At 42.0% G+C, this 72,089-nt stretch overlaps 2 protein-coding genes across 2 annotated transcripts; both read left to right on the forward strand.

The window, feature by feature from the left end:
• The first annotated feature begins 313 nt into the window (after positions 1-313).
• mrgbp (MRG/MORF4L binding protein) lies at positions 314-15,067 on the forward strand. Its single transcript, XM_060937991.1, has 5 exons — positions 314-507; positions 10,727-10,848; positions 10,950-11,031; positions 12,702-12,776; positions 14,105-15,067. The coding sequence occupies exons 1-5, from the start codon at positions 372-374 to the stop codon at positions 14,314-14,316; spliced, it is 627 nt and encodes a 208-aa protein (XP_060793974.1). The 5' UTR covers positions 314-371; the 3' UTR covers positions 14,317-15,067.
• Positions 15,068-15,087: 20 nt separating this feature from the next.
• Positions 15,088-21,826, forward strand: eef1a2 (eukaryotic translation elongation factor 1 alpha 2). The gene is made up of 7 exons (XM_060937990.1): positions 15,088-15,882; positions 16,500-16,679; positions 18,482-18,778; positions 18,880-19,030; positions 19,914-20,170; positions 20,498-20,732; positions 21,237-21,826. Exons 1-7 carry the CDS (start codon positions 15,739-15,741, stop codon positions 21,362-21,364), a joined length of 1,392 nt encoding a protein of 463 aa, XP_060793973.1. The 5' UTR covers positions 15,088-15,738; the 3' UTR covers positions 21,365-21,826.
• Positions 21,827-72,089: the final 50,263 nt, after the last annotated feature.

Consider the following 72,089-nt stretch of genomic DNA (forward strand, 5'->3'; position numbering starts at 1 on the left):
GCCCTGCTTAAAGCTACACTTAATCTTTATCTTATAGCAGATTACACAAAACTACCATACACACATGTCAAAAAATTACCTGAAATCTGTTCTTTAACTTGTTCTTCACTTAAAAACTGGTACAAGAACCAGTTTGAATCAATTCGAATTTTGGACCCCTGTGACACAAACTTTGTACCCTGATTGTAAAACAACCCTTAAATTAAATATACAAATATTTCGGTTTTTTTTTTAACTTCACCTCGAAAAACACGTATTTTCACTCCAGGCCATTTGGGGGCGCCAACGCAACAACTTGCTGGCTTGGTGGAAACAAAACAAAACCATAGAATCGACTAGAAGAAAGAGAGCAAAGAATCTTGAATAGAAACATGGGGGAGGCTGAAGTTGTCTCAGCAGACGAAAAACAAGTGGATTCTGGAACCTGTGCTGCTGATGAGTCAGTGGTTTGGAGCCAGGAGGTGGAAGTGTGTCTGTTTCACGCCATGTTGGGGCACAAACCAGTTGGTAAGCGACATTTCTGTCTTCATTGTTCAGTCTGTCCGCAGTAGGCCTCGCTGTGGAGTGTAAACAAACTCGAGCTTCACCGAAGTAAGCGTGAGGAATAGTGATACGAGTTATTTAAATAGGTTTACTTTAACTGAATCGGTTTAGATAAGAATAAGCAATGTATTTCGACTTGCAATTCATAAATTAGTTCTCATAAAGATGTCATGCAAGTTAATACTTTGGGGCTAAAATCCGAGCACTAATTAGCAAACTAAACGAGTAAGGTGAAACAAGACTCCTTACAGTTAACATAATTCGTCTAATTAAAAGGTTTTGGTCTTCAGAGCTGTGAATCAAACCTACAGAAACTTCTGTCTTCCTGCAGGTGAGACTGAAGACCTCTAGTCTGCGTGATAATGTTTTACCTTTACTCTTAAATTACATGGTTCATAATAATAATAAGACTATTATTACCAGTCAGCATCCGGCTAGGACTCTTGTCATCCATACATCAATTCATCCTATGTAACATAATATAATGTGTTAAGCCCATATTATTATCTGACAGCTGTGTCTTGCCTTGACATTATTCATAAAATACATGTCTGCATCCTAGTTGGCAAGATTGAATACATTCCCCCTCCCAGTTTGTGGCTTATCACTTCTCCGTACACATCGGTTGACTAAGATCTGAACAATGTTTTTTGGAGAATCTCACGGCTTAGAATTTAACGCCTTGACACAGGTACTGGTATGGAGTATCAGTCCGATATTGTGCTTGTTAACTTCTAATAATACAGGGAGCTGCAAAAGTAGGTATACAGTAAGGATTATATGCGAACAACAGCAGCAGGACAACTTCTACTTTCAGCAGGATGGGGCGCCACTGCACTTCGCACTCAATGTGTGTGCACTACTTGACAAAGAATTTCCCAACAGGTGGATTGGATGTCGGGGAGCCGTTGACTGGCCACCACGTTCGCTAGATCTCGCCCCTATGGACTTCTTTTTCTGGGGATGTGTAAAAAAGAGGGTTTTTGCACGTAAGCCACGTTCTGTTGATGCCATGATTCATTTCGTATGGGAGGCTTGCCAGGAAATTGATGCTGATCGAGGTCTGCTCCTCGGACCTGCCTGATCCATCCTGGTGCCCTGTGTCTGGTTGGAGTCTTATCGCATCGCTCCTGTGGAGGGCGGCCCCATGTGGACAGTTGAAGGTGGCGCCTGGAGGACGCTCTGGACTCTTGCAGTGGTGCTTTTGTGGCTGGGGACTGCAGTTGACTTGCTGACTTGGGGACTGCGGTTGTCGTGAACGGTTTTGCGCTCGGGTTTCTGTCGGTAGGGGGTTTATAGCATCAACGAAGCTGACTTTATATTAGGACTGTTAATGTTAGTCATGTTGTCTGTTGTTGCCCGGATGGGTTCCCTTTTGAGTCTGGTTCCTCTCGAGGTTTCTTCCTCGTGTCATCTGAGGGAGTGTTTCCTTGCCGCCGTCGCCACAGGCGTGCTCATTGGGGATAGATTAGGGATAAAATTTGCTCATATTTTTAAGTCGTTCAGATTCTGTAAAGCTGCTTTGTGACAATGTTTATTGTTAAAAGTGCTATACAAATAAACTTGACCTTTGTGCCAGAATGTGCATGGGTGTCCACACTCGACTACTGGAGTGTGTGAATGCTGGGGGCAAGCAGTTTGAACATTTGAGGGATTAATATGTTTCTTATTGGTATGTTTGTCTAATCAATAAAATAACTTTTTGTTTTTCATTACTGTATACCTACTTTTGCAGCCCCCTGTAAATATGCAAACGTCTGAGATCATGTGATGCTGTGTAACATAAGCTGAGTGTATGCTGTCACAGGAAAAAAACCACAATCACAACAATCTAGAAAATTAATTATTTTTGATGGCAATTGAATTGTGCTCTGTGAAAATGTCAAGAGGAGGAGGAAATATCAAGCGCTTTCTACAATACAGGTAACCTGATGAAACAAAATTCTCAACAAAGAGTTCATTAATAGCAGCACTTGACAGCAAAGGCTGATCGGACAGAAAATTCGTCTAGGAAGAGACGTTTGATGAATGCAAATAACATCTCTTCCCCAGAATGTTGTTTTTGACAATTAGCCACTATCAGTACTTGAAAATGACTGATTTCAATGCAGTGAAACCAATAATAAAATATTTTACTTACAGCTGTACAGAAGTGCTTTTCTGAAGTAAAACAAGCCCAGCTGTTCAGTTGCAACCCTACTTGATCCACGCAGGTGATTTTACAAAGAACCAACCCAAGTTGTATAAGTGTATGAATGTGTGTCCACTTTTCATGGCCACTGGGCAAACATAAAAGGAGCGAAATAAAATGTTCTGTGACATCCACGATTGATTGATGCTAAGTAGGCTTCTTATTTTGGTATTGGTATTGACTAGTACCAAAAACGTGCATTCAGTCTAGAAATCTCGTCTCGTCTTCATCCGCTTTATCTGGGGCCGGGTCGCAGAGGCAGCAGTCTGAGCATGGAAGCCCAAACTTCCCTTTCCCCAGACACCTTGGCCAGCTCCTCGGGAAGAACACTGAGGCGTTCCCAGGCCAGCCGAGAGACCTAGTCCCTCCAGCGTGTCCTGGGTCTTCCCCGGGGCCTCCTTCCGGGGGGACATGCCTGGAACACCTCCCCAGGGAGGCGTCCAGGAGGCATCCGAAAGAGATGCCCGAGCCACCTCAGCTGATTCCTCTCGATGTGGAGGAGCAGCGGCTCTACTCCGAGCTCCTCCCGAGTGACTGTGCTTCTCACCCTATCTCTAAGGGAGCGCCCAGCCACCCTGCGAAGGAAACTCATTTCAGCCGCTTGTATCCGTGATCTTGTTCTTTCAGTCATTACCCAAAGCTCATGACCATAGGTGAGAGTCGGAACGTAGATCGACCGGTAAATCGAGAGCTTCGCCTTTTGGCTCAGCTCCTTCACCACGATGGACTGGTAAAGCGACCGCATCATTGCCGGCAATGCTGCCGGCAATGCGAACCAGACTCCTGCTCCGTTCGTACAGGGACCGGACAGCCCTTAGCAAAGAGCCCCGAACCCCATACTCCCGAAGCACCCCCCACAGAATACCCCGAGGGACATGGTCAAATGCCTTCTCCAGATCCACAAAGCACATGTGGACTGGTTGGGCAAACTCCCATGAATCCTCGAGCACCCTGTGAAGGGTATAGAGCTGGTCCAGTGTTCCACGACCAGGACGAAAACCGCATTGTTCCTCCTGGATCCGAGGTTCGACTATTGGCTGAATTCTCCTCTCCAGTACCCTGGAGCAGAGGTGGGGACTTGAGACTTGGGGACTTGGACTCGAGTCGACTCGAGTCACTGTTTTCATGACTTGTGACTTGACAAAACATGAAAATACTTGAGACTTGACTTGGAAGTTTAAGACTCGGGACTTGAATTGACTTGACACATGATGACTTGAGTGACTTGAATGTTATTTCCATCGTGTTTTTATTGTGAAAATAAAATGTAATATGCACATACTTCAGTAATTTTGATTGCACTGCCATTGCGTTGTCACCGCCCTGTCCATCAGGCACACTGTCTGCGTGGGCTATATACCACGTCCCATGCCACGATGTGTTCACAGATTTCACATCATATCATCATGTCAGCCATCCCAAGAGTAATCACTTTCGGCTTCAAGGGCTACTGCCTAGAAGGTAAACGACGAACGGCGCAGTGCAAGATTTGCAATGTGACAATTTCTGACAGCCAGACCACGACCTCCAATTTCGTCCGGCATTTGAAGATCCATTCTGCCCAGTAAGTTTATTAATGTGGTGTTATTTGGTGATAGCAGCTAAACTCCTCGTTAGCCAATGTTTGCCACGAGAGTGAGCGGTAGGAGGATTTTAGCCGTTGCAGATGTAGCTAGGGATTCAGTTTATTATTGTGAAATTCTTATGTGAATGCTGGTAAGCAATGTAGTTACGTCAAGTTTAATGATATTGTATATCAGTAGTAGTAAGTTGATTGTGCACTTTGCAGTCGTGATGCTGAATAACATAAGCAGCTTCCTACCCTGTTGTTCTGTTTCAGGGTTAAGCTAATGGTCAGCTTGTGAACATGTACACGTTCATGAGCAGTACAAATTCGTGTAAGTGTGTTTGTGTACATTAGCCAGACTGTCCATAGGGCATAGAGGCAGGGGAGTTTATCATAGCCATTTGAAATAGCAGTGCAGCAACCTGCACATTTTTTTCGTCACACTACCCGATCAAAAAAGAAAAGAAAACTCCGTCCCACTGCCTATCATGCACTATTGAAGAAAGCGCCACGATTTGGGTTCACCGGCATGCCACTCGCTGTTTGAATACAGGCTAGCAGCAATACTAAACTCTGCAAAATAGGCTGACTGTGCGCGGGAGTCTCGGTTCCTGCTGTAACACAGTGTTACGAAAATAAATTGTGCAGTCATCCAAACCATGAATTTACATTTAGTATATCAGGCTACCAGGCCGCCAAAACAATGGTTTGAATGACTACAATTTAGAGAGCACAACTCTGTAACTGAACAGGTGCATTGGATATTTCCCAATGAGGTAATTTAGAAAGTCTCTGGGTAATTGTTCAAGGAAAGATGAATCCCGCGCGCTGTCCTTTCCGTATTGTTCCCGAAACGTTGCACTTGTGGTAAGGAGGACAGTGCGTTAGCCAGGACCGAAACGTTGTGAGCAAAGTTACTGTGGAAAGGAATGCGCGGGATGCATATTTCATTTAACATTTATTTTCGTAACAATCTATTATAGCGGGAACCAAGACTCCCGCGCCAAAGTCGTTCTATATGTCCCCGCTCCGCACAGGCTGAGGCAGCCTCGGAGAGGGAGAGAGCGAGAGAGCGCTTTTGCACACATCTCTGTAGCTTGTCATATGGGGTAAGATGATGTCACTTTTGCATGGGCGAACAGGTCTTCTTTTTGAGACCTAAATTATGTCTGACACATTTCTCTATCCTTTGTTTTTTTTTTTTTTTTTATTCGCACAAACATACATCGAAGTCACTTCAGGTTTCTCCACGTGTATCTTATTAATAATAATCATCTCATCTGATGTGATTAGAGATTGGAGGAGCTCATGCCCCTGTTAACCCAAGGTGTCGTCCTACCTTCTTTTAACTACGCACATAACAGAATGCCAATTCTCTGCATGAGTAGGCTACCATAATGGGGTGTTTTTTTTCATTGATTTTTGCATTTACTATTTATATGTATTTATTTATATATTGTTTAGTTTTATTTTATTGTGAAAAATGAGACAGACAGCTCCCTGAATTTTTCATCTTCCTTTGCTGTTCTTCAGGGTGTACAATTACATTAAACATAGTGTGTACGGCATTAGACACGGTGTTCGACTTCGGCCCCAAAATTTCATTTCGGTGCATCCCTGATAATTAATTAGATGGTGTAGGTATCATGCCGCCATCTTGTGTCAGAACTACAATTCCCAGGCAATTTCCGTGTGACCCACGTCACGCGTGGGCGGGATCATCTACGTCAGTCTGCCATGCACGCATAAATCCAAGCGGAAGCTCTTCCATTTCGTCTCTCATGTCTGGCTTCCGATGAATCTGGATGTATAAAGAGGCGCGCTCTCCACCCCAAAAAGACGTCTTCTTTCTTGCAAGATCCATCACTCAGCGTGATTTTCTTTCTTACCCTTGGCAAAGGTAAACTCTACAGTCGCGCAATCTTTAAACTCAACCTGAGTTACAACCGGTTTACTTGCATTAGAAGTGACGTCACGACTGCAGCCCAGGCAGTCAAAAGTTAAGAAGCGATTGAATCCTTTTTAACTCAAAAGCGCTGTGCATCTTATTCTGATCAGAGACTTTTCCTCACGAACGCTGAGGTTCGGACCAAGAATCCTCTGCTTTCACGGGAACCACCCAAGTGCTCCGCTGGACCCGAAAGTTTTCTACGCCTCCATCACGAGCGGCTCACGTGCTCCCACGGCGAGGCCTGAAACTACACCGGCGAATAGTTCTTCATATCTTGCTAAAGGCAGGATTAAGTAAGATTTTGGCATTTGGGCATAATTAGGATAGTCTTAGGAATTTGCTTTTATTGAAATAGTGTGAATTTAAACCCAGGTTTATCTGTTACACTGTTAGACACGCAGCGTGTTGATTTATTTTGGTTCTATGTTCTCTCAATTGTTTAATAGATAGGCTGCGCATGCTTCTCTCTTTTTTTATTCTTACTAACATTATAATTTCATTATTATACATCTTGATGTCATTAAGATTTCAGTGGATTCAGTATGGTTATGAGCTAGTGGGTTAGTTACAGCTTCCCTTTGTCTGCTTAGCAACACAAAGCTAATCAAGGCCTACCATGTGCTCAGCAGGCCATCAGGCCTGATAAACCACACCTCAGCTAGAAATCCACAAGCTAGCTTTAGTTAGCTACGGCTAATACCCTTGTCTTTAGCAACACGTGCTCAGTAGGCCTCACCAGGCCTAACAAACACACTTTAGCTAGGCCAAAGGGCCTTTAGCAAACTCACACTAGCAACACAAGGCTAAACACAGAGCTAATCCTTTGTTCTGTTTAGGTAACATTCTTTTGTTTAGCTACCAACAAGCTAGGCCTCCACCACGTGTAGTTAGCTACACGAGGCTAAACACATGGTCAAGTCCTACACACACACACACCCCTCACTGCTTGTATATATTGATTTATTATTTTTTCTTTTTATCTTTGTATAATAAATTCATTTATTAAACAAACTGTGTTTATTTGTGAACAACAATATCTGAAGTCCCCAATCTTCTCAAAGAATTCAAAAAGGGTGCAAATGTTATATAATATGGTAAGTGATCTTAATAATTTGGAAATGTACCATAATTTAGCTGTTTGGTAATTTATTATTAAGCACCAGGATTAATGGTATGATTCACTAAATGATTCATTGAACGATTCACCAAATGATTCACTAAACGATTCATTGAACGATTCACTAAATGATTCACTGAATGAGACTGATTCTATGGTATGATTCAATTCAAACGAGTCAAAGTAAATGATTCAATGGGATTGATTCATTTTAATTATTAACCTTCAAAATTTAATGAGACTGATTTAACGAGATTGATCACTTAATTTCAATAATTAACTGATTGCACCCACAGATGGCCTGTTACTGGATCAAGTAAAGGTGTTAGTAGCGGCTGCTGTTATTCCCATCACTGATCAGAAATAAATAAAATATAAAAATTAATGAATGAGGCAGTAGTGTGTAGACCTGCAATTTGTGATGCAAGGCATCATGGAATCTGTTGTGCAGGCGAGAGTGAACTATGAAACATAATACTTATAACAAGTTAAAGCAGTAAAAAGAAAAAACAGGAAGGTCAATCAACTAGGCTTACGTTGTGAATAGGAATACATAGCAGAGTGTTTACACTATGGACCTGGCATCGATACCTCTGACTTTATCATAGCAAGCCAAGAAGTTCAAAATACATTACTCCTTCAAAATGACTCCTATCGTAATATGTTTTTATAACACTTTGTCTGTTTATTTTTCTTGTTGGCTGATGACAATGTGAGAAACTTAGTTGGCTTTCAATCTTGCAATCAATTTTGCCATCAATAAATAACTTTGTGACATTATTACTGTTTTGTTTTATTCCATGATGTATTTTACAGAACATGAGTATTTAAAATGCAAATATTTAACAGGTTGGGCACATGTGCCAGGGATGTTTACTGACATTTACTTATGTATTGCCTTTTCAATGTATTAAATTCATATTCTGCTGCTAAAATTACGCCAATACGCCTAAGGTGACTTGACTTGGACTTGACTTATTATAGGACTTGACTTGACTTGACTTGACTTGACAGCCTGTGACTTGACTTGACTTGACTTGACTTGCCCAAGACAAAAAAGACTTGGGACTTACTTGGGACTTGAAGGTTAAGACTTGAGACTTACTTGAGACTTGCACATGTGTGACTTGGTCCCATCTCTGCCCTGGAGTAAACCTTCCCAGGGAGGCTGAGAAGTGTGATTCCCCTATAATTGGAGCACGCTCTCCGGTCCCCTTTCTTAAAAAGAGGGACCACCACCCCAGTCTGCCACTCCAGAGGCACTGTCCCCGGCTGCCACGCGATGCTGCAGAGGCGTGTCAGCCAAGACAGCCGCACAACATCCAGAGACTTGAGATACTCGGGGCGGATCTCATCCACCCCCAGTGCCTTGCCACCGAGGAGCTTGAAAACAACCTCAGTGACTTCAGCTTGGGTAATGGACGAGTCCACCTCCTGAGTCATCAACCTCCACTTCCTCAATGGAAGACGTGACTGTGGGATTGAGGAGATCCTCGAAGTATTCCTTCCACTGCCTGACAATGTCCCCAGTCGAGGTCAATAGCTCCCCACCCGCACTGTAAACAGTGTTGGCAGAGTACTGTTTCCCCCTCCTGAGGTGTCAGACGGTTTGCCAGAATTTCTTCGAGGCCGACCGATAGTCCTCCTCCATGGCCTCACCGAACTCCTCCCAGTTCCGAGTTTTTGCCTCCGCGACTGCCCGAGCTGCGGCACGCCTGGCCTGCTGATACCCGTCAGCTGCCTCTGGAGTCCCAGAGGCCAACATGGCCCGATAGGACTCCTCCTTCAGCTTGACGGCATCCCTTACTTCCAGCGTCCACCACTGGTTTCGGGGATTCCCGCCACGACAGGCACCGGAGACCTTGCGGCCACAGCTCTGAACAGCCGCGTGTCTACAATGGAGGTAGAGAACATGGTCCACTCAGACTCAATGTCCCTTGCCTCCCTCGGAAGCTGGGAGAAGCTCTCCCGGAGGTGTGAGTTAAAGACCTCCCCGACAGAGTGCTCGGCCAGACGTTCCCAGCAGACCCTCACCATACGTTTGGGCCTGCCAGGTCTGTCCGGCTTCCTCCTCCGCCAGCGGATCCAACTCACCACCAGGTGGTGATCAGTTGACAGCTCAGCCCCTCTCTTCACCCGAGTGTCCAAGACATAGGGCCGGAGATCAGATGAAATGACAACAAAGTCAATCATCGACCTCCCACCTAAGGTGTCCTGGTGCCATGTGCACTTATGGACACCCCTATGCTCGAACATGGTGTTCGTTATGGACAAACCGTGACTAGCACAGAAGTCCAGTAACAAAACACCACTCGGGTTCAGATCGAGGAGGCCGTTCCTCCCAATCAGGCCCCTCCAGGTGTCACTGTCATCGCCCACATGAGCATTGAAGTCCCCCAGTAGAACAATGGAGTCCCCAGTCTGAGCACCTCTCAGTACCTTTCCCAGGGACTCCAAGAAGGCCAGATACTCTATACTGCTATTCGGCCCATAGGCACAACAGCAAGAGCCCTCTCCCTGACCCGAAGGCGCAGAGAGGCGACCCTCTCGTTCACTGGGGTTAACTCCAACACATGGCGGCTGAGCTGGGGAGCTATAAGCAAGCCCACACCAGCCCGCCGCCGCTCACCATGGGCGACTCAGAGAAGTGGAGAGTCCAGCCCCTCTCGAGGAGCTGGGTTCCGGAGCCCAAGCTGTGCGTGGAGGTGAGCCCGACTATCTCTAGCCGGTACCTCTCAACCTCCCGCACAAGCTCAGGTTCTTTCCCCCCCAGTGAAGTGACATTCCATGTCCCAACAGCTAGCTGCTGTGTTCGGGGATCAGGTCGCCGAGGCCTCTGCCTTCGACTGCCGCCTAATCCACGTTGCACCAGCCCCCTACTGCTACCTCTGTGGGTGGTGGGCCCACGTCACCGCTTCGGGCTGGGCCCCGTGGGCAAAGGCCCAGCCACCAAGTGCTCGCATACGAGCCCCAACCCCAGGCCTGGCTCCAGGGTGGGGTCCTGGCTGTGCCATACCGGGCGACATCACCATCCTTGATTTTTTTTTTTTTTTTTTTTAAATCCATAAGGGTTTTGGTGAAATTTGGTGGGTTTTTGTTTGTTTGTTTGTTTGTTTTTTTAATATATAAACGGTTACTTATTTCCATTTAGCTACTGTAAAGGTGCCTTTCCATTACAAACTGCTGCAGTGTAAGAACTGTAGCTAGTTCAAAGTATTTCACTGAGGATGCTTGCATGCAGAAAGTATTCCTAATAACTGTAGTAATCTTATCAACATTAATCTGATGTCTGATAACTTGGTGTCAGAGCTGTAGTGACCATTGGCAGCTAAGGCATTGATTGATTGTCTGTCACAGGGGTCAATCGTCATTTCCACATGATTTGCATACGTGATAAATTTAGCCAAAACATTGGAAGGCAGGTGTCATCAAAGGTCATCTGGGATCACCTGGGAACAATGTACGACATGCAGGCACTGGTGAGTAAACCTGTTGACTGAGAAACTAATTGAACTTTTGTCTGTTTAAAAAAAAAAACATTTAAACAAGGAAACAAGTTTTGATTTACTGTGTTCCACAGCATGAGTCTGAAATCCTCCCTTTTCCCAACTCTGAAAAGAGCTTTGTCTTGCCTGAGGACATAATACAGGAGGTCAGAGAAGGTGAGTGACCTTTTCCTTTACTTGTGAGGTTTGAGGCCTAATACAGAATTTCACTTGCACGTGAGCAGTGTAAATTTTAAATAAATAAATGATGAAACTGATTGGTTTCTTAAGTCTTGCCGCAGTGGAGTTTAGCTGAGTATTGGGAACTAGAACATGCACATTCTGCCTGGTCTTTTCTGTGACTCTGGATATGTCCATACTGAGTGTCATTTTATTTTGGATGCTCTACTCTGACGCCTTTTTTTTTGGGGGGGGGGGATGGTGCTTAATATGTTGAGAGATATAACAACTGCAATAATGTTAGTGATAGCAGTCAGTATGATGCTTGCATAATTGATGAATGCATTTATTTATTTTTTAAATTTCATGCCTTTGTATATTGGATTTTTTTGAAATACTTTTTATTGATGTTACTCATCTGTTTTGATGGTATTAATTTCCCATGTCTAAACATGCTTATACATAAAATGCATGTAGCTTAATCTCTGGCTTATGTATGGATTTGTACAACCTACGCATGCTCCAGATAGGTGCACCCACAGCACTGTGTCTGGAGCATACTTTTGTTTTGATAGCTCAAGGTGTCTGCAAATTTCAAACCATATATACTTCAGCTTGTTCAATAATCAAACCATATAGTTGATTGGTTAATGAGTCTCATGAATTTGTCACAAATTTTCCAGGCAAGTTGTGCGATCTGCACAAAAAGCATATGTAGCGAGAAAGATTGAGCTGTTGTGCCCAATATGGTACTTTTCATTTTGAGTGTTTAAGCTCAGGAACATGTGTTTTGCCGCTTCAAAACACCGACACCCCTCGTTTCAGAATCAGAATTATATGCAAATGAGGTAAAATATGCTAATATGCATATTTTCCTTCATTGTGTTTATAGTGACATTTAAATGACTTTCAGAAGCATGGTTTGGTTACTAAAAGCATTTTCAGCTGAGCTTAGTGGCAGAATATGAGATTTTCAATTAATTAATTAATTATTGAGGACTAATTAAGCTTGTATGCAAATTATCCTGAATATGCATATTATGAGAGAAACAGATTAACTGGTTGAGACACTGTATAGATGTTCATGGCCTACAGAAACGTCCAGGTATTATTCAAGCAATAAAATAAAAATAAAACCTATTGATTTTACCATTTATTCTCATAAACCGTATGTAGATTAGATTAATTTATGCTAATTAGCCTAATTATGTATGTAGGTGAAAAGAAAAGAAACGCCTGGATTCTCTGTGGGGGGGAAAAACAATATAGCACAAATTTTAATCAAATTTAGTAACAAAAATAGTTTTATTACCAGGATTGGTACTTTTTTCTTAAAAAAAAAAAAGCCATTGTTCCTTGCTAATTGCATATCGTTTTACACAGGCCCATTTCTCTGAAAAGAGCAATATCTGAGACCTAAAAATGTCCATAAAATCTGAACCACTGGACCGATTTATTTATTTTTTTTTAGATCAGCATATTTCAAAGATTAAAAAATTATCAGATTTATATCTCTTGGCCATACTTTAAATTTCTGTCTGAACTCCATGCTAATGTAGGCACCCCAATGATTCATAGCTTACATGAAAGCTGTATCTTTTAGGATCTGGTGTCTGCGGTATTTGCTGTGTGTTAACCAAATGTTTGTTCTTCCTGAATTGCTACAGGGAAAGTAGGTTCAGAGGATGATATAAAGGAAGAGTTTAAAGAAGAGAGGGATCTTTCAGCCACCCATGAAGAAGGTTCTCGCACCCTTAGTCTCTCTCCTCTCTTTGCCTTTTTTTTTTTTTCCCCCCCCTAACTTCTCTGCTGCAAGTCATCAAATGAAACCAGTGAGACTGCAATTATTCCATCAACTTGTTCTCCCTTTTGGCACTTGACTCAGCTTACTTTGGTGATTTCTCCCATTTTTAAATGTTAGTGTTGCCATATGGCCGGCCAAGGATTTGTATGCGTAGAAGAGCAATGTGTAGTCTGTTCTGAAAATCCAATTCAGTACCATAGGTGTCTGAAACACATGCTCACAAAGTGATCTTTCTCTAGCCTTCCTTCCCATTCCCTCCCCCAATATTATTCAAGAATTATATTGTGGCTGTCTCGGCTGATTCTGTTATGCAGCTGATACTAACATGCTGTTTCTGGGCTAACCCCAGCGGTCCTCTTTAGTTTGCACTTTTAAATGTCTGCACACTGCTGAAAACCAGACATTCCCTGTGTCCGAAATCACTCCCTACTCACTATATAGTGAGGTCGCCATTTTGTAGTGCTGTCCGACTGTATAGTGAGAATTATTACACCTTATATAAGTGTACTCAAAGTATCCCACAATGCATCACGAAAAGTAGTGTACAACCGATGGTCACTAACCAAGCAATACGGCGGCTGCAAAAGTAGGTATACAGTAACAAAAAACAAAACGTTCGCACAAAACATTAGTATTAAATGAAACCTAGCACCACTCTTATAATACTCGTAATACTGGAATAATCCTTACTGTATACCTACTTTTGCAGCCCCCTGTATATCCCATTATGCATTGCGGTCGCGCTGAAAGAAATCAAATCAAAAGCCTCAAATTTGATTTAATAAAAGGCAGCAGTCAGTCAAGAAGAAAGTATTCAGCCTTTATTTAAAAGAACTGAAAGATGCAGCAAAGTACTTTGTATTAATTAATGTGGGAAATGCGCTCAGTGTAATATGTACTTATCACAAAAATAGATGCGTGTATTTATTATTTTTGAAAACCCACCAGCTGACTGATCTGGCACGTTTTAATTGTGTGACAGTAATGACATAGTGCGACGGAGTAGTGTCTGAAAGTGTTTTTGCATTTATCAGTGAGCTCATTATATAGTCCTCTGTATAGTAATTCCCTAGATAGGGAGTAGTGAACGAGTGAGTGGTTTCGGACACGGATTATTATGCAAACTTGAAGAGTTGAACTAATATAAGATTTATGTTGAAGGGTATTCTAAATATACACTCCAAAATAACATCTCATACCTTCCCGCTTTCCAAAAGAGTTAAATTTGTCCTATTTCCCTCTGTCATTCTGTCTTTGTCCTACCAGGCAGCAACTCTTCAGTGAAGATGACTGAACGCTCAAGCAGTGGGCGAGAGAAGGAGAAGGAGCGTGAGAGGGAGAAAGGGAATTCAGTCGAGTCAGGTGGTGGCTCCAAGGAGGCTGCGGGTGAGAAGAGGAAGAGAAATCGGGCCACAGAGAAAACACTAAGCACTGGCAACCCCTCCAGTCCTGGGGGAGCCAAACGCCGCAGAACATAGTGCTGACCAGCAGAGGAAATTGGGAGGATTTAATTCATCGGGACTGAGAGATGGCTTATGTTAGGCCAACCAGAATCTCGGCCATGGTTAAAGTGATGCATTGTGAGGCACTGTGTCTGTTAGCGTGGATGGTCTTCTGTTTGAGCTTTTTCAGAAGGTTGATTGGTGTATGAGGGAACACACTAGTGTGCGCACACAGTCTGCTGAAAAAAATCTGGACTCCAGTACCAAGTATAAGCAATGGTTTGAGAAGATCTTTAAAAGCTTCCCTGTTGTGGCTCATAGTACATACAAATATACCTTAACACCTTACTTTCCAGGAAGGAAAAAAACAAGGCAAGTTTTAAATAGCAGCTTTTCATTTTGCTCAAGTGACCTCACGGAGTAATTTCTGTACCTGAACATGTTTGATGGCATTCCTTGAAAAAGGTTTGTGACTGCCATTATGGTCAATTAGGGATAGGAGGCTTAATACTTAATTCTTAGTACAGCTTGCTTAGCGATTACAATACAGCTCTTGTTTAAAATGTTTCTGTTGTGACTTGCTTTTGGATTTTCAGACTGTCTACATGGTGTGTGTAACTTAAGTGAGATGGACTCAAGCTCATATATTTCCATTATGTGTTTAAGGAAGAATGTGATTTTTATAACCACCTGTATTTATTAATTTCCATTAAAAATTTGAGAGCCTTAAATCAGGCTTAATGTTGGCTTGTTTATTTTATAAAAGAATAAATGCTGGTTAATGTTTTGAACGTGTCCGCTTTATGTTCTTTTGTTCTTATGTGCATGAGAAAATAGAAGGAATACAAAATAGGACTGAATTTCATTGGACCATCTTGTCAAAGGTGACACGTTGATGGTCTCAACAGTGCATACTTCGCTCACTTGTAAAATAAGTGTTTCATGAGGTTTTAAACCTAAAGAAATTTGGGTCAACATGCTGAGTCACTGAGGTTTGTGTGTGGTGTTTTTCTATCTCATCTCTACATGCATACTTTGTCCTGCTGCCTTTGTAGTTCTCCAGCTCTCTCTCTCGCGCTCTCTCTCTCTCTCTCTCTCCCTCCTCCTCCCTCCCCCACCTAAAGTGCTGCATTGCGTTCTCTGGGCAGACACTAGTGTTCTTGAGTGTACAGAAGGAACACAGAGCTGCCTGTGTACAGCTGAGGGTAAGTGACCAAAGGAAGCTGCCTAAGAATGCTTACTTCTGGTTTTGACACAGAATGCATTGGACTTTTTAATATGCACATTGTTTTGTTACTATATTGAGTATAATAGTGCACATTTTATGATGATTAAATACAAAGGTTATAACATGGGTATTGAGTATGACTGATGTGTTCATAAACAATTTAAAAAGGTGTTATTAGGTGCCTAACTGTCTTGCAGGGGAACTGGGTGGACACATTCTCTCTTTTTGTTATGGGGAAGGAGAAGATCCATATTAATATAGTTGTGATTGGTCATGTCGATTCTGGGAAGTCCACAACCACTGGCCACCTCATTTATAAGTGTGGCGGCATTGACAAGAGGACCATCGAGAAATTTGAGAAGGAGGCTGCAGAGGTAAGACTAAAATTGAGGTTAACTCTGTCAACAGGTTCAGTATTTTTGTTTAAGTTTTGTTGTTACAAATTCATTCTAAAAACAAGGGGTTAAAAAAAGGGAAAAAAATGTTGTGGATTTTAAGTGAAGTCTTACATTGAGTGAAAGAAGACTGAAGGTTTCTGGGAGTTGTAGTCTGGTTTGTCATAATTTGTGTAGAGGCTGAACCTTAACACAGTTCTGTGATTTATGTAGGAAGATGTATAAAAGTGCCTATGTCATGGCAGACATTGCAGCTAATGATGTGTCATTTTACGTTTGCTGTAATGATAGTGGTGGCTATGAAGTGATCATTGTTAAGGTTATAGGTAATTTTATCTGTATATTATAGAGCTTAATTGTCCATAATTTCCATTTTTATTTCAAATTCAGTAGAGTTGTACTTGTCTTTTGAACATTCTTAGTTTTCACTTAAGAAAATATGGTAATAGTGAATATTATCAGTATACCCATTATTCTGTTTCTCTCTGTCTTTTTATTTTATTGTAAGATCCATGCTGGAGCAAAGAGCAAAACTACTTTTGATGTTAAAATGATATACTATGTTGTTTAGACATGATATCTTTTCTGTTGCCCAGATGGGGAAAGGTTCATTTAAATATGCTTGGGTTCTGGACAAGCTGAAGGCAGAACGAGAGAGAGGCATCACAATAGACATCTCTCTGTGGAAGTTTGAGACCTCTAAATACTACATCACCATCATCGACGCTCCAGGGCACCGAGATTTCATCAAGAACATGATTACAGGGACTTCCCAGGTGAAGCAGTGTGGATAAATAAATATATTGTTCACAATCCAAGGTTAAGCATAGCCTTTGACGTTGTTGTATTGTCAGTGAACAGTCTCCACTGGGGGGGAGACCTTGTAGTTTGGAATAACTCAACCTAGGGTATGTAAGGCATATGTGCACGTTATTACTTCTTTCTTCTTCTTTTTTTGGCTGTTCCCATTGGGGGTTGCCACAGCAGATCATTCTTCCCAATTTATGATCTGCATATTTGATTTGACATAGGTTTTTACACTGGATGCCTTTTCTGACGCAACCGTCCCCAATCTATCTGGGCTTGGGGATGCATGAAGTATGAACTGGCTTGTGCAACCCCAGTGGCTGGGTGTTTAGGTATATGGGTGCACACATTATTACTATAATTATATTAAATAATAGAAATTACTATTGTTTTTAGAAATAACAATTCTATTATAGTAGGCATCAAAATCATCTGAGAATGTGATGACATGATGATGGTTGCATCACGGGGCAGCCATGGCCCTAAAGGTTAGAGAAGTGGGTTTGGGACATTCCGTGGCCCAGGAGGAAAATGTGTAGTGTGTGTGTGTGAATGAACAGTGCTTCCCCTCCCTCTACATCCATGGCTGAGGTGCCCTTGAGTAAGGCACCACTAACCATCAACTGCTTCCTTGGTGCAGTAGCACGATTGCTCACAGGTGTGTGTGTGTGTGTTTGTTTGTTCACTGCTTCAGATGGGTGAAATGAGACTTCAATCCCCTTAGGGTTTAATAAAGTATACAAAAAAAAACCCAGTACCAATTTGCCTGATATCTGAAGAATATTTGATTTTACATCAATTTTGGTGAAACTGAGTGGAATTCAGCTGAATGATGGACATGCACAGTGAGCAGGCAGCTGTTTGAATCTTATGTGAATTGGGAAAAAGGGTGGCTCTATTTAACATGCTACAGTATTTCTAGCTAAACTATCATGCAAAGGTTGAAGAAGGTACATCGAGAAGCTTTAGTTATACTCTGATGGTGTCTCTTTGGTTGGTCCTGATCTGTGAGGCTACTTCAACATACTTGGCCAAGGAGAGTCCTCAGGGTGGCACAGTTTAGTAGAGATCATGCTGAACAGCTATAGAGTCATGTCTGCTTCTCCAGAGATTGCAGAGGCAGACTTATGATTCTGTATTCAGAAGTTTTAGTGGGAATCATGCCAAAGGTTCAGTTGTAGCATCAAATGAGTCAGCACATTCAAAGATCACGAAGAAGACCTTTCTGACTCACTGTACACAATTGCTGTCTTCACTGAAGGTCAGAAGTTCTCCTCCACGTACATCTTGTCTTGCAACAGTGGATACAGGATCGTTACAAATTCATGGAGCAAGCCATTATCATATAAACAACAGTAAATGGAGATGCATTTGTGAAAGGAAAGTGTGTTTAATGAAATATCACCTGATGGTTGGATAATTCTTTGTCCCATTGTCTTCCTGGAGAGGTGGTCTCATTTTATCTTGGTTGCTGGTCTTCAAGATAATCTCCCATAAGTTTCAAAGGGTGATTATGACTATCCCACGCAGGCAGAAAGTGGACTTTATGTAAACAAGAATTGTCTGTACTAACCCTCTGGGTATGGCTGTATTTTAGGGGTTACATCACCTAATCACAAGTTTCTATATTTGTATTAAATTTATCCCTTTAATCGTAGAAGAACATTAAAAAAAATATTTAATTGAAATTAATTCGTTCACGCATTCAGTAAAAGACTTCAAGCTAAACTTAAAAACTAGTGAACTCTATTCTCTTTGATCTTTCTACCAGGCAGATTGTGCTGTTCTTATTGTGGCAGCTGGAGTAGGTGAGTTCGAGGCGGGTATCTCTAAGAATGGACAGACGCGTGAGCATGCCCTGTTGGCATACACACTGGGTGTCAAGCAGCTGATTGTTGCCGTTAACAAAATGGACTCCACAGAGCCTTCTTACAGCGAGAAGCGCTATGATGAGATTGTTAAAGAGGTCAGTGCTTACATCAAGAAGATTGGCTACAGCCCTGCCTCTGTACCATTCGTCCCCATTTCTGGATGGCATGGAGACAACATGCTGGAACCTTCTACTAATGTAAGTGTTGAGAATGTGTTCATGGCAGCATGTGCATGCGTTATAATTGATTATGCTGGGGAGTAAATGTCATGTCATGTCTAAACCCTTGTACTCTGCAGATGGGATGGTTTAAAGGCTGGAAACTTGAGCGGAAGGAACACCATGCCAGTGGAATCACTCTCCTTGAGGCCTTGGATACCATCATGCCTCCTACACGTCCCACTGACAAGCCTTTGCGCCTTCCGCTGCAGGACGTTTACAAAATTGGAGGTCTGAATCCACTTAGATTAGGTTGATGTAGTGTGTATGGTACATAGTTTGTTTGTAGCATTGACACTTCAGAGTTGGTATCCAGTAATAATTTGTCCATATATTAAAAATTCAGATTATTGCTTTGCTTTTAAGATACTCTGGACAGAATTATGTTTTAAAATTTTGTGCCTCAAATCTGAAAGAACTTGAACAATTTTACAAAAAAAAAAGGGCAAATATGTATATCAGGATACAGATGTTGCAAAACTGATAGAAACATATCCCAGAAGATGAAGCTGTAATTATGACCAAAGTTGTTTCTACCAAGAATTGATCCATGGGGTGTGAATGCCCATCAACAAATATCTGCTTTTTGTTGAATTAATCTGTCACAGTTAAAGATAGTTAGACCTGTTGTGTTAACCAAGTTTAGTTCCATGTTGTAACTACAAAATGGAAAAGGGGTTGATTACTTTTATCAAGCATATAAAGCCTCACATAATTAAAATAAAGTCTTCGTAAAATACAAGCATCAATGTCTGGGTAGTATTTGAGTCACATTTTGGTGTATTCTGATATTTATCATAGCAACCCTCAAACCTTTTGTATTTTTAGATTTCAAAGCAATCATCTTGGAGTCTTTCTGGCTTCTGAATGGCCTGCTTATAGCAGTAAACCAATGCAACTGTACTTCAAGATACTCCTTGAAGATATTTTTTCCATGTCTTTAACAAACTTGTATAACTGATAGAGATACTATTTCATCATTATGAATGAGGGCTTTAGATTATAATTACAAATCCGGTGCTTGTACAAGGCAGTCAAATATGCCTTGAATCTCAATCCTTGAAGGCTCGAGAGAGAGTATACATCATGTTTTGGTTATTGTGTCTTTCTCTAGGCATCGGGACAGTACCTGTGGGCAGAGTGGAGACTGGCATCCTGCGTCCAGGCATGGTGGTCACCTTTGCCCCTGTCAATATCACCACAGAAGTGAAGTCTGTGGAGATGCACCATGAGTCTCTGAGTGAAGCGGTACCAGGTGATAATGTAGGATTCAACGTGAAGAATGTGTCCGTAAAGGATATTCGAAGGGGGAACGTGTGTGGGGACAGCCGGTCAGATCCACCCCAGGAAGCTTCAGGCTTCACAGCACAGGTCAGAAAAACTTTTGACTATTATATGCAATACCGTAAAGCACCAAGAAAGATATGTTCAATAGTAAGGTCAACACAAGTCATTATTTCTAACCAGCTGCACTGATGAGCTTATAACCATCTAGTCTCCTTCACTTTCTGCTATAAAAATGATCAGAATTGTTCTGCATATTGGATCAGGTACAACAGCTCCGTGATTAGGATACATAGCACACTAATGGTTATGCTACACCCATTTGCTTTTAAATTACTTGTACGAAGGCCTTCTGGTCACCACTTCTATTCATTTCTGTTTTTGTACTATTGTTCTCTCTCTCTTTTAAATCAGGTTATTATTCTAAATCATCCAGGGCAAATCAGTGCTGGCTACTCCCCTGTCCTTGACTGTCACACTGCTCACATTGCCTGCAAGTTTGCTGAGCTGAGGGAGAAGATTGACCGTCGCTCAGGGAAGAAGCTGGAAGACAACCCCAAGTCCCTGAAGTCTGGAGATGCTGCCATTGTGGACATGGTTCCAGGGAAACCTATGTGTGTGGAGAGTTTTTCTCAGTACCCTCCCTTGGGTGAGTCTACATTCCTACATCGGTCACAAATAATTTTGGATTATGAATGCTGTTTCTATGCTGACCCTCTCCCATTTGAGAGCATATGGCTCTGGTCTCACCATACTGATTGCTGGTCTGATATCATTCCATTGCTCATACTGCAGATTATTGTGTGTATGTGATTCCCCCCCCCCCCCCCCCCCCCCCACACACACACTCTTAATTGCACAGAGTTTACTGATTGTTTAAATAGTAAATATCTCCTACAAATGTGTGAAATTTACTCTTATTCTGAACATGGTGATCTCTAACTCGTCAGCAAGTCAAGTGTTTTGGCAACAGACTAGCTAATCTGGCTCAGCATGCAATAATTTCACATATTATAAAGTAATGCCAAAAGAATGTGTACGTTTCTCAATGGTTGCAGACATTTTTCCCAAAGACTTTCAAGAAATTTAAATAAAATATCATTTCAATGTTGTTTTTTGAGAGTATAATTTTGTTGCCTGGGTCTATTTATAGGACGCTTTGCTGTGCGAGATATGAGGCAAACCGTTGCTGTTGGGGTCATCAAGAATGTAGAAAAGAAAATTGGTGGGAGTGGCAAAATCACCAAATCAGCCCAAAAGGCTCAGAAAGCTGGCAAATGAATCTTGTTGCTCTTGTAACTCCTGATTTCTGCTCCCAAGCAGTAGATGTCCTCATTATTATATCTGGGCATGCTCACCTGGCCTGTTGCTCTTCAATCCCATTCTACATCACCGACTGGATGACAGTCATCTGAATGTGAATAGCAGAAAATATTTCTTGAATGTTTGACATGGCTTTGTTGTAATTTATGCTCTCGGTCTATATAACTTTGCTATAATATGTATTATAATACTGATGTTATGTATATGGAAATGTGTATAAAATTCATATATAGTAGAAAGTTTCCATTTCAAATTTAAGCTGCAGTCATAAAATGAGAGATGTGATCAGGTTAACGATTTGTTGTAGATTTATTCAAAACTATGGATGCCAATTGGCTTTGACTTGATTCCTGTTTTTGTAAGCTGGGCTTAATGAATGAACCAGTTAGAAGAAATAAAATAAGGTTGTTTGGCATTTTATATTGGTTATAACCTGTTGTTTTCAAGGACGGTCATTTCATAACACAATTTATTTGTTCTGTATAAGGGGAAAGTTGGGCGGCACGGTGGTGTAGTGGTTAGCGCTGTCGCCTCACAGCAAGAAGGTCTGGGTTCAAGCCCCGTGGCCGGCGAGGGCCTTTCTGTGCGGAGTTTGCATGTTCTCCCCGTGTCCGCGTGGGTTTCCTCCGGGTGCTCCGGTTTCCCCCACAGTCCAAAGACATGCAGGTTAGGTTAACTGGTGACTCTAAATTGACCGTAGGTGTGAATGTGAGTGTGAATGGTTGTCTGTGTCTATGTGTCAGCCCTGTGATGACCTGGCGACTTGTCCAGGGTGTACCCCGCCTTTCGCCCGTAGTCAGCTGGGATAGGCTCCAGCTTGCCTGCGACCCTGTAAAAGGATAAAACGGCTACAGATAATGAGATGAGATAAGGGGAAAGTTGTAACCCTTAGGATTAAAAGGTTAATAAACCATCAGCTATTAGAGGTTAAGTCCACTATTCGAGGTTAAATGTCCTGAGGCTGTCTACTTTTTCTGTTAATGAAATGTACTCTAAATAGTCTAATTTCAAGAAACGTTTAAACACAGACTTCATGCATTTAAAAAAAAAAACCCCACACACAACACTTCTGTGCTGCCAATCGGAATAAGATTCTTAGATTCAAGAGATTTGTAAATTAACAACATGGTCTAGGGCCAAAAAAAATTCTCTAAGGAAGGACCGAAGCTGATGCTATGTTTATTCTAGTGTTCACTTTTTGTGAAATTATCCTCTGCTCAGATCACAGAAGGCTCAGTAACAGCCAGACAAGCCTTTAATCACATACAGCTGGCTTGTCTAATAGCCTTTCTGTGGTTCACATACTTTTCTAAAGCATATCCATGTTAGTGAACCACTGATTAGTAGATAAATACCCCATTTAAAACCAATAGCACATGTCTGCAAACAAAGTCAAATGGGCTTCACTGTTGCAAGTTTTGGAATGCTTACGAGAAAAGGAAATTTAAGAGGATTTAATTGTAAGGGAATAAATGGTGCTATTTTGACCAGATGAACTTCTGGTGATCGTCAGTAAGAGAGTAAAATGAGTATAGCAATGATTTTGAATGTCTTACTTTGAAACATCAACAGTTCAAGAGCTAAAGTGAAACTGGACCAGTCGCTGCCACTAAGGTTAGTGCACTTGTGTGTAGTAAAAAGTGATCCTTTCAGTAAACATAAATGCATGTTATTGCTTTAGACATATCAGTCCCCCCCCCCCCCCCCCGCTAATTGTCTAAATGCAATTATGTATACGTGGTGTGAAAGAAGATTCATTAGGTGTACTTAATAAATTAACTATGTACAAACAGTATTTTTTTTCATAGTTTAAAAAAATTTTAATGCATACATTAACACAACTACTACTTAATCAGTGTTTATTATAATATCTAAAAACATTCTAGAACTTTAATGGCTATCCAGCAATTTGTAAATAGTAAAAAAAGATTAAGATGTCTTCAGAATGATGAACAAGATGATGCAATGTATCCACATTATTAGGAGCACCCATCCACTTGCTGTTTTATACAGTTCTCTAATCAGCCGGTCCCTTGACAGCAGCACAATGCATAAAATCAGGCAGATACAAATCAAGAGCTTCAGTTAACGTTCACTTCAAACATCAGAATGGGAAAAATTGTGATCTCTGTGACTTTCACTGTGGTGTAGGTATTTCAGAAACTGCTGACCTCCTGGGGTTTTCACACACAACAGTCTCCAGAGTTTACATAGAAATGGTATGAAAAACAAAAAACATTGCCTGAACAGCAGTTCTTTGGGTGGAAACATCTTGTTGATAAGAGAGGTCAGAGGAAAATGGCCAGATTGGTTTGAGCTACCCGGAAGGAAATAGCAAGTCATAGCAACTCTTTACAACCGTGGTGAGCAGAAGAGCACATTGGGTTCCACTCCTGCCAGCCAATCTTAGATCAAGAACAAGTTCCTATTAAAGTGGCTGGTGAGTGTACATAAATAGTTTATACACCCCTGTTAAAATTGCAGGTTTCTATGATGTTAAAAAAAAAATAAACCAAGAGAAATCATGCAGGAACATTATTCACTTTGGATGCGAAACAGCAGCCAGCAAAAATCAAGTAAAATTTTTTTTTTTTTTGGGGGGGACTGATGATAACCTGGTTGCACAAATGTGCATAATCTTTAACTAATACTTTATTAAAGCACCTTTTGCTTGTAATTCAGAACTTAGTCTTCTTGGGTAGAAGACTCAACTAACTTGATTTTATTCCACTCTTCCTTGCAAAATGCTCCAGATCTATCACATTTTGAGGGGATCTTTTAAATTATTCCACAGGTTTTGGATAGCTTTTAGATGTGGGCTCTGACTGGGCCATTCCAAAAGGTTGATAATCTTTTGAAGCTATAGCTTTGTGACTTGGATTTGTGTGTTGGGTTATTATCCCCTGCCCAAACGAAGTTTGGTGGGGGATATAGAAACGGGTTCCTGTCCGTCCGTGTTTTCGTTTCCAGGCCATATCTTTAAAACTACTGAAAATATCTTCATGAAACTTTGTATACATATCAAGCAACATGTGAACTGGTGCCTTTTGCTTTTTTGGATTTTTTTTAAAAAGTATTTTTCAAATTTTTACATTAAAAATAGATTTTGACTTAGTTTCTAAGAGCAATGTTTGTTTCCGGAGCATATATCCAAAATTGTTCATGATATGGATTTGAAACTTGGTATACATGTTAACAAGGTAATGCCTTTTCATACTAAGAAATTTGAGAAATATTTTCATATTTCCATGGAAACAATTTTGGACTTAGTCTGTCAGGTTAGTCTTAGGGGTAGTTTTTGTTTCCGGAGCAGAACTTAAAAACTATGAGTGGTATGGTCTTGAAAGTTGGTATATGTGTTGATTAAGTAATATATAAATGCCTTTTGATACTAAGAAATGTGAGAAATTTTAATCTTTAGCTCACCTGGACCAAAGGTCCCTGTGGGCTGATGCCATGGGCTGCTGAGGTCAGTGTAAAGAGGTAGGGTTGGTTTCCTGCAGTAGTACTTGAAAAATGTGACAAATAATATCTTGAAACTTGGTATATAGGGTGGGGGATATAGATGACTCTGTCTTCTTGTTGTGTTGAAAGGTGAAAATGTTCTTCATCTTCATGTTTCTAACAGAGACTTGAAATTGATTGGTAGTTGGAGTAGCCAAAATAGATTTGTATTTGCAGCTATCCATGAGTTTTTCTATCTTTACTAGAACTCCATTCCCAGCTGAAGAGAAGCAGCCTCATTTTACATGATGCTGTCACCACCATGCCTCGCCATGGTGTAACTGAGCTGTTTTTCTTTTAGAATTATGCCCCCAAATTTCTAGTTTGGTCTCATCAGACCATAAAACATTTTGCCAGATGGTTTGGCAAAATTTAGGCTGGCTTGGATTTTTTTTTATTTTAAATTTTTTTTTAAGGCTTTCATCTAGCCACCTTACCCCACAGCTGAGAAATGTGAAGAATATTACAGATTAATGTCACATGCAGGGAGTGACCAGCACTTGCCAAATATTCCTGCAGCTTCTTTAATGTTGCTCTAGGTCTCTTGGTAGCCTCCCAAGTTTTCATCTTGTTCTTTTGTCAATTTTAGAGAGACATCCCGTTTTAGAGAGATGTCACTGTGGTGTCCCATTTTCTCCATTTGTTGGTGATGGTCTTCATGGTGTTCCATGGTATATCTACTGTTCTTATATACTGTATTCATTAATACCTCTCTCTTGATCAATACCTTTCAAGAATGAGATCCCTGACAAGCTTTGTAAGCTTTTTGTGGACTGTGGCTTCAGCAGTCAGTTGAAACCAAGATTATGTCAAGAAAATCCTTCAGAAACAGCTGATATTTACTTGGAGTGAATCAGAATCACTTCATTGATGACAGATGTATTATAATTATTTTTGAACATGAGTTTGAATGTAATTGTTTCATTCTGCCCAGTCACATGCCCCATTATAAAATGATGTGCTCACTTGTGCAACCAATTCATGAAAAGTTTTTACTTTTTCTTTTTTCCCCCTAAAATGTTTGCTTTTATTTCGCTTGGATTTTATTGGTTGCTATATCACATTAAAGGTGGAAAAAGGTCTGATACAATTTATCTTGATTTCACTTTTTACATCACAGAAACCTGCAAATTTAATCGAAGTGTGTCGATTTTTATATATCCACTATATATGAATTCAAAGGAGGGCGGCACGGTGGTGTAGTGGTTAGCGCTGTCGCCTCACAGCAAGAAGGTCCTGGGTTCGAGCCCCGGGGCCGGCGAGGGCCTTTCTGTGTGGAGTTTGCATGTTCTCCCCGTGTCCGCGTGGGTTTCCTCCGGGTGCTCCGGTTTCCCCCACAGTCCAAAGACATGCAGGTTAGGTTAACTGGTGACTCTAAAATTGACCGTAGGTGTGAATATGAGTGTGAATGGTTGTCTGTGTCTATGTGTCAGCCCTGTGATGACCTGGCGACTTGTCCAGGGTGTACCCCGCCTTTCGCCCGTAGTCAGCTGGGATAGGCTCCAGCTTGCCTGCGACCCTGTAGAAGGATAAAGCGGCTAGAGATAATGAGATGAGATGAATTCAAAGGTACTGAGAACTACAAATAAAAAATTAAATAAATACCATGAACTAATATCCTGCTTCATTTTTAATATGGTGTATGGATTGTTTTACTATTATTGCTCTTTTCATCAGTGCATACATTATTATTATTATTATTATTATTATTATTAAATAAAACTACAGTGACAGTCCAGAACCATTCTCATTATCTCATTATCTCTAGCCGCTTTATCCTGTTCTACAGGGTCGCAGGCAAGCTGGAGCCTATCCCAGCTGACTACGGGCGAAAGGCGGGGTACACCCTGGACAAGTCGCCAGGTCATCACAGGGCTGACACATAGACACAGACAACCATTCACACTCACATTCACACCTACGGTCAATTTAGAGTCACCAGTTAACCTAACCTGCATGTCTTTGGACTGTGGGGGAAACCGGAGCACCCGGAGGAAACCCACGCGGACACGGGGAGAACATGCAAACTCCGCACAGAAAGGCCCTTGCTGGCCACGGGGCTCGAACCCAGGACCTTCTTGCTGTGAGGCGACAGCGCTAACCACTACACCACTGTGGCGCCTCAGTCCAGAACCATGTTTCAGATATTCTGCTATGTTGTTTTTAAGCAATGTTGTTGTATTTTGATTGGCTTACAGATGTGAAAAAATATTCGTCATGTCACAAAACAAAAACATATTCCTCTGTTGAAGGTTATTATAATAGGTCACTTGGTAACATTAAATCAAACTGAGTAATACAGTGTCTTGCAAAAATATTCATCCCCCTTGGTGTTTGTCCTGTTTTGTTGCATTACAAGCTGGAATTAAAATGGATTTTTGGAAGGTTACCACCATTTAATTTACACAACATGCCCAGAACTTTAAAGGTGAAAACTGTTGTTTTATTGTGATGCAAACAATAATTAAGATGAAAAAACAGAAATCTGGAGTGTGCATAGGTATTCAGCCCCTTTCGTATGGAACCTCTAAATAAGAGCTGGTCCAACCAATTCACTTCACAAGTCACATAATTAGTTGACTAAGATCCACCTGTGTGCAATCAAAGTGTCACATGATCTGTCACATGATGTCTGTATAAATCAACCTGTTCTGGAAGGACCCTGACTCTGCAACACTACTAAGCAAGCAACATGAAAACCAAGGAGCACTCCAAACAGATCAGAGACAAAGTTGTGAAGAAGTATAGATCAGGGTTGGGTTATAAACAATAACCCAAACTTTGAATATCCCACAGAGCACCATTCAACCCATTATAGCAAAATGGAAAGAATATAGCACCACTACAAACCTGACAAGAGAAGGCCACCCACCAAAACTCACAGACTGGGCAAGGAGGGCATTAATCAGAGATGCAACAAAGACAACACTGAAGAAGCTGCAAAGATCCACAGCAGAGATGGGAGTATCTGTCCATAGGGCCACTTTAAGCCATGCACGCCACAGAACGGGGCTTTATGGAAGAGTGGCCAAAAAAAATCCATTCCTTAAGAAAATACGTTTTGAGTTTGCCCAACAGCATGTGGCAGACTCCCCAAACACATGGAAGAAGATTCTCTGGTCAAATGAGACTAAAACTGATCTTTTTGGCCATCATGGGAAATGCCATGTGTGGCGCAAACCCAACACCCTGAGAACACCATTCCTACAGTGAAACATGGTGGTGGCAGCATCATGCTATGGGGATGTTTTTCATCTGTAGGGACAGGAAAGCTGGTCAGGACTGAAGGAAAGATGGATGGCACTAAATGCAGGGCAATTTTGGAGGAAAACCTGTTTGAGTCAGCCAGAGGTTTGAGACTGGGACAAAAGTTCACGTTCCAGCAGGACAATGACCCTAAATATACTGCTAAAGCTACACTGGAGTGGTTTAAAGGGAAACATTTAAATGTCTTGAAATGGCCTAATCAAAGCCCAGATCTCAATCCGATTGAGAATCTGTGGCATAACTTGAAGATTGCTGTACACCAACACAACCCATCTAACTTGAAGGAGTTGGAGCAGTTTTGCCTTGAGGAATGGGCAAAAATCCCAGTGGCTAGATGTGCTAAACTCATAGAGATTGCAGCAATATGTGGCTTCACAAAGTATTGACTTTGGGGGGATGAATACCTATGCACACTCCAGATTTCTGTATTTTCAACTTAATTATTGTTTGTGTTACAATAAAACAATTTTCACCTTTAAAGTTGTAGGCATGATGTGTAAATCAAATAGTGTTAAGCCCCACAAAATCCATTTTAATTCCAGCTTGTAATGCGACAAAACAAGAAAAACACCAAGGGGGATGAATACTTTTGCAAGACACTGTACACAATGCATAAAGCCACCATTCAAATTGTTTTCCCCGGCACTGCCACCAGGGGTAAGTATTGCATCTTGAATATTGAACCAGTCCTCCTCATATTACAACGTATTTTAGAGGGTATGGAGACACCATCTTCAGTTCAGACTAATAAATCTATGGCGTGTACTGCAAGTTTTTACTAAAGGATTTTTAAAGATGATTTTTCATCTCACAGAACAGATGCTTTTGTTTATTTCAATATACAGTAGTTCCACAAAACATGAAACTCACACTTTTAAAAACACAGTTGTATCCAGTTTTTCCCACTTTGTGGCTTTTTGTCTTCACCAGTGGCGTGCACAGATAGACACGAGGTGGTGCTCAAGCACCTGCCCCTCTGCCCTCTGTCCAAAAAAGTGCCCTTTTTAATTTTTTTTTTTTTGCAGTTTATTGAGGCCAATGTTGACATGATCTTTTAGAAAAGCCGCGGCATTAAAAGCGTGTGTGAAAATAATGTCCCGATGTGTGCCCCCTCCGCACACACACCGGACCTCTGTCTCTCTTGCTCTGTCAAGTGAACAAGCGTGCAGTGCATTCAATGTGAGGTTGCAGCAGCATAGCGTCCTGGAAGCCACGGCCTTGTCGTAGCGCAGACAACACATCGGGCAGTCAGTCAGCTCTTCCCCTGTCCCACCAGCCAGGTAACACATGAATCGAGTGAAAATGTATTGTTTGCCCTCTAAGCCCAAGCTGTAATTATTTTGTCGTGAAGTAGCCCGTCGCATACAGAAACAACTGCACATAAGTATTATATTTTTTGCTAGACCATTTTCAGATTTAGGAAAACAAAAATTTCTTTTTCTATTTTGTTCAACTAGAGATTCCTGGCAAAGTCAAAAAGCCTTGATGTAATAAATTAACATTAAGTGGTTGTTTTACACCTTTAAAAACTAAAACGGGTCAGTGGCGACCCGAACACAAGAGGAGGGTTAAATCTCAGACTTTTATAATAAGGTGTTCCACATGCGCAAAAAAGTGCCCTTTTTTCCCCCCAGAGCACTTGCCCCCCAAAATGTCTGTGCACGCCACTGGTCTTCACTTACAAATGTAAACTACATTGAAGTACATTCACATCAATCTTTCTCTTTCAGTGTGCTGAACTTTGCAGAGCAGTTGATAGTTACAGAGTATAGGTTTGCATGTTAATGACAGCAGAGCCCCATACTTATAGAAATACATCAACCTGATTTTTAATGGCTTTGACCATATGACGTACATGAACATGTACCACCACAGGGAACCCAATCATAAGTGCAAGGCAATGTATCTCATAGATAGATGGGTTTTAATCCAGGGCTTATTTTTTAATTTGCTTTTTTTTAAAAAAAAAAAGAACATGGTATTATTATGGATGAGATTCATGACAATTTCATATGAAATGGCGGTAGACTGATGTAAATGCAGGAAGAGTTTTATTGAAAGCACACTAGCAAACAGATCCAAAACGTAGACAAAGTCAGAGTCGAATATGGCTGCACACTCTCGAGCTCCAGTGCGCATGGATGCACATATGATGGAAGTAACCAGACAACTGTTTGACATATCAAGTTTGATATTCAATTGTAACTATATAGTAATGATGTAAAGTGAAAGTGCTGGTTCACTGCTGTCCACCAGGCACCCAGCAGAGTCACACAATAATGAATGTCGTGGTGGTGTTTCTGGCGGATGGCATGCAGTGTCAAAGAAAGGAATATGCATTCGTAACTGCGATGTATAGCTCATTATTGGTATCACTGTCACAAGACAATGCAGCAATTTATTTACGTGAAATACACTACACGATTCGATGGTTCATATGCTATAATATTATTATTCTATTCAGGTCGATTTTGTGCCCTTGCAAATATTTTGTTCATACTCTTATCAGGAGAGCCGCTTTTAGCCACTGCCTAAATATCTATATTATTCATTATACCAAAATGTAGGACCACGATGTTTTCTTTTCACTGTCTATTTGTCCCATGTCATGTTTTAAGTAAACTGTGTTGCAGTTACATTGTTGAAAATATAAGCATTGGTATGAGCTTATAGAACTGAAGCACTGTTTAAGCTGTCTAGTTTTTTTTTTTTTTTTTGAGACTGGGTGATTGAGGTAATCACTCAATTTTTGTGCTGTACATTTGAGCCATTTAGCAAATATTCTGTAATTGTCTCTCAAAGCCCTGTCAGTGAACTTTGCCTTGCAACCAACCTTCCTTTTTGCTGATGCTATTTGTCCATGTTTGCTGTCTTGACTTTTGAGACTTTACCCTTGAATCATTAATAATTTTAGTTTTCGTGATTGATGCACAAAAATAAAATGTAGGCCTCATTTACACTTTTAGTTACCTCATGTTGTTTTGAAATCTCAGATCAGTATGAATTGTTAACTGATAAATACTGTTAGTTGGCAATCAGTGCAACACACGTATGTGTGTGTGTGTGTGTGTGTGTGTGTGTGTACATACTGTATTTGTAATTATAATATAGTCACTTTCAAGTCAAGGTCCATGTGGTGCTAATATTACTTCTGTTATGTAATAAAGGTGTGTGTGTGTGTGTGTGTGTGTGGTTGCAATGATATAACACTGTATTTCTATAAAATGGTTATATTTTGAATTCAGATTACATTTCAAATGTACTAAAATTTAAACGAAATTTGATGCATATTAAAGCTCAATGATTTTTCCTTTACACCAGGTGTGGCTGCAGCAGCTATATAAACATTCACTTCTGTGCTTTCTTGCACTGATTTAGAACATATACAAATATATGTACTCATTGTCAGATTATATTTGTAAACATAGATTACCATTTTTTGTGATCACAAAGGAAATGACTTCTACGTGATTTTCACTCTTACTTGCTTTGACAATTTGAATTTTCATGAAGTTTGAATTTTAGCCAACCCTAGAGCACATGCTTCTACTACAGTATATGGCTATAGACTGAAATATCCCCATGTACTACTTATGGGCAGACACTACGAAACCTTATATAAATTTTGTGTTCTGTATTGTTTTACAATGGGCTAAGATATAACTCAAGCAAAAAAGTACCTGTGCCATGCTCATCAACCATGTGATGTGCTCCTCTGGTGGAAAATGGCATATTAAATAACAAGGGAATTTACAGAAGGTGGTGCCACACACACAATGTGTCTGGTGCAAAATAGGTTCATGTGCTTGCCACTTCTGGCATAAAATGAGCTTAACTTTACAAATAAAACTCTTTTAAAGAGTAACGATTAACACAAATTGGGCGGCACGGTAGTGTAGTGGTTAGCACTGTCACCTCACAGCAAGAAGGTCCTGGGTTTGAGCCCAGTGGCCAGTGAGGGCCTTTCTGTGTGGAGTTTGCATGTTCTCCCTGTATCAGTGTGGGTTTCCTCCAGGTGCTCCGGTTTCCCCCACAGTCCAAAGACATGCAGCTTAAGCTAATTGGTGGCTCTAAATTGACCGTAGGTGTGAGTGTGAATGGTTGTTTGTATCTGTGTTAGCCCTGCGATAACCTGGTGACTTGTCCAGGGTGTACCCCGCCTTTCGCCCATAGTCAGCTGGGATAGGCTCCAGCTTGCCCGCGACCCTGTAGGACAGGATAAGCGGTTACAGATAATGGATGGATGGATTAACACAAACTATAATTGCTTATTTTGTTTGCAATAATGCACAGCATAAAATATTGACTGTCATAAAATAAACTGATAAAAAAGCTTAGCTGAACATAGGTTTGTGATTGTGTGGCACAATTATAATTAACTTTAATATTGTAGGCTTCTGCTTTCTCAGCTTGTGACAGACTGTCTGTCAAAAACTCACATTTACCTAATTGGTAGTATATTTGTGTGTGATTTGCAATTGCATATTTGATATCAATGGTGAGTGAATTAATGTAGAAACAGAAGGATCCATAGCTAGCTTGGACGACATGCTTGAATACAAATTGAATGTACAATATATTTTAAAATTAAACTGTTTGTAATTAGATTTTATTTCCAGGTTTGTGATGTCATGGTCCTGAATGTTCAATGAAATTTTACACAACTGATACCATTGACTACTTTCACATTACCCGTAATGCTTTGCGCCTTGGGGGGTACCCAGGCACTATATTTGTTTACTAAGTCAGATAACCTCAGTCATTTCTTCGAATTCACAGGGGGAAAAATGACACTTCCTGGTTTAAAGTTTTATAGAGTACCTCAAGAGGCTAAGCATCGAAAAGCGTAGTTACACAGAATTCGCCATCAAAATTTTACACCGACACAACATGCGACTGTGTTCTGCACACTTTAGTGGTGGAGTAAAGTCTGATGATCCAAGTCATGAAGCCTACAACCCCTCTGTCTTTGTGTTTAGTCATAAAAAGTGCAAAAACCAAAAAATAAGAACACGTCAAAGAGCTGAAAAGGACAACTTTATTGAAGGATCAACTCCCACAACAAAGTGCAAACAATGCAGTGTAAGTAAGCTTACATCTACTTCCCCTTTTAGTGTTTATGTAGGTAGATCGAATGTAGTATTTGACCCTGTGATCCTAACAGCTTCCTCTAACAGCCCAAAGATTGCCATCATCTGGTAGGATTTGATTTTCTTCACTCTGATTTTCCTCGACCTCATTGACAATGAGGTTGAGGAAAATCAGATTGAAAGAAATCAAAATCAACTTAAACTTAAATAAATTTGACAGTTCTGCTGTGTTTACAGTACTTGCTCGATTGAGTGAATTCCTTGCTTGTGTTCCCATGCACAAAGCATTTTGTATTTTCTTACAGTTTTCTCGTCATAACCAGCACCCAGAAAAAAACAATTTCACTGTGGATTCTTCTATGATCAGTATCGATCTTCCGAAGCTCTTCTGCCAATCTTTTAACTTATGCAAGTAAGTGATTGTTGGAACACCCGTGTTGACAGACGAAGAAGGCTGCTGACTGTCACTCGAAGTAGAGATGTTCAAAGCGTTCAATACGATATTTACAAGTGCTTTTTTACTGATTGATTTCTCAAAGTTCACAGAAAAGGCTTTGCAGATTTCTTTAAGCTTTGGTTTAGTTAGTTTTGACACTTCTTTGAAGGATTTAGGGAGATTTAAATTTGAAAGATTACTGTCAGTCTGCGACGCCATGTTTTAGTTTGTTTATATTTTGGTTACCCCCCAAGGCGCAAAGCATTATGGGCAACGTGAAAGTAGTCAATAATATGTAGGCTACAAACAGGTAAAAGTAATTCTTAGGTAAAAGCACACAATTAGTCGAAAGGAATCTGATAGAAAAGAGCAAACAATTTCCAATGTCCCACCCCACAACCAACCATCTAACTCCTAAATACATCCAACTTCACTTTTTTTTTGTATGTATGATGGCCAAGAATGTTTTTTTTTAACCCTAGTTCCTTCAATAGTTTATCTTAACATTTGACAGTGTTTATTGTTAAAAGCACAATAGAAATAAATTGACTTGAATTGACATTTATCATCATCTTAAAGGGTGGCAATAATTCTATTTTTACCCTAATTTTGTAAAACGTGCTCAAGTAAAGCTTATGAAATTACTGATGTAATTCATGCATTCATAACTGTGCATTGTTTAAAATGGCTGGTTTTTACTGTTCTCGGTGTTCTCTGCACTGGGTTGTAATACACTTACTGCTTCTTTAAACTGCGCTCCAAAATATTTTTCAGCCTTTCTAAGGTAGCAGTTGCAATTTTCCTCTTGTATAAAGGCGGTGAAGACGTAAATCAGTCTCTTGTAATACAAGTGGAATAATTGCAGTGAGTGAATGAAAATTGATGCTAGGCACTGATTGTTTTTAACAATAAATAAACTTATCAGAGCTGGAATGTACAGAATGCAAAGGTTCTGAATTTGCTTCTCAAAAACAGTTGTAGACGTCTACATAAGACCAAGGAATGTTTTTTGCAAAAAGATGAAATACAACAGTTGCACTGCTGTCAACTGATGAACCCCACATCATTGCCATAAGAGCCAAGAGATGATGATGATGATGGTGGTGGTGATGATGACTGTGATTATTCCATCCATCCATTATCTGTAGCCGCTTATCCTGTGCAGGGTCGCGGGCAAGCTGGAGCCTATCACAGCTGACTATGGGCGAGAGGAGGGGTACACCCTGGACAAGTCACCAAATCATGGCAGGGCTGACACAGAGACAAACAACCATTCACACTCACATTCACACCTACGGTCAATTTAGAGCCACTAATTAACCTAACTTGCATGTCTTTGGACTGTGGGGGAAACCAGAGCACCCGGAGGAAACCCACACAGACACAAGGAGAACATGCAAACTCTACACAGAAAGTCCCCTGTTGGCCACTGGGCTTGAACCCAGAACCTTCTTGTGACCGTGCTAATCACTGTACCACTGTGCTGCAAACAGGTCTTAAGATGTGCAACAGTATGGGATCATCGTTGTTATATTTTTCATTTCAATATGGATAAATCAGCCATGATTGCATTGTTTCTTGAAATATTGCTAGACATCAGGGCTCTCAAGTTTTGAAGTTTGCTCGGAGTGAGATTTTTTTTGTTTGTTTTTTGGTGGGGTCCCTCCTAGTGTCCCATTGACCCTCCCTCCCTCTCTCCCTCCCAGTGTCCCATCAACCCAGCTACTTAAAAAAAGAACAAATTCGATTAGATCAATTACACTGTTTATTCTGTAACAAATAATATCACATCACATCACATCACATTATCTCTAGCCGCTTTATCCTTCTACAGGGTCGCAGGCAAGCTGGAGCCTATCCCAGCTGACTACGGGCGAAAGGCGGGGTACACCCTGGACAAGTCGCTAGGTCATCACAGGGCTGACACATAGACACAGACAACCATTCACACTCACATTCACACCTACGGTCAATTTAGAGTCACCTGTTAACCTAACCTGCATGTCTTTGGACTGTGGGGGAAACCGGAGCACCCGGAGGAAACCCACGCGGACACGGGGAGAACATGCAAACTCCACACAGAAAGGCCCTCGCCGGCCACGCGGCTCGAACCCAGGACCTTCTTGCTGTGAGGCGACAGCGCTAACCACTACACCACCGTGCCGCCGTAACAAATAATAATACAGTAAAATATGTTTTGTTCTTTATTGTGCATAAACATTTGCATTTCAAATTACACTACCGTTCAAAAGTTTGGGGTCACTTTGAAATTTCCTTATTTTTGAAAGAAAAGCACTGTTCTTTTCAATGAAGATCACTTTAAACTAATCAGAAATCCACTCTATACATTGCTAATGTGGTAAATGACTATTCTAGCTGCAAATGTCTGGTTTTTGGTGCAATATCTACATAGGTGTATAGAGGCCCATTTCCAGATGGTCCAGTGTTCTAATGGTACAATGTGTTTGCTCATTGCCTCAGAAGGCTAATGGATGATTAGAAAACCCTTGTACAATCATGTTAGCGCAGCTGAAAACAGTTGAGCTCTTTAGAGAAGCTATAAAACTGACCTTCCTTTGAGCAGATTGAGTTTCTGGAGCATCACATTTGTGGGGTCGATTAAATGCTCAAAATGGCCAGAAAAATGTCTTGACTATATTTTCTATTCATTTTACAACTTATGGTGGTAAATAAAAGTGTGACTTTTCATGGAAAACACAAAATTGTCTGGGTGACCCCAAACTTTTGAACGGTAGTGTAAATAAAGGCAAAAAACACAAATATAGCCCCAAAGGGCCCCACTGAACAATGTCGGATATTGTGTGTGTGTGTGTGTGTGTGTGTGTGTGTGTGTGTGTTTATGAGTGAAAAACGCCTCTCTGTTCATAACAGCTCCTAGGCGACTTAACCAAAGTTATTCATTCTATAATCCCCAGAAAAACAGTCTTTGACTAAATGAACATTTAAATCGTCGTCAGCACAGTATGCTACTTTAGCTGGTTTACATCTAGCTTGCTAGTTAGACAGTTATCTATGATAGCTTGAAATGGACAGGTTTTCGATCCTGAACAAGGTGTAGACCAGAAATATTGGTCTATAGAGTAAAACTACAAAGTAACTAAGTAAATATTGATATAAATTAAGTTATTACCTGATGGTCCTGAGTCCCAACAGTTCTCCAGGTTGCTCTCTAGTTCACTCACAATTTTGCAGGTGCAGCGCACGCTTGTAGCTGAAACTCACGTCTCCCCGACAACAGAACAATCTATTTTCTGATTGGCTGATGCTGCTCCGAGCACAGGGGCAGGTTCAAGACACATGAAACGTTTCAACACAGTTGCAGAACGGTGCACGTTTCGGCCAATCAATAAAGAACAATTAGACAAACGTAGCAAACCGTTGCAGTGGTTGAACTCGCCCCAGGAGCGCTGTGACGTTTGTAGATAGCTTGAAGGTATTTCTGTGCGATTAGAGTGAGAAATGCCATGTGTGGCGTGTGAGCTCGTTGAAATGCGTGTGTCTCACTCTCAATGCGTGAGGCTTGAGAGCCCTGCTAGACATATTTAATTACTGATTAATTCTGGGATTTAAATAAGGATAAGTTAAATAAGATAAACTGGGGTGGCACAGTGGTGTAGTGGTTAGCGCTGTCGCCTCACAGCAAGAAGGTCCGGGTTTGAGCCCCGTGGCCGACGAGGGCCTTTCTGTGTGGAGTTTGCGTGTTGTCCGCGTGGGTTTGCTCTGGTTTCCCCCACAGTCCAAAGACATGCAGGTTAGGTTAACTGGTGATTCTAAATTAAGTGTGAATGGTTGTCTATGTGTCAGTCCTGTGATGACCTGGCGACTTGTCCAGGGTGTACCCCGCCTTCTGCCCGTAGTCAGCTGGGATAGGCTCCTGCGACCCTGTAGAACAGGATAAAGTGGCTAGAGATAATGAGATGAGATGAAGGATAAACTGCACATTTTTAAACTCTCAATCCTACTACCTTTCATTACTCTAAACAGTTTGAGACACCTCTGAAGCACTCAAACACTCCCCCATTTATGAGTATTCTTAAGGCTAACGAATTTTTATACATTGCTTTCAGTCTTAGGTCTAAGTATAGGATTAGATTTCATGGGTTATGAGAAATTTTTTTTTTTGCACTTGAGGCCAAAATCTATAATACCAGCCAAGGTCTTTTTGTTCAGTACCTAGATGAAGGATGTGAATGCCGTAGGGTGTTGGTGGCTGCATAAAAACAGTCTCAGTGTACACTGCATGAAGGAAAGATTTCAGAAAGGTTACCATATAGCACAAATATTTTGCAATATCCAAATAAAGTGCACAAGTTGTAAAATAGAGTAACTGATTTGAACAGACAGTCCATGTGAGAGATATCAGACTAGACAGATTTTGTCAGTGGTGGGAATATGAGCATTAGGTCATGCAACCTTCTTGGTTTTTCTTTGACTTTCTGCACATACTGACATTTGCAAGATATAACTGCTTGTAGGGTGGAAGAGAACCTTGTTGACCCTCGGGACCTTTTGTCTTTGTGCACACACTTGATCCTCAGTGGATTGGAAGCAAAACAGTGGCTCTGCTGTCCAGCCAGAATTCAGAACATCTTGCTGCCTCTTCTCAACAAATCATCACATTTAAGAGAATCTACAGCCAAGAAGAATGAAAAGCAGGTCCAAAAAGCTACACTCAAACATATCTTTATTTTGTGATGACTTTAAATGGTATATTCCATACACTTTTCAATTATTTTATATTATTCCCTGAGATGCTTTTGTGAAGTTTGCACATCTTTTTTAAATTGAAAAAAAAAAGCCTTGTTTCTTTTTTCTCATGCTCTTTTAGCATGGCATGAATACCCTATAGGATAAGACAGGCTGATTTTTTTTTTTTGGCTGTGCTTTTAAATATTGTACATGCAAATAGCTTCACTCTGATTGGCTAACATCTTTAAATGAGAACTCTGTTATCCACACCCACATTATTATTATTATTTATTTATTTATTTTTTTGCTCTGGTCTTCACGTTATTTTTATAATGACATCCAGACACTTGTGTACATATGAAACAAAACAATTCCCAAAACAATATACATATATCCCAAAACAATATAATATTTACATGCCTTGTGTGCCCTATCACATCTGTAACATTGGCTAAGCTATAGCTAACCAGAACTAGCAACAGCTAACTGCCGAAAGTGGTGAAAAAGAACCCTTATTAACATTAGTGCTTGTTTACGGTGGTGCTTACTTCAGTGCATGGTAGCTAACAAATTTATCAAAATCACACAACAGGGAGTTGCTTATTACTCCAATACTTATTACTTTGGTGGCACGGTGGCGTAGTGGTTAGCACTATCACCTCATAGCAAGAAGGTTCTGGGTTTGAGCCCAGTGGCTGACGGAGGACTTTCTGTGTGGAGTTTGAATGTTCTCCCCATGTCTGTGTGGGTTTCCGCCAGGTGCTCTGGTTTCCCCCACAGTCCAAAGACATGCAGGTTAGGTTAATTGGTGACTCTAAATTGACCGTAGGTGTGAATGGTTGTTTGTCTCCATGTGTCAGCCCTGTGATTAACTGGCAACTTTTCCAGGGTGTACCTTGCCTCTCGCACATAGTCAGCTGGGATAGGCTCCAGCCTGCCCGTGACCCTGCACAGGATAAGCGGTTATGGATAATGGATGGATGTTTTTATTTAATGTCTTGGAAAGAATGTTAATGTTAGCTGACCAGCTAATGTTGCCTGGGGGCTTTGACAGGTCATGCAAACAAACTAAGGTTCAGTCCAAAAGAAGATATCTATTACAAAATACAATCCAGAATTTAATGTTTGATTTTTTTGGAAATTTTGAATGTTTTCTTATGGTTTGCAGACTAGCAGTCAACTCTAACAGAGTTGGAATGGCTCCACCTTCTTGATTCAGATTACTATAAGTGGTCATATGTTAATAGCCAATTCAAGTTTATTTGTATAGTGCTTTTAACAACAGACATTGTCGCAAAGCAGCTTTACAGAAAATTAAAGGCTTTAAACATGAGCTAATTTTGGGTGGCATGGTGGTGTAGTGGTTAGCGCTGTCGCCTCACAGCAAGAAGGTCCGGGCCCCATGGCCGGCGAGGGCCTTTCTGTGCGGAGTTTGCATGTGCTCTGGTTTCCCCCACAGTCCAAAGACATGCAGGTTAGGTTAACTGGTGACTCTAAATTGACCGTAGGTGTGAGTGTGAATGGTTGTCCGTGTCTATGTGTCAGCCCTGTGATGACCAGGGCCCTGGGCCCTGTACTACGAAGCGGGTTTTCTGGCTTACCAGGGTAACTTCGAGAGTAACTTGATCACGTGCAGCGTAACTTCCCGATTAACCCATACTACGAAAGTTGGCTATGTTCAAACCGAGGTATGCTGCCATGGCAACTTACGCTGCATCTCAAACCTGCTCGTCTCAGGTTATGTTCTTGGTTAACCCGAGGTTTCCGATTAACCACACCCTTTTTAAACACCACCTCTCCACCGACATTTCCTCTAGAGACAATGCCAGCGTACCTGGATGACCCGTGCGATATCGGAGCGCAGATTAGAGATGGGATTTATGGCTCTTTGATGGGATCCGCATCTTTGTGATCCGTTCTTTGAAAAGAGCCGTTCAAAAGACTGGCTCATTTGGCTCTTTTTAAATATTTATTCAGTTTTAAGAAGACAGCGTCTAAAGAAGCCAGATCCCTCTGCTTAGACAGTGACATCAATATTTCTGGACATACCTTTTATATAAAGCAACCTAGACTTACATTATTGTAACCCCTAAACGCCCATAAATAACCATTAAAAAACAATGAGGGCTTCAAGGAATGTCCATGCAGAATGGCTTTTCTGTAAAAAAAAAAAAAGAACCCACTCAAGAACATAGTTACCAAGAACGCAAGAATATTTTATAAAAAACACTTGTTTTACAAAAATATTTAAGTCTGAGATACAAAATAGATACAACTACAATAAATATAACACAAGAACTAGTTATCACACAAGAACATTTTAATAGAAAAAAAACAAACTTTCTATATTAAAAATATTGAAATTGTCACAAAAATAGATACAACTAAACAGTCAGATAAATAGATAAAGTTATAACAAGAACACGATTATTTTAATAGGAAAAAACAAACTATTAATGCAAAAATTATTATTATTAGAAAAATAGATACAACTAGACAAACAGATAAATAAATAAAATACACAAAAATAGAACAAACAAAATGATAGAATAAATTAAATGAACGTCCGTGCAAAGTAGTTTTCCCACAATATTATCATTAATATCACACAACAACATTATAAACTATATACAAAACAATTTGAACTATTAGGCAAACAGATAAAACTTGAATAAATAAAAGGCAAATGAATGCTTGCTTGCACGCGCACACACACCATTATGAATGATGTTTTTATATTTCATTTTCACCTGTTGCCAGGTGCGTTTGGCACTGCTGTTGCCTCTGAAATGTTCACAGGACATACACCAACTTAGTCAAAGGGAATGAACAGTCAGTCATCCTAATTCATGTGACTCTGTGCACATATCAGCTTAAGTAGGCTACTCCATGAATTTACCATACCAAATTTTATTCAGGATTTTTCGGACATTAAATAAGCTATATATGACTGGGGCCATGTCAAAGGACCATTTTCTGTGACTTGTGATTGATCATGAAGCTTTCTCTCATCCTATACTTCTGTTCTGGAACATGTAGAAGGGAGAATGTACTTGCGCATTTACCCGATCGGCAATTTGTTGCCAACATGCTTGCCGCTCCTTATTGGCAGCTGCTGTGTTAGATTTTGCTCTTAATGTTGTTTTGAACTCCTCGTAGCTTTGCATTATGACAGCGCATTCTTCCTCCGTGAAGTATGGCGACCGTGCCATTGTGAACAGTGGTGATTTGCGCTGATAACCTCCCCTTTAACATGAACGCGCATTAACCCTGATTAGGTTAAACCAGGTTCAACAAATCAACTTCATAACTGGCGTCATAGCACCGTTTAACCCCAAACAAGATAACCAGGTTTTGTCAACCCCGGTTTAGTGGGGGAACCCTGGGTTACTTCTGGGTAGGTTAACCTCCGTTCGTAGTACAGGGCCCTGGCGACTTGTCCAGGGTGTACCCCGCCTTTTGCCTGTAGTCAGCTGGGATAGGCTCCAGCTTGCCTGCGACCCTGTCGAACAGGATAAAGCGGCTAGAGATAATGAGATGAGATGAGCTAATCTTATCCCTAATAGGAAAGGAGATTCTATAAGTTCTATAAGTTCATTCTTCTATTCTAAGAAGCATGCGCTTTTGTAATTGGTCTGTTTTCTCCACCTATTTTATTTCTATGACCATTACAGACTGGAAAGGTAACAGTCAACTTTGAAAGGCCTAGCAAAATCTCCAATGCATTTTCAGTACCACACAGATAGAAAACATGGTTGAAAATGGTGTCATGATGAGGCAAAGTCAGTTGGATACACTTGCAAGAATGTTTAGTGAAATAATTCGATTGGCAGACAAAAATGTAGTCAGACAGGTGATAGTCAACAGAGAGGCAAACAGGGAAATATAAACAACACAGAAACAAAGACAAAGAAGGTAAGCTTGAAACCATAGAATACCTGAAAATAGCACTCAGAGATTCATGACATTGGCAAAACCTTGCAAGCAGTGTAAGTGATGTGATTTATATACAAATGGCTTAATAAATATAATGAGATAAAGGTGCAAGTCAGTAGGAAGGTGAATGGGAGCATTGCAAAATCCCAGCTGGATTGGGAATGGACTCTGGAGTCATGGTTTCTACCAGAGTGGTGTTTTGGATGTAACATGACATCATGGCACAAACCCCAACATTCTCTCACTGACACCCATCTCCAGGGGTGATGTGTGATGACCATATTGGAGGGCAGCCCCTGGGACAGGAAGCATGATGCTGACAATGAAATTCTTCAATGAGACTTACTGTAGGTTGAGGATGAGACTGGGTACTTTCCCGTGGGCTGTATCCATCCCAATGTCTCAAACATTAGAGGCAAACAAACCCCCTCCCCATCCTCCAGCAAAGGGTGAAATGTGAGGGTACAGTGGTGCTTGAAACTTTGTGAACCCTTTAGAATTTTCTATATTTCTGCATAAATATGATCTAAAACATCATCATATTTTCACACAAGTCCTAAAAGTAGATAAAGAGAACCCAGTTAAACAAATGAGACAAAATTATATTTGGTCATTTATTTATTGAGGAAAATGATCCAAAATTATATATCTGTGAGTGGCAAAAGTATGTGAACCTCTAGGATTAGCAGTTAATTTGAAGGTGAAATTAGAGTCAGGTCTTTTCAATCAATGGGATGACAATCAGGTGTGAGTGGGCATCCTGTTTTATTTAAAGAACAGGGATCTATCAAAGTCTGATCTTCACAACACATGTTTGTGGAAGTGTATCATGGCACGAACAAAGGAGATTTATGAGGACCTCAGAAAAAGCATTGTTGATGCACATCAGGCTGAAAAAGGTTACAAAACCATCTCTAAAGAGTTTGGACTCCACCAATCCAGTAGTCAGACAGATTGTGTACAAATGGAGGAAATTCAAGACCATTGTTACCCTCCCCAGGAGTGGTCGACCAACAAAGATCACTCCAAGAGCAAGGCGTGTAATAGTCGGCGAGATCACAATGGACCCCAGGGTAACTTCTAAGCAACTGAAGGCCTCTCTCACACTGGCTAATGTTAATGTTCATGAGTCCACCATAAGGAGAACACTGAACAACAATGGTGTGCATGGCAGGGTTGCAAGGAGAAAGCCACTGCTCTCCAAAAAGAACATTGCTGCTTGTCTGCAGTTTGCTAAAGATCACGTGGACAAGCCAGAAGGCTGTTGGAAAAAATGTTTTGTGGATGGATGAGACCAAAATAGAAATTTTTGGTTTGAATGAGGTGTTATGTTTGGAGAAAGAGTTCTGCTGCATTCCAGCATAAGAACCTTATCCCATCTGTCAAACATGGTGGTTGTAGTATCATGGTTTGGGCCTGTTTTGCTGCATCTGGGCCAGGATGGCTTGCCATCATTGATGGAACAATGAATTCTGAATTATACCAGTGAATTCTAAAGGAAAATGTCAGGACATCTGTCCATGAACTGAATCTCAAGAGAAGGTGGGTCATGCAGCAAGACAATGACCCTAAGCACACAAATCGTTCTACCAAAGAATGGTTAAAGAAGAATAAAGCTAATGTTTTGGAATGGCCAAGTCAAAGTCCTGACCTTAATCCAATTGAAATGTTGTGGAAGGACCTGAAGCGAGCAGTTCATGTGAGGAAACCCACCAACATCCCAGAGTTGAAGCTGTTCTGTACAGAGGAATGGGCTAAAATTCCTCCAAGCCCGTGTGTAGGATTGATTGACAGTTACTGGAAATGTTTAGTTGCAGTTATTGTTGCACAAGGGGGTCACACCAGATACTGAAAGCAAAGGTTCACATATTTTTGCCACTCACAGATCTGTAATATTGGATCATTTTCCTCAATAAATAAATGACCAAGTATAATATTTTTGTCTCATTTGTTTAACTGGGTTCTATTTATCCACTTTTAGGACTTGTGTGAAAATCTGATGTTTTAGGTCATATTTATGCAGAAATATAGAAAATTCTAAAGGGTTCACAAATTTTCAAGCACCACTGTAGGTGCCTATGTCCATGGGCGTAGCTGACGCGGGGGACATGTCCCCCGCACTTCCCGTCTTTGCGCCCTCTGTCCCCCGCACTTTTTACAGCCATTACAACCACTCAGTTCATTTTTAACATGTGGAAATGCGTTTTTCCGAGCCGCCTCTAAACGCATCATGAGCAGGCGGAGTTGAGGCAGCAAACAAACACCGCTGTCGTGTGTGATCAGAGACGCTTTAGAAAATATTACATGAGTATCTTTGGTGTGATTCAGATCTGGGCAGCGCTTCTGTATATTCAGCAAACCAGCCAAGAGGCTAAAGACTTTCGACAGTTTTTTTTTTCCAAACAAACCATGTAAGTTGAGTAATGCTGTTGAATGTAGATAATGTTCAGCTAAAAGATGACAAATACATGTCAATTTAGTTAGTTAAGCTAGCTAGCTAGCTAACTTAGAGGCGGTAGTAACTAGTTACATTTACTCCGTTACATTTACTTGAGTAACTTTTTGGATAAATTGTACTCTTAAGAGTTGTTTTGTTGCAAAATTTGTTTTACTTTTACTTGAGTAATATTATTCTAAAGTAACAATACTCTTACTTGAGTAACGTTACTATTTTGGCTACTCTAAGATTACTTACTTCTGGGTAGAAAATAAGAATATTTGTGTTTCTTTGACTGTTATTTTTGTAAAGATTTAATTTATTTTGTGGTAGTTAAAGTTTAAAGTACATGAATTTGCTGATTATTATTACTGTATTCCTAATTCTATTTCAAAATGTTGCTTTCCACATATTTTTTAATCTTTATTGCCACAATAGAAAGAGCAGGGTGAGAGAGGAGACAGTGGACCAGAGGCCAACAGGGATGATTATGCAGGGTCACCGGTGAGAAGAGAATATAACTAGCTATGTCACTACTACTATTCTTAATTCTATTTATAAATTTTACTTTATAGATTTTGAATTTAGATTTTGATAGTATATCATTTTAAAGAACTAAAGTCGGTTCCCTGGTGCTGTGCGGTTTGTGGTTATGTGGTTCTTTAGCTGCTAAGGAGAAGTGCAATTGAATGCGAGAGTATGATAAATCACTCAATAGACCTCTGAACAATTTGTCCCCCTCACTTCTAAAATGATGGCTATGCCCCTGCCTATGTCTATACATTTTTCTGCATACAAGGAGAGGACCACACTGTGATCTCCTTGCATTCCCAGTTTATAATTGGGATGTGTCATTGTAACTAGGGCAGGCCAAGAGCAACCCTGTAAATGCAAATGAGTAAGGAAGGGGTCTTCTTCTAAGTACATTATGGACCTTCTGTAAGAAGTAGAGCATGGGCTGAAAAGCATAAATACATGGGTTGGGATTGGAACAAATAAAAAGTAAGCCTGCCAGTTTATAGATACATGCTCAATTATTTGTTTTTTGAAAATAGAAAATGTAAAAGGACTTACCTTGGACTGTTTGATGTTATACTACTGTGTAGGAGATTGTTTGGGATATTTTTACACAGTATCAACAAAGACCCAATATTCTCCTTTGCTGCTATTCAGTGGACAGTTGCATTGAGCCCATCTGCATTCAGAGAGTGTAGGAAGTGCTGTAGGCTAAGCTTTGCAGTCAGGATTTAACTGTGGAGAAATAGTGAGTTGTTGCAAGTATTTGGGGATCTCCTGCATCATAAAACCAAAGCAGACCAACTCTCATTAGTGATCATGGAACAGTCTTCCTTGTTCCCCAGCTAGTTTGCAGAGTTCTGGTTTGCTCACTTGTTCCAATTGTCAGTGGATTGCTGTATCCAGCAAGGTTTTTATTGTTATGACTAAACAGAGGCCGTCGGATAAACTTGCAAGCATTTTTTTTTTGGAACAATCTAAATGTAGAAGGGAAATAAGTAATTAGATATAGGCAACAATCAACAATAGGGATGTTACGGTTTGAGATTTAACCTAGTCTAAAAATATCATGGTTATCACAGTATCAAGATGAGAATTGACCATCTAAAAGATATGATCTTTTCAGACATACGTATGTGTTCGCAGAAAAAAAGTTACTGGCATGACAGATTCAGGTGGGAATAAAATCCCCGAAGACACTCCAATAATAATTATATTACTATAAATTACCTTACATAGTGTTTATCACTCTGTCATTATAAGATGAGCCAATTTTTATGCAGATGTTTATTTAGCTAATTAAAAACATATATTTAAACCTTAAGCCATTAGAAAAACCAAGTGGTGAACCAGCAACAGGGTCATGGGTGTTGAAGGCTCATTGATTTGCATGGGACATGAAGACTATCTCATATGGTCCAATCCCACAGAAGAGCTACTGTAGCACAAGCTACAGAAAAAGTTAATGCTGGCTAAAACATAAAGGTGTCAGCATTAACTTTTTCAACAGTTTGTGCTACAGTAGCTCTTCTGTGGGACTGGACCATATGAGTTAGCCTTTGTGCCACATGCAAATCATTGAACCTTCAACACCCATGACCCTGTTGCCAGTTCACCATTTGTCCTTCCTTGGACCACTTTTGGTAGGTACTAACCACTACATACAAGGAATACTCCCATAAGATGTGTCATTTTGGAGATGCTCAAACCCAGTCATCTAGCCATCACAATCTGGCCCTTGTCAGAGTTGCTCAGATCCTTATGCTTGCCCATTTTTCCTGCTTCCAACATATCAACTTCAAGAACTGACTGCTTTCTTGCTGCCTAATATATACCACCCCTTGACAGGTGCCACTGTAATGAGATAATCAATGTAATTCACTTCACCTGTCAGTGGTTATAAACCAAAGTAAGCATGCGTGAGGAGTCTTTATATACCCAGTCCGTAATAAGCCAGAAAATGAAACAGTTGCAGGCAGACCTGCAGTGCATCCTGGGAACTGGAGTCAGGACTTGTAGTTCAGTGCCACGAACCTTGAAGCAGCCTCTCAGCTGCAGGAGGCTTGCATCACAATGCAGCACACAGTACAAGGGAGAGTTCATAGCAGAATCCCCTTCCGAAGGCACTCCTCCAGAGTGCCAAACAAGGCTCCCAACTGGAGACCAAGACCCCTGGGCAAGGGCATGATTCTGCACAATGCCCTAAATGGTTTGGGCTTGGGTAAAGGCATGAACTGAGGCATGGGCTTGTATACCAGCATGCATGTGGATATTGGTCTGGGCATGAGCAATGCTTTAGGCGCAGGCATGAATTCAGACAGGGACATGGGCTTAGGCATGAGCATAAACTCTGGCATGGACTTAGGCATAGGAATCGGCAAGGATTCAGGCTCAGGCATGGGTATGTTGCTCCCACATGGTATAGCTGGTAGAGTCCCCAAAGCCTGGAGGCAGAGTGAAGATCTCATCCTTGCAGTCAGGAAGCAGAGAAATTATGTCCTCTTTGAAGTCAGGAGGCAGAGCAAAGATCTCATCCTTGCAGTTAGGAAGTGGAGAGACAACTTCCTCTCTGAAGCCAGGAGGAGGAGCAAAGATCTCATCCTTGTACTCAGGAAGTCTCAGGAAGTGGTGAGACAACATCATATTTAAAGCCAGGTGGAAGCGTGAGTACAGGAGTGCAGGTTGCTTAGTCAATCTCTGGAGCAAAGGCCTCCCTGTTGGTCACCTTGTTGACCATGGGAGGGGGCTCTGGAGTGAAAGACTCCCTGTTGGTGATCCTGTTGGCCACTGGAAGGAGCTCTGGAGCAGAGGCTGCCCTGTCATCCTCTGGAGGGAGCGCTGGATTAGAAGCCCCCCCGCCCGGGTTGTCTGCCCTGTTGGCCACTGGAGGGAGCTCTGGAGTCAAGCCTGCCCAGTTAGCCTCTGGAGTGTCCATGCAGACTTCATACCTGCTTGTAGTGCAGCGCAAAAAAACCCAGAAACAGATGCTTGGCTGCACAAGGCACGCAGCGCAGCACATATCACATAGCATAAGGGAGAGTTCATGACAAGTGTGCACCTAATACTACGTACATAATTTGATTTATGTATCACTCCTCTAATTTCTAATTCTATGTTCCTTGCAAAGAAAACAAACACAGGGCTATGCACTGAAACACACACACACACACACACACACACACACACTGAACTAATTGGAAAAGTTGTCTTAGAAAAACACCAAATTTTCACTTCATAATGTAGGTATGTCTATCTAGTACCTAATAAACTGGCAACCTGGCAAGATAAACATTTTTAGAAGCTTTGTCTTTTCTGTCATCTTAAAAAGGTACAATATAACAAAATCAGTTGAATGACTTTTAGAGTATCCTATGGATATGTACATACTCTACCTTTTTCTCTAACATGTAGCCTTTTAATGAATCATCCAAATATACCAGACACTGTTAAATAATTGAGTGTGAGTGCTAAATAATTCAGGGCATGTATTAAAGTCTGGTCTCCAGGAAGGTTTTGGCTGGTGCAAGTAAGGGAGACAAATGTTCATGTAGAGGGATACAGGCCCCAGATCTGGTCACACATGGTCAAACACATTTGGCACAACACATACTTCCCTGGGCTTCAGCGGCTGCAGCTGAAATTTACATAAGGGAATAACTAATATGCCAAAGCAAGAGGAAATTCAGACAGGGGAATGCTTTTTAGATTAGCTTAGACCATTCTATGTTTGTGCTAGTCTCCAGAGACTTGCGGTTAGCCTGCTAGGCAGCGCTCGAAACTAACGGTGTCCCGATGTCCCGGGGACCATAAAAAATGTCATCGGGACACAAAATTATCATATCTGGGACAATCCCGGGACAATGGAAAAAAAAATAGATCTAGAAAAAAAGTTCGACATTAATATTATTTACAAAGCCGTAACACATACGTAGACATTCACCTAATTTGTTAATTTTAAAACGTTAACAGCGAAAAATACATTAGTAGCTACACTTTCGATGCACCTGCATCAGTAGGCTACAGAGCAGCGCATTCTGTTCTAGAATCTTCGGCCGCATTATATGGACTTGGAATGGAATTGCTACCGCACACGCTGCGCCGACTCTTGCCAGAACAAAAATGCTGAAGTGGTTGAAGCGGACCGACCGCGGGGAAGAAACTGAAAGCCCAGACATAACGTCTCCGGGACCTTCAGGATCCAAAGTGTCATCGCCTGGTCTGCAGGCAACGCTAGCAACTGAATGAACTTAATGAACACTGTTAGACACGTTATAAAATACAACAGGAATGATGTGGATGATATTGACGGAAGATACCGTTCAACAGAATAAGTGAGTTTTCTTGGTGTCTTTCTAGTTCAGAAAGTTTAGTCAGTCAGCAGCACAACTAGGCTCGGACCTGCTGGCACTATGTTGATGTTGCTAACATTTGCACCCGGCAGCGAAAGTTCATAAAATGGATAACGGAAAGTTCATAAAAATGGATAACGGAAAGTTCATAAAAATGGATAACGGAAAGTTCATAAAAATGGATAACGGTAATGGTGAAAATTATAAGTTGGCCTTATAAATGCCAACAGATATTCAAGGTATAAGTAGATGAAATGAACATAAAAGGGGTCTTATTTTCAACTAAAGTGTACTGCAGATGTAGGGAGTTGAAACATTTTCTGAATGAGCTAGTTGGCCCCTTTAACTAAACGGCAGTGGTGTAGTCTATTTTTTTTGCAGTGGATATACTCAGTGCTTGCCATGCAACCCCCCCGGGAAAAAAAATTTATACTCACACATTTTATATATATATATATATATATATATATATATATATATATATATATATATATATACACACACACACACGTACGTGTGTGTTGTGGCTATACTGTTATACTTGTACTCATCCATCTTGTAACTGTCCGATAACCTGAAAGCAACACCTCATGAGCACCATCACTGCCTAATGCATAGTAATATGCATCTTGAAACTGGTTTTGTGTACAGATCTCCTGTATGCAAAACAAATGTGGTTTAAATGTACAAAATTTATTAAATTTTGATTCACCGTTTAACTTGAGATAAGTGGGCTTTTCCATCATTGTTTTTTTTATTTTTCATGTATCAAGAAAATTTGACATATTGACATGTAAATTAAACACACATCACACAATAATATATTTTAACATATTAAATGCATTTCTTATTTCTTATCTATTCAGCACATCAGCTTAAATGAACAAGAAAAAATCCTAGATGTGCTAAAACAAATGTTTGCTTCAAAGAAGAAAAAATTAATTTAATTAACAAATACGCAATGCCCTTCAGTGTGTTAGTCCACAAGCCCTGGTCTACAGGACTTTCCAGGTGTTTTTATATTCTGGCATTTGAGGTCTGCATTGCCTCCTTGGTTGTGTTACAGAGTGATTGCTGAGGACACTTCTGAAAACACTGAAATAGTGTCGTTTGTTTTCGTTTCATGATTTCGCAAGCTTGACTGAATGCTAGATAATGCCGCGTGGTCTGTCATGACTGAATAAGTGCTGTTGCTTAGCAACTAGACCCCTTCGCATGTTTGTAAACAAACCGACCGTTGCTAGGATGCGCGCACAGCCTGGACTCAAACAATGGCGCTGCCCATAGACCGGCATTATGAGCTGTCAGATTATGCAAAACAATTGTCGTTACAAGATCGAGAATGCTACATAAATAAGTTAACTCTAACAAGTGGACATCGCTACCGGATCCGTATTTAATTAAAGAGTGGACGGACGATGTTAGTAAGTTCCCTGGTATACAATGGCCAGATATATACTCGTACCTTATTGACAAGACTTCAGTGTACACCCACGAAAAACTTCGTGCCTACATCATCCAACATATCCACAATGATAGTGTAAAGAGTGCAGCTAAGAGAAATCAGAGCGCGTAAAAAGCGAGCGGCAGAGAGCAGAAATGAAACTGAACGGGGCGGGAGCTAGGTTAGAGCAGTCAACGTAAGTTGGCATTTAGAGTGAAGCCACACAATTTTACCTTTCCATCCTTGCTTTAAAATTGTGATTTTCGGCATACACAAATAATGATGGCACAAAATCTGGACTGCTTGAGTCAAGCGAGACCTCTCCTACAAACAAAATTGCATGCAAAGCTAAGTTAACATGCTAACAATATTCATTACATTGTGTAACAATGACCCAGCTAATCAGACAAACGTTACCAAAGTATTTTGCTACATCAATAAAGGAAGACTAGAAAGAATAAAAAAGAAAGATTTAATAAATAGCCTGATCTTACCTGTGATGAAGTGGGCGCTGCAAACCCGCGCATTTTTGATAGCGCTTTCATCCCAGTCTACACGTTTGATGGCTTGTAGCCATAGACGTCGGCGATTTTTTTGGAATGGGTGAGATCCTGCTGGAATTCTGTACATTTTTAACCCCATCACTGCTACGATTCTGACACCCGACAACACAACAACTAGACATTTCTTCCAAATCTTTCTTCTCGTCTCTACCGTCGCTGAGTCTTTTTTGGGTCCAGGTTGCGCGCGCAATTTACTCTTACTTATTAATGACGTTTACTGCGAAGGGGTCTACAGACGGCTGGCTTGACTGACATAGCAACAGTTGCTATGGGGAGCGGAGCTCCCGGAAGGGTCAATTCTCTGCTCTTGGATCAACTCGCAACGGCTTGAGTGCTGAGTCGGGCTCTGTCAGCGTCTAATAAATGAAGCCCATAGGATTTGAATTGAAGAGGCGCTTGTAGCGCTCAAGCGCGTTTGGTGAACACAGACATCTAGGAATGGAACTGTGGAACATTCATCTGACAATGTTGACGTTGGTTTGGCCAGTTCAAATAACGAATATATTTTTCGGTAGGCATATGCGCATACGCAAATCACTGAGCTCTTCAGTGAGTATACGGAAATCGTTGAGCTTTTCCAGTGGGCATACGGCGTATACCTGCGTATCACGTAGACTACACCACTGATAAACGGGTATCTATTCATACAGTGAGATCGCCAAAGTTTAATAAACTGAAAATGCAATAACTGCAATTTTGAAGTAGATGATGTATAGGACATGTGTCGCTTGTGTCTTGTGACTTATTGTAAAAATGATATGATATAAAGGGTTCAAAATCGCATAGTTACAAATATAATAGTAACTTTATATGATAATATTAACCACTGGTTATTTCAGAGAGGAAAAAAATGGGGACACTATTGCTTCCATTCGGGACAATACAACACAGAATTTGGGACCACTGGGGGACACAAAGAAAAAAAGTTAATTTCGAGCCCTGCTGCTAGGTATCCATGTGAATTCTCTCTTAAAGTATTCTAGGATGATACATGTACATGAACAATATCTTTGGTTTTGCTGTATAGCTTGGGTGAAGCTCATACAGTGAGAAATGTTTTCTAGTAGTATTCTTATTGAGAGTATTAGATGAAGTTGTCTTGAAGATATGGTCATTCTCATCATTTGGAGTGCTACATAATGGAGGCCTGGTGCTGGTGTACCAGGCCACTGCAGTCAGTCACTGATACATCTGGTTCCCCATCACTGCCAAATTAACTTGTGTACACTGCACTTATCCTTCCTAGTCAACATAGCCTGGTATGTGGTAGTGAACTACACCAAAAAGGAATGATGCTGCAATCTGCCTCCATTTAAACACGAAGTACACATTACTGCCAAAAGTATGTGAACACCGAAACATCATACTCATATGTGGGCTTTCTCCAAACTGTTGCCACAAAGTTGGAAGCACATAATTGTATATGATGTCTTTGTATATTGGAGCATTACGGTTTCCTTTTACTGGAACTAAGAGGCACACACTTGTTCCAACAATGCCCCTATGCATGAAGAAAAGTCCAGGAAGGCATGATTTAGACTAGAAGAACCCGGGTGGTCTGGACAAAGCCTTGACCTCAACCTTACTGAGGCCTCCTCACCCAACATCAGTGCCTGACCTCACCAATGCTCTTGTGGCAGAATGGACAAATCCCCACAACCACACTCCAAAATCTAGTGGAGAACCTTCCCAGAAGATTGGAGTTTATTATAACAGCAAACGGGAATAAATCTGGAATGGGATTTTTAAAGAGCGCATATGGGTGTGTTGGTCAAGTGTCCACAAATTTTTGGCCATGTATTGGATATGTACATTAAGCATTCAGTAAATTACAATATCCTTGTTTAATGTAGCCCCTGCTACTAGTCTTTAGGAATCCATAGCACTGTTAAAGAAAGTTATAATGGCGCTTTCTCTTTTAATTGTGACACCTTCCTGTTCAGAAAGGGTGCCTGGGAATTTGAAGTGAAACTAGTTTTTTCTTGGCACCAAAAGTAGTTCCAACCAAGCATTCTGTAAGTTATTATGCAAATAAAATTAAATTAGCTAATTAAAACTTGACCGAATAGGCTTTTTTTTTTAAACCTAAAATCAGTTCTGGAACATGGAATAATTTTGAAAATAATCAATGAAGAAAGTTGAAGGTGTACATAACCAATACAGCAGAATGTATAGGCTGTTTATTAATTCATTCATTCCGTTTCAATAATCATTTTATCCTGGCCTAGGTAATGTTGAATCAGAAGCCTATCCTAGGAACACTGGGTGCAACATAAGTATATACCCTGGAAAACCAGCCTTTTTTTTCTTCTAGAGCCTGCATGGGTGTCTTGTACCATTAATCTTGAAAAGGTGCATGCAATCAGTAATCATCTGACTGTTGTCCATGGTGGTCATGTTTGAAGTCAAGCTGTGAATTCTGGGAAACGGAGTCTTGATTGCTGGTAGGCGCATAAAAGACACTGTGCCTACAGTGGTGCTTGAAAGTTTGTGAACCCTTTAGAATTTTCTATATTTCTGCATAAATATGACCTAAAAGATCCTCAGATTTTCACACAAGTCCTAAAAGTAGATAAAGAGAACCCAGTTAAACAAACAAGACAAAATATTATACTTGGTCATTTATTTATTGAGGAAAGTGATCCAATATTACATATCTGTGAGTGGCAAAAGAATGTAAACCCTTGCTTTCAGTATCTGGTGTGACCCCCTTGTGCAGTAATAACTGCAACTAAACGTTTCCGGTAACTGCTGATCAGTCCTGCACACCGGCTTGGAGGAATTTTAGCCCATTCCTCTGTACAGAACTGCTTCAACTCTGGGATGTTGGTGGGTTTCCTCACATGAACTGCTTACTTCAGGTCCTTCCACAACATTTCGATTGGGTTAAGTTCAGGACTTTGACTTGGTCATTCCAAAACATTAACTTTATTCTTCTTTAACCATTCTTTGGTAGAACAACTTGTGTGCTTAGGGTCATTGTCTTGCTGCATTCTCTTGAGATTCAGTTCATGGACAGATGTCCTAACATTTTCCTTTAGAATTCACTGGTAAACTAAACATTTCCGGTAACGTTTCCGGTAACAAAATTCATTGTTCCATCAATGATGGCAAGCCATCCTGGCCCAGATGCAGCAAAACAGGCCCAAACCATGATACTACCACCACCATGTTTCACAGATGGGATAAGGTTCTTATGCTGGAATGCAGTGTTTTCCTTTCTCCAAACATAACGCTTCTCATTTAAACCAAAAAGTTCTATTTTGGTCTCATCTGTCCACAAAATATTTTTCTAATAGCCTTCTGGCTTGTCCACGTGATCTTTAGCAAACTGCAGAGGAACAGCAATGTTCTTTTTGGAGAGCAGTGACTTTCTCCTTGCAACCCTGCCATGCACACCATTGCTTTTCAGTGTTCTCCTGATGGTGGACTCATAAACATTAACATTAGCCAATGTGAAAGAGGCCTTCAGTTGCTTAGAAGTTACCCTGGGGTCCTTGGGGACCTCGCCGACTATTACATGCCTTGCTCTTGGAGTGATCTTTGTAGGTCGACCACTCCTGGGGAGGGTAACAATGGTCTTGAATTTTCTCCATTTGCACACAATCTGTCTGACGATGGATTGGTGGAGTCCAAACACTTTAGAGATGTTTTTGTAACCTTTTCCAGCCTGATGAGCATCAACAATGCTTTTTCTGAGGTCCTCAGAAATCTCCTTTGTTCGTGCCATGATACACTTCCACAAACATGTGTTGTGAAGATCAGACTTTGATAGATCCCTGTTCTTTAAATAAAAGTGTGCCCAATCACACCTGATTGTCATCCCACAGACTGAAAAGACCTGACTCTAATTTCACCTTCAAATTAACTGCTAATCCTAGAGGTTCACATACTTTTGCCACTCACAGATATGTAATATTGGATCATTTTCCTCAATAAATAAATGACCAAGTGTAATTGTAGCGTGAATAACGTGTGGGTGGAGCACAGAGGACGGCAGGACAGAGATCAAGGTTAACAGAAGGCTTTATTGCCGTACTTTTCAGTCGGACAATGTAACCCAACAGTCAGAGACATGCACGCACACACACTGTAGTCTCCTCTGGGGAAGCTCCCCTCCGCTCTCCCTCTCCCTCCTTAAGTAGGGCGCGGTTTACTGGGGAAAACACACACAAAACACAGGTTAATTACCCTCAGGTGTAGCGATTCTGCCACTTACCTTCCCCGACTCCGCCCTCCTGTCACAGACCGGCGCTTGACCACGCCCCCGCTGCCACATACCCCCACCGCCCGACTCAGGCCGGGCGCCCGTCCGGCCCGCAGCTGACTCCCCCCCCCTTGACGGAAGAGGAAGTCCGCCACGACCATCTGCGCCCCCGGCCTGTGGACCACCTTGAAGTTGAAGGGTTGGAGTGCCAGATACCAACGGGTGATCCGCGCGTTGGCATCCTTCATGCGGTGGAGCCACTGGAGGGGCGCGTGGTCCGAACAGAGGGTGAAAGAGCGTCCCAGCAGGTAGTAACGGAGGGCGAGGACCGCCCACTTGATCGCCAGGCACTCTTTCTCGATTGTGCTGTAGCGCCCCTCATGCACTGACAGCTTTTGGCTGATGTATAGGACAGGGCGATCCTCTCCCTCCACCCGCTGGGACAAAACGGCTCCCAGCCCTCTGTCCGACGCATCCGTCTGCAACAAAAAAGGGAGAGAGAAGTCAGGGGAGTGCAAAAGTGGCCCCCCACACAGTGCAGCCTTTACCTCAGAGAAAGCCCGCTGGCACTGCTCCGTCCACTGGACCGGATCTGGCGCCCCCTTTTTAGTGAGGTCAGTCAGCGGGCTGGTGACGTCCGAATAATTAGGTATAAACCTACGATAATAGCCAGCCAGCCCCAGGAACTGTCTCACCCCCTTTTTGGTCTTGGGCCTCGGGCAGGCCGCAATCGCTGCTGTCTTATTAATTTGGGGACGCACCTGCCCGTTACCCAAGTGGAAGCCCAGATACCGTACTTCCACCCGCCCAATCGCACACTTCTTCGGGTTGGCAGTGAGCCCCGCCCGCCTCAGCGACCTAAGGACGGCCCTCAGGTGTTGCAGGTGCCACTGCCAGTCATTACTATAAATAATGATGTCGTCTAGGTAAGCGGCCGCATAGGTGGCATGGGGCCGGAGGACCCGATCCATCAGCCGCTGAAACGTAGCGGGCGCCCCAAACAGCCCAAACGGAAGTGTGACGAACTGGTGTAAGCCGAACGGTGTGGAAAAGGCTGTTTTTTCCTGGGATAATGGAGTCAAGGGGATCTGCCAATATCCCTTCGTCAAATCCAGTGTCGAGTAAAAGCGAGCCGTGCCTAGTCGATCGAGCAGCTCATCAATACGAGGCATTGGGTACGCGTCGAATTTAGACACCGCGTTGACTTTTCTATAGTCCACGCAGAACCGGACCGAGCCGTAGGCCTTAGGAACCAAGACCACCGGGCTGCTCCAGTCACTGTGGGACTCCTCGACGATGCCCATTTTGAGCATGGCCTGAAGTTCTTCCCGAACCACCTTTTTTTGTGTTCGGGTAATCTATAAGGACGGCTACGCACTACCACCCCCGGGGGCGTCTCTATGTGGTGTTCTATGAGGTTAGTGCGACCGGGCAGGGGCGAGAACACATCCGAAAACTCGGCCTGCAACTGGGCGACCTCTGTGAGTTGGGTCGGGGAGAGGTGGTCTCCACAGGGGACCGGAGAGGTACAAGATGCCAATGTCCCTTTTTGGACCTCCGGCCCCAGCTCCGCCTTCTCCGGAACTACTGACACCAACGCCACGGGGACCTCCTCGTTCCAGAGTTTTAGCAGATTGAGGTGGTAGATCTGTAGCGCCCCCTCCCTGTCCGTTCACCTAACCTCATAGTTGATGTCCCCGACTCGCCGTGTGACCTCAAAGGGTCCTTGCCACTTGGCGATTAATTTGGAGCTCGACGTGGGCAACAGGACGAGTACCTTATCTCCCGGAGTGAACTCTCTAAGGCGCGTGCCCTTGTTGTCCAGGCAGGTTTGCCGTTCCTGGGCCTGCTGCAAATTCTCCTGAGTTAGGTGGGTGAGCGTGTGGAGTTTTGCGCGCAGATCCATAACGTACTGAATTTCGTTTTTGCTCTGTGAAGGTCCCTCCTCCCAATTTTCCCGCAGTACATCTAAGATGCCGCACGGCTTACGCCCATATAATAATTAAAACGGGGAGAACCCAGTGGAGGCTTGGGGGACCTCTCACACTGCAGACAACAAGGGATTGAGCCACTTATCCCAGTTACGTGCGTCCTCACTTACGAATTTTTTGATAATATTCTTGAGGGTGCGATTGAACTGTTCAACTAAACCGTCCGTCTGTGGGTGATAAACGCTGGTGTGGATCGGCTTAATACCCAGTAGCCCATACAGTTCGCTCAGTGTTCGTGACATAAACGAGGTGCCTTGGTCAGTCAGAATCTCTTTCGGGATTCCAACCCGGGAGATGACGTGGAAGAGGGCCTCTGCAATACTGCGTGCTGAGATATTGCAAAGAGGCACCGCTTCCAGGTATCGCATTGCATAGTCCACCAGAACCAATATAAAGCGGTACCCTCGTGTTGACCAATCTAATGGCCCGACGAGATCCATCCCAATTCTTTCGAACGGGGTCTCGATTAATGGTATGGGGCGCAAGGGCGCTTTTGGAATGGCCGCTGGATTTACTAACTGGCATTCGCGGCACGCCGTACACCACTTACGGATGTCGCCGCGAATCCCCGGCCAATAGAATCAGGCCATTATCCGGGTGAGTGTCTTATCCTGCCCAAGGTGTCCAGTCATGGGATTAAAGTGAGCCGCCGGGAATACCAATTCCCGGCGGCTCTTTGGAATTAACAACTGGGTGACTCGCTCTTTCGTCTGAGTGTCCTGCGTCACTCGGTATAACCTATCCTTCAAAATGGAAAAATAGGGGAAGGACGGGGTGGCGTTCGGCTGGAGCGTTTGACCATCGATTACTCTCACTTGGTCAAACACGTGTCGCAGAGTCTCGTCTCGCGATTGTTCCAGTGGGAAATCCGCGAGGGATTCCCCAATAGAAAGAGGAGGGGCCGGGGGCTCCTCACTCTTTCGCGGAGATGACGTAGACGGCTCTACGACCACAGCTCCAGCCAAAGCGACACCGGGACCCTCCCCTGTCAACCGGCAGAACCCACTCTTTACTAGGCGTGCCATCAAACCCCGAAATCCCGGCCAATCAGTCCCCAAGATCAAAGAGTGGGTAAGGCGAGGATTAACCGCCGCCTTCACTATCGATTTTTCCCCTCTGAAATGTATGTGGACCGACACCACCGGGTAGCTGTGAATATCCCCGTGCACACACAACACCTTCACCCCTTGTGCTCCCCCCAATGCCTCGTCTTGCACCAGGCTTTGGCGGATCGCGGTCTGATTGCAGCCTGAATCCACCAATGCCTGATATGTAGCCCTTTGTACACTTGCCGGTATGCGATACGCTCCGGCCCGATCGAGGGCAGCTTCTGGCGCGTCGGGGATCCGCACCACCGCCCCCACCTCCATCGCTGCACACTGTTGCTGCAGGTGGCCCGGTTCCCCGCAGCGCCAGCAAACCAGCCCGGGCCTTCCCTCTGCAGCTGTGTTCTGAGGCTCACTCACCTGAGGGGGGGGAGAGACAGACACAGATGGGAGAAACGGGAGGGCACCATGGGTGCGGCGGGCCGGCTGGGGTGGAGCCGGCCCCCGCCTCCGTGGTGGGGGAATGGGGCGAGGACGGGACACGGGAGGAGGGGGGGGAGAAAGAGAGAGAGAAGAGGAGAGAGAAGACGATGTCATTGGTTGTCCTGCCGCCGGAACAGCCGCCAGATGATCCTCCGCCAGTCCTACAGCCTGATCCAGCGACGCCGGGCGGTGGCACTGGACCCACTCCGCGGTTCCGGCTGGTAAGCGGGCGATGAACTGTTCGAACAGCGTGATGAAAGCCTCGGGGTTGTCCTGCGGGCCCATCTTGGTTAAGGTGAGGGGAGACGGGCCCGCGGCCGGGGTGCTGGTGGACCCCGCTGACACGAGGAGACGCCGGAATGCCTCTCGATCTTCCTGCTGAGCCAGCACCAGGGCTTCGAAGCGGCGCTCCTCCTCCTTCCGGAGCGTGACGAGTGCCTGGTGCTGGCTCTGCTGAGCTGTGGTGAGGGCGCGGACCAAGTCCGCGAACGGGGAGGATTCCATGGGGCTGCAGGACTGATGCTCCACCTTCCCGGGTTTCGGCACCACTGTAGCGTGAATAACGTGTGGGTGGAGCACAGAGGACGGCAGGACAGAGATCACGGTTAACAGAAGGCTTTATTGCCGTACTTTTCAGTTGGACAATGTAACCCAACAGTCAGAGACACGCACGCACACACACTGTAGTCTCCTCTGGGGAAGCTCCCCTCCGTTCTCCCTCTCCCTCCTTAAGTAGGGCGCGGTTTACTGGGGAAAACACACACAAAACACAGGTTAATTACCCTCAGGTGTAGCGATTCTGCCACTTACCTTCCCCGACTCCGCCCTCCTGTCACAGACCGGCGCTTGACCACGCCCCCGCTGCCACAGTAATATTTTTGTCTCATTTGTTTAACTGGGTTCTCTTTATCAACTTTTAGGACTTGTGTGAAAATCTGATGTTTTAGGTCATATTTATGTAGAAATATAGAAAATTCTAAAGGGTTCACAAACTTTCAAGCACCACTGTATGTTGTTGATTAGGACAATAATTATTGGCTTGCCTTAAACAAAGAGGCTACTGTGTTTACGTGCTTGCGTCCTGCCTCTAATTACGGCATACAATTATACTGACATAAATTTTTGCTATGATTAAGTCTACTATTGACCTAAGGCCAATGGTCTTTCTATCTGGCTTATGGTGTGAGGGCAAGATGATGATTTGTTAGGCTGGACCCAGCAGTGTTAACCAAAGGTTAAATCCTATTTCCAAAGTGCTGAAATTGGAATAAAGTTTCCTTTGAATTAAAAGGATCATTTAATGCCATGTTGGAATATAGTGCCAGTCAAAAGTTTGGACACATCTTCTAATTCAATGGGTTTTCTTTATTTTTATTAAATAAGACACTTCATGTCCTAAAGTAATGATGGACTCTCGTTTCTCTTTACTAAGTTGAGCGGTTTTTGACATAATTTGGATTATTAGTGTGTCACAATGGAGCATCGGCGTCTAGGGTGACATATCTATGCATCAGAAAGATGAATACCCCGAGCATACTGGCATTGCTTTCAAAACAGTGGCTGGTGAACTGAGTGTTGAGGTGTTTTTGTTACCCATGCACATTTATACCACTCTTTAAACACAAGCAAAGTTGCTGAATTTCATATGCAACATGTAATCATGTTTCTTAAATTATTCATGTTTAAGGGAACTTATAGCCTCAATATATATATATATATAATGTCCTTTAGCCGAGCTGGCTTTTCAGGAAAAAAGCCTGTCACAGAAAACTGCGCTTGCCAGTGGACACAGAGAGAGAGAAAGGTAATGAGGAAGAGAGGAGTAGTGCAAGCAACATTTGTGTGATCAGAAATATGTTGGAGAAGAAAGTGAAGATAAGTAGGAAGCAATTTGAGGCAGAAAGTCATATGGACCTAAGACACTGTAGATGGAGATGTCTGAATTCACGCTGGTCTTGGAAAAAAGATTGTTAATGTCAAAAATGTTACACCCCTGCCCCACTGCACTGGCTGTCCCTTTTACACAGATATCTATTTCGCCTATGTTACTACCAGTTGTTCTGGCTCAGAGGCAGAAGAACACAGACCAACCATTCCGCATTCGGACATTTTATACAGAACATGAGGTGGAATAAAGGCGTAAGATTGCCTCATTTAACAGGCTGTGTAAAGGGGCTAACATTTGCATTTTCTTTACTTCTAACTTATTATTTTGAATATTATATTTGTATAAATATATACAAATTATATACATATTTGAATATTAATATTTGTCCTGGAGAGATGTGGACTGCCTTGCATAGAAAGCCTGTTAGTTCAGAGCCAGCTGTGTTGCACAGGACACGTCATCCGCATGGAAGACTCTAGGATACCCAAGATGTTGTTGTATGGTCAGCTGAAACAGGGACACTGAAATCCTGGAAGACCATGCAAATGCTACAAGGATACCTTGAAGACAAGCCTCAAAGCCTGTGACATAGACACTGACTCTTGGGAATACCATGCTCTGGACTGCCTGCACTGGAGGCAGTGGTGCTCTATGGGCATCAGAGCTTTTGAACAAAAAAGAACACTGGCCATAAAGGAGAAACGAGAGCAGCGCAAGCAAGGCACACCTCCCACAGACGTCTTCCTCTGCAACACCTGTGGGAAATCCTGTATGTCAAAAATTGGACTCTACTCCCACATGCAGACTCACATGAATGAATAGCCTGATTGCCTACTCATCTGTCAGCCTGACGGGAGACTCCATCATTATTCTGAATATAAATATATCATAACAAACTATTAATTAATTTTCTTTGAATGTATTATTAATTTAACATTAATCGTTAATGTTCCTGACATGGCTCCTTTCAAGGACATTTTTGATTGATTAAGAATGGCTTTAAAAATTAGATAAACAGAATATACTTCACAAAGGTACATTACTTACACTTACTTGGGCTTAGGAAGCATTATTTAACCATGTATAACCCATGATGAATCTTTTTTTGACTCCTAGTGTAAAATGTAAAACATATTCCTTTGTTAACACTTCATAAATCCACAAGAGTGATTAACAAATATTTAATTAATAACCTTTTGTTTAACAATTTATAAACCTTAATTATTTCCTTTGTGCACTTTATTATAAAGTGTAAGATATTACTTTAATTAACACTTCATAAATGCATAAATAAATTTATAAACCTTAATTATTTCTTTTGTGCACTTTATTATAAAGTGTAAGATATTACTTTAATTAACACTTCATAAATGCATGAATGATTGCTAAAAATTATTGAATCATATATTATCCTATATAGTACAAATCAAACAAAATCTCTTCTGATAACAGTTCATAAGACCAAGACTGATTAATAAGAATTGTGTAGCCACAATTCATTTCTAATTATTTTTCTATGTGATTCTTTTAGATCTTTTAAACTAAGCAGCAGTGGTTAGCACATATTGTGCACACTTCTGCATTTATGAATTGTCACCAAATGGCAATATCAAACTTTATTGTACAGATATTATGTATTTAACCATAATATTGTTTTCCAGTTGCTAATACTTAGCTTTATTATACATTTCTTAAAGGGTATGGCAACCTAAAATGCATTGTTTTCAGAACTGTAAACACATTACTGCTATATTCTCTTAAGACTATTAAGTGTTTAGTTAAACAAAAAAAATGTATAATGTTCATAAATATATTTTTAAAGGCCAAAAGGATCATGCTCCCCCAGAGGTTGAAATTATGTTTTGCTGAACCTGTCACCATGCCCTAATTTGTGAGCTGCACAAGTCATAAATACAGCAATACTTCATTATGGACCGTTTGTCAAAATAAAGCTACTAACACTTTTCTTACTTGCTTCTCTTACTCACTTTTTACTAATATTAATTGTTACATTAACATATAAACCATTAATAAATGTCATTAAGTGACTAGTTAATTTTTTTAATTGTTTAGTAAGGGTTACTAAACAATTAATACAGATGATATAGCTTAATAATATAGAAAATAAGTTATCATTACTATTACGAATTACTGAGTAATAGATTTATTACTTAACTGTTTAGCAATGCTTACTATTACATAAAGTAATATCTATTAATGTACCCTTCTTGTAAAGTGTCCAAAAAGCATGGTGAGGGTTTGCCATTTGAGAATTTTAACCATAGTTTTCCCAGAATGGCACTCAAAAATATCTGCACTCTAACATTTTTTGCTTTAATTTTCTGATATTAATAGTAGTGTTCTACATAAAGGATGCAAATGAAATTATCTGCAGACTATACACCAATTTGCATAGGATGTATCCTTTAATATGGATTTTAATATCAATTAAAGCCGCAAGCGGCCTCGACGGGCCCTCGCGCCAGCGGCCAAGGGGGGCGGGGGCATGCGTCCCCGCGAAAGACCTTCCACAGCTTCTTTGGCAAGAGACATTACTCCCACAATGGTGACAAAGCACAGAATTGGACACAGAGTACACGGTGCGCTGAGATGTTGTCATGGACAGAACATTTTATGCCATGGCCTCCCAACCAAATTAATGTATTTACCTCATCAGTCACCAAGCTATAGCTACATAGGATTGTCTTCTGTTAGACATCTATTAGTCTGTATGTAACGCTACAACACTTGCTCCCGACTGCCTACCCATTCCCCACAAGTCATGTGTGTTTAAGGCAACCAAAACAACATACTCCTGGTGCCTCATGATTGTAAACACCTCTCCTGCAACTGCTACAGTGCAATGAGCACCCCCAGTGGTCCACAAGTCATGTGTGTTTAAGGCAACCAAAACAACATACTCCTGGTGCCTCATGATTGTAAACCCCTCTCCTGCAACTGCTACAGCGCAATGAGCGCCCCCAGTGGTGAAAGTTCACCAAATTTGGTGTACATGTCAAGGGACCTATGAAGAGTTGTTTTGTAAAGTTTGATCAAGTTTGACCAATCAGAAGCCGAGATATAAATTCTTGCCTGAAAACAGCGCCCCCAGTGGCAAAAGTTCACAAAATTTGGCACATATGTCAGGTGACCTGTTAAGAGTGTGCGTATCAAGTTTGATCAAGATTGAGAAAATAGAAGATGAGATATTGATTTTTGAAGAATAAATTTTTTGGTTTCTCCCATGTCAGTAGGTGGCGCTATGCTACAACACTTGCTCCCGACTGCCTACCCATTCCCCACAAGTCATGTGTGTTTAAGGCAACCAAAACAACATACTCCTGGTGCCTCATGATTGTAAACACCTCTCCTGCAACTGCTACAGTGCAATGAGCGCCCCCAGTGGTCCACAAGTCATGTGTGTTTAAGGCAACCAAAACAACATACTCCTGGTGCCTCATGATTGTAAACACCTCTCCTGCAACTGCTACAGCGCAATGAGCGCCCCCAGTGGTGAAAGTTCACCAAATTTGGTATACATGTCAAGGGACCTATGAAGAGTTGTTTTGTAAAGTTTGATCAAGTTTGACCAATCAGAAGCCGAGATATAAATTGTTGCCTGAAAACAGCGCCCCCAGTGGCAAAAGTTCACAAAATTTGGCACATATGTCAGGTGACCTGTTAAGAGTGTGCGTATCAAGTTTGATCAAGATTGAGAAAATAGAAGATGAGATATTGATTTTTGAAGAATAAATTTTTTGGTTTCTCCCATGTCAGTAGGTGGCGCTATGCTGCACATGAGCGATTATGAGTTGGAAAAATAAGTGTCTACAACAGCAACGTACTATCACAAGGTAGTGGTGTGAAGGAGAAGCATTATGGAATTATTTACCAAAAACCTGTTTTGGAGCAATTGTGTTGGCCAAAAACAGCGCCCCCCATGGACGAAAATTCCCAAAATGTGGTATACATTACATGGGAGGTAGTAAGAGGGTGGCCGTGAAGTTTGACCAAATTTGAGGAAAGATTGGATTTTTTGCCCAAAAATAGCGCCCCCAGTGGCGAAATATCACAGAAATTGGGTAACATGTCAGATGCCCAATGAGTGATTTGCGTGTGAAGTATGAGCAGTTTTGAGCAATTTGAAGATATGTTATGAATTTTTAAGCATGTAAAATTTTGCATTGAAAATTGATTGACGTATAACTTCTGAACGGTTTATTCTACGTGAAAGGTATTTAGGATCTTTTGTCAGCCATGTCTGTAGATGATGTGTATCAATTTTGGTGACATTCCTATGAACGGTCTAGGAGGAGTTGCGCCGTTTTCGTGGCCATGCATTTCGCACAAAAGTGAAATTACCTTACTTCCTGTTGGGCGTGGCTAATGCATTGGCATTAGAATTTTGTCCGGCTTAGTGAGATACATATGCGTACCAAATGGCATGCCACTACTCCAAACTACATGGCAACCAGGCACCTTAATGCGGGAGCCCAAAATCACAATGAGTTAGGGGGCGCTATAGAGGCCCTGAGGCCCGCCTGGATCTGGGCTTCTGGTTCTCAGTAGCGGTGGGAGTCTAAGAAAAAGGAGCCAAATCTTGTGCGATGTCGACCATGGCAAGCGCCCCAAAAAGGGTCTTGTAAAGAGTTTGCTTGCCAAGTTTGACAAATCAGAAGCTGCAATATCATTTCTGCCATAACCCGCACCCCCAGGGGCGAAAGTGCACAAAATTTGGCGTACATGTCAGGTGAGCTATGAAGAGTTTGCCTATGAAGTTTGATGACAATTGAGTAAACAGAAGATGAGATATAGATTTTTGAAGAATAAATTTTTTGGTTTTTCCCATGTCAGTAGGTGGCGCTATGCTGTACATGAGTGATTATGAGATGGAAAAATAAGGGTCCACAACAGCAACGCACTATCACAAGGTAGTGGTGTAAAGGAAAAGCATTATGGAATAATTTACCAAAAACCCGTTTTGGAGAAATTGCGTCGGCCAAAAACAGCACCCCCCATGGACGAAAATTCCCAAAATGTGGTATACATGACATGGGAGGTAGTAAGAGGGTGGCCGTGAAGTTTGACCAAATTTGAGGAAAGATTGGATTTTTTGCCCAAAAATAGCGCCCCCAGTGGCGAAATATCACAGAAATTGGGTAACATGTCAGAAGCCCAATGAGTGATTAGCGTGTGAAGTATGAGCAGTGTTGAGCAATTAGAAGATTTGTTATGAATTTTTTAGCATGTAAAATTTTGAAGTGAAAATTGATTGACGTATAACTTCTGAACGGTTTATCCTACGTGAAACGTATTTAGTAACTTTTGTCAGCCATGTCTGTAGATGATGTGTATCAATTTTGGTGACATTGCTATGAACGGTCTAGGAGGAGTTGCGCCGTCTTCGTGGCCATGCATTTCACACAAAAGTGAAATTACCTCACTTCCTGTGGGGCGTGGCTAATGCATTGGCATTACATTTTTGTCCGGCTTAGTGAGATACATATGCATACCAAATGGCATGCCACTACTACAAACTACATGGCACCCAGGCACCTTAATGCGGGAGGCCAAAATCACAACGACTTAGGGGGCGCTATAGAGGCCCTGAGCCCCGGCCAAGTGTGGGCTTTTGGTTCTGAGTAGCGGTGGCAATTCTCGGAAGTGGCGCCAAATTTCGCGCGTTTTCGCCCATGGCAAGCGCCCCGAAAATGGCCCAACAGCGGAGAAAAATAAAGAAGAAGAATAATAAAGCCGCAAGCGGCCTCGACGGGCCCTCGCGCCAGCAGCCAAGGGGGGCGGAGGCATGCGTCCCCGCGAAATAACTTCCACAGCTTCTTCGGCAAGAGACATTACTCCCACAATGGCGACAAAGCACAGAATTGGACACATGGTAACAAAAGGGTCTCGCACTGTACGGTGCTCGGGGGGGCGCTATAGAGGCCCTGAGGCCCGCCTGGATCTGGGCTTCTGGTTCTCAGTAGCGGTGGCAGTCTAAGAAAAAGGAACCAAATTTCGTGCGTTGTCGACCATGGCAAGCGCCCCAATAAGGGTCTTGTAAAGAGTTTGCTTGCCAAGATTGACAAATCAGAAGCTGCAATATCATTTTTGCCATAACCAGCACCCCCAGGGGCGAAAGTGCACAAAATTTGGCGTATATGTCAGGTGAGCTATGAAGAGTTTGCGAATGACGTTTGATGACAATTGAGTAAATAGAAGATGAGATATAGTTTTTTGAAGAATAAATTTTTTGGTTTTTCCCATGTCAGTAGGTGGCGCTATGCTGTACATGAGCGATTATGAGTTGGAAAAATAAGTGTCTACAACAGCAACATACTATCACAAGGTAGTGGTGTGAAGGAAAAGCATTATGGAATTATTTACCAAAAACCCGTTTTGGAGCAATTGCGTCGGCCAAAAACAGCGCCCCCCATGGACGAAAATTTCCAAAATGTGGTATACATGACATGGGAGGTAGTAAGAGGGTGGCCGTGAAGTTTGACCAAATTTGAGGAAAGATTGGAATTTTTGCCCCAAAATAGCGCCCCCAGTGGCGAAATATCACAGAAATTGGGTAACATGTCAGAAGCCCAATGAGCGATTTGCGTGTGAAGTATGAGCAGTTTTGAGCAATCAGAAGATTTGTAATGAATTTTTAAGCACGTAAAATTTTGCATCGAAAATTGATTGACGTATAACTTCTGAACGGTTTATCCTACGTGAAACGTATTTAGTAACTTTTGTCAGCCATGTCTGTAGATGATGTCTGTCAATTGTGGTGACATTCCTATGAACGGTCTAGGAGGAGTTGCGCCGTCTTCGTGGCCATGCATTTCGCACAAAAGTGAAATTACCTCACTTCCTGTTGGGCGTGGCTAATGCATTGGCATTACATTTTTGTCCGGCTTAGTGAGATACATATGCGTACCAAATGGCATGCCACTACTACAAACTACATGGCACCCAGGCACCTTAATGCGGGAGGCCAAAATCACAACGACTTAGGGGGCGCTATAGAGGCCCGGAGCCCCGGCCAAGTTTGGGCTTCTGGTTCTGAGTAGCGGTGGCAATTCTCGGAACTGGTGCCAAATTTCGTGCGTTTTCGCCCATGGCAAGCGCCCCGAAAATGGCCCAACAGCGGAGAAAAATAAAGAAGAAGAAGAAGACGGAAGAAGAAGAAGAAGAAGAAGAAGAAGAAGAAGACGGAAGAATAATAATAATAGTGAACTCTTACAAGAACAATAGGGCCTTCGCCCATAGGGCTCGGGCCCTAATTAAAGCCGCTAGCGGCCTTGACGGGCCCTCGCCCATGTGGTTCCGCAACCCAGGACATTCCGCCACCCAACAAAACAGTCACATGTCATATATTCATCAAATGTTCAAAGGTCATGTGCATGTTGCAAATGCCATGACTGCTTGACGGATGAGAGACAGACAGACAAACACTAAAGTATGTGTATGTGTGTGTGTGTGTGTGTGTGTGTTTCTGTGGTGTGAAAATGTACATTTATATATGTACAAAACTATACATGTGTCTCCTCCTTATCTCCATCTCACGCTGTAATCTTAAGTCATCTTAGCTTCCCTGTGTCTGCAGTGTGTGTGTGTGTGTGTTGCAAGGACAACTATCATGAATCATGTCATTTTTGTACTGATCTAAGGGTTCTGAGTAAGGTTCTGGCCATAAGTTCTGAAGAGATTTGTTTCAATTAGGGGGCGCTATGAAGTCCCTGGGCCACGCCCGGGGCCAAACGTCTGTGGCTGAGAAGCGGTTACAATGACTGATGTGTGTATCAAATTTCATGAGTTTTCGTGCATGGGGAAATGCCTCAAATAAGGTCAAATGCGACAGAAAAATAATAATAATAACCCCCAGGGGCGAAAGTGCACAAAATTTGGCGTACATGTCAGGTGAGCTATGAAGAGTTTGCGTATGAAGTTTGATGACAATTGAGTAAATAGAAGATGAGATATAGATTTTTGAAGAATAAATTTTTTGGTTTTTCCCATGTCAGTAGGTGGCGCTATGCTGTACATGAGTGATTATGAGATGGAAAAATAAGTGTCCACAACAGCAACGCACTATCACAAGGTAGTGGTGTGAAGGAAAAGCATTATGGAATAATTTACCAAAAACCCGTTTTGGAGAAATTGCGTCGGCCAAAAACAGCGCCCCCCATGGACGAAAATTCCCAAAATGTGGTATACATGACATGGGAGGTAGTAAGAGGGTGGCCGTGAAGTTTGACCAAATTTGAGGAAAGATTGGATTTTTTGCCCAAAAATAGCGCCCCCAGTGGCGAAATATCACAGAAATTGGGTAACATGTCAGAAGCCCAATGAGTGATTTGCGTGTGAAGTATGAGCAGTCTTGAGCAATCAGAAGATTTGTAATGAATTTTTAAGCATGTAAAATTTTGCATCGAAAATTGATTGACGTATAACTTCTGAACGGTTTATCGTACGTGAAAGGTATTTAGTAAGTTTTGTCAGCCATGTCTGTAGATGATGTGTATCAATTTTGGTGACATTCCTAAGAACGGTCTAGGAGGAGTTGCGCCGTCTTCGTGGCCATGCATTTCGCACAAAAGCGAAATTACCTCACTTCCTGTTGGGCGTGGCTAATGCATTGGCATTACATTTTTGTCCGGCTTAGTGAGATACATATGCGTACCAAATGGCATGCCACTACTACAAACTACATGGCAACCAGGCACCGTAATGTGGGAGACCAAAATCACAACGACTTAGGGGGCGCTATAGAGGCCCTGAGCCCCGGCCAAGTTTGGGCTTTTGGTTCTGAGTAGCGGTGGCAATTCTCGGAACTGGTGCCAAATTTGGTGCGTTTTCGCCCATGGCAAGCGCCCCGAAAATGGCCCAACAGCGGAGAAAAATAAAGAAGAAGAAGAAGACGGAAGAATAATAATAGTGAACTCTTACAAGAACAATAGGGCCTTCGCCCATAGGGCTCGGGCCCTAATTAAAGCCGCAAGCGGCCTCGACGGGCCCTCGCGCCAGCGGCCAAGGGGGGCGGGGGCACGCGTCCCCGCGAAATACCCTCCACAGCTTCTGCGGCAAGAGACATTACTCCCACAATGGCGACAAAGCACAGAATTGGACACATGGCAACAATAGGGTCTCGCACTGTACGGTGCTCGGGGCCTAATAATAATAATAATAATAATAATCCTTCAAAAACAATAGGGTCTTGCACTGGACGGTGCTCGGGCCCTAATAATAATAATAATAACTAGAAACTATATGCCAAGCAGGCACCTTAATGCGAGAGGCAAAAATCACAACACGTTAGGGGGCGCTATAGAGGCCCTGAGGCCCGCCTGGATCTGGGCTTCTGGTTCTCAGTAGCGGTGGCAGTCTAAGAAAAAGGAGCCAAATTTCGTGCGTTGTCGACCATGGCAAGCGCCCCAATAAGGGTCTTGTAAAGAGTTTGCTTGCCAAGTTTGACAAATCAGAAGCTGCAATATCATTTTTGCCATAACCAGCACCCCCAGGGGCGAAAGTGCACAAAATTTGGCATACATGTCAGGTGAGCTATGAAGAGTTTGCGTATGAAGTTTGATGACAATTGAGAAAATAGAAGATGAGATATAGATTTTTGAAGAATAAATTTTTTGGTTTTTCCCATGTCAGAAGGTGGCGCTATGCAGTACATGAGCGATTATGAGTTGGAGAAATAAGTGTCTACAACAGCAACGTGCAATCACAAGTTAGTGGTGTGAAGGAAAAGCATTGTGTTATTATTTACCAAAAACCCGTTGTGGAACAATTGCGTCAGCCAAAAACAGCGCCCCCCATGGACGAAAATTCCCAAAGTGTGGTATACATGACATGGGAGGTAGTGAGAGGGTGGCCGTGAAGTTTGACCAAATTTGAGGAAAGATTGGATTTTTTGCCCAAAAATAGCGCCCCCAGTGGCGAAACATCACAGAAATTGGGTAACATGTCAGAAGCCCAATGAGTGATTTGCGTGTGAAGTATGAGCAGTTTTGAGCAATTAGAAGATTTGTTATGAATTTTTAAGCATGTAAAATTCTGCACTGAAAATTGATTGACATATAACTTCTGAACGGTTTATCCTACGTGAAACGTATTTAGGAACTTTTGTCAGCCATGTCTGTAGATGATGTCTATCAATTTTGGTGACGTTCCTATAAACGGTCTAGGAGGAGTTGCGCCGTCTTCGTGGCCATGCATTTCACACAAAAGTGAAATTACCTCACTTCCTGTTGGGCGTGGCTAATGCATTGGCATTACATTTTTGTCCGGCTTAGTGAGAAACATATGCGTACCAAAGGGCATGCCACTACTACAAACTACATGGCAACCAGGCACCTTAATGCGAGAGGCAAAAATCACAACACGTTAGGGGGCGCTATAGAGGCCCCGAGGCCCGCCTGGATCTGGGCTTCTGGTTCTCAGTAGCGGTGGCAGTCCAAGAAAAAGGGGCAAAATTTCGAGCGTTGTCGACCATGGCAAGCGCCCCAATAAGGGTTTTGTAAAGAGTTTGCTTGCCAAGTTTGACAAATCAGAAGCTGCAATATCATTTTTGCCATAACCAGCACCCCCAGTGGTGAAAGTGCACAAAATTTGGCGTATATGTCAGGTGAGCTATGAAGAGTTTGCGTATGAAGTTTGATGACAATTGAGAAAATAGAAGATGAGATATAGATTTTTGAAGAATAAATTTTTTGGTTTTTCCCATGTCAGTAGGTGGCGCTATGCTGTACATGAGCGATTATGAGATGGAAAAATAAGTGTCCACAACAGCAACGTACTATCACAAGGTAGTGGTGTG

The sequence above is a fragment of the Neoarius graeffei genome, chromosome 13, assembly GCF_027579695.1.
Source record: "Neoarius graeffei isolate fNeoGra1 chromosome 13, fNeoGra1.pri, whole genome shotgun sequence".
NCBI classification, from domain to species: domain Eukaryota; kingdom Metazoa; phylum Chordata; class Actinopteri; order Siluriformes; family Ariidae; genus Neoarius; species Neoarius graeffei.

Excerpts from the sequence above, each read along its gene's own strand:
- mrgbp (XM_060937991.1), top strand. The coding sequence starts at position 372 with ATGGGGGAGGCTGAAGTTGTCTCAGCAGACGAAAAACAAGTGGATTCT. Across the intron at positions 10,849-10,949 it reads TGTACGACATGCAGGCACTG|CATGAGTCTGAAATCCTCCC; the intron begins GTGAGTAAACCT and ends TGTGTTCCACAG. Across the intron at positions 12,777-14,104 it reads TTCAGCCACCCATGAAGAAG|GCAGCAACTCTTCAGTGAAG; the intron begins GTTCTCGCACCC and ends TTGTCCTACCAG.
- eef1a2 (XM_060937990.1), top strand. The coding sequence starts at position 15,739 with ATGGGGAAGGAGAAGATCCATATTAATATAGTTGTGATTGGTCATGTC. Across the intron at positions 16,680-18,481 it reads TGATTACAGGGACTTCCCAG|GCAGATTGTGCTGTTCTTAT; the intron begins GTGAAGCAGTGT and ends TCTTTCTACCAG. Across the intron at positions 19,031-19,913 it reads GGACGTTTACAAAATTGGAG|GCATCGGGACAGTACCTGTG; the intron begins GTCTGAATCCAC and ends GTCTTTCTCTAG.